The 72,089-nt window shown below is 26.0% G+C and overlaps 8 protein-coding genes across 8 annotated transcripts in view; 2 read left to right on the top strand and 6 right to left on the bottom strand.

Annotated features, from left to right (window-relative positions):
• LOC112684331 (autophagy protein 5) overlaps positions 1-659 on the top strand; it is a 5,603-nt gene extending 4,944 nt beyond the window's left edge. Inside the window, exons 4-6 of the mRNA XM_025555789.1 lie at positions 50-174; positions 231-431; positions 491-659. Of these exons, the coding sequence (XP_025411574.1) occupies positions 50-174; positions 231-431; positions 491-597 (433 nt within the window). The 3' untranslated portion in view covers positions 598-659. The remainder of the gene's footprint in view (positions 1-49; positions 175-230; positions 432-490) is intronic.
• LOC112684330 (surfeit locus protein 6 homolog) lies at positions 635-5,368 on the bottom strand. Its single transcript, XM_025555788.1, has 4 exons — positions 5,149-5,368; positions 2,554-2,589; positions 2,414-2,491; positions 635-1,306 (listed from the first exon to the last, which is right to left on the bottom strand). Exons 1-4 carry the CDS (start codon positions 5,267-5,269, stop codon positions 693-695), a joined length of 849 nt encoding a protein of 282 aa, XP_025411573.1. The 5' UTR covers positions 5,270-5,368; the 3' UTR covers positions 635-692.
• A 10,555-nt stretch (positions 5,369-15,923) lies between these two features.
• LOC112684329 lies at positions 15,924-17,859 on the bottom strand. The gene is made up of 2 exons (XM_025555787.1): positions 17,635-17,859; positions 15,924-17,087 (listed from the first exon to the last, which is right to left on the bottom strand). The coding sequence occupies exon 2, from the start codon at positions 16,830-16,832 to the stop codon at positions 15,939-15,941; it is 894 nt and encodes a 297-aa protein (XP_025411572.1). The 5' UTR covers positions 16,833-17,087; positions 17,635-17,859; the 3' UTR covers positions 15,924-15,938.
• Positions 17,860-21,725: 3,866 nt separating this feature from the next.
• On the bottom strand, positions 21,726-26,393 carry LOC112684333. The gene is made up of 4 exons (XM_025555790.1): positions 25,946-26,393; positions 22,236-22,407; positions 22,106-22,163; positions 21,726-22,031 (listed from the first exon to the last, which is right to left on the bottom strand). Exons 1-4 carry the CDS (start codon positions 26,022-26,024, stop codon positions 21,804-21,806), a joined length of 537 nt encoding a protein of 178 aa, XP_025411575.1. The 5' UTR covers positions 26,025-26,393; the 3' UTR covers positions 21,726-21,803.
• Positions 26,394-28,498: 2,105 nt separating this feature from the next.
• Positions 28,499-35,731, bottom strand: LOC112684427. Its single transcript, XM_025555966.1, has 10 exons — positions 35,624-35,731; positions 33,865-34,083; positions 33,597-33,793; positions 33,367-33,543; positions 33,039-33,298; positions 32,767-32,978; positions 32,015-32,648; positions 31,664-31,927; positions 29,247-29,440; positions 28,499-28,860 (listed from the first exon to the last, which is right to left on the bottom strand). Exons 2-10 carry the CDS (start codon positions 34,071-34,073, stop codon positions 28,728-28,730), a joined length of 2,280 nt encoding a protein of 759 aa, XP_025411751.1. The 5' UTR covers positions 34,074-34,083; positions 35,624-35,731; the 3' UTR covers positions 28,499-28,727.
• Positions 35,732-38,797: 3,066 nt separating this feature from the next.
• On the bottom strand, positions 38,798-44,890 carry LOC112684426 (endonuclease G, mitochondrial-like). Its single transcript, XM_025555965.1, has 5 exons — positions 44,560-44,890; positions 44,277-44,470; positions 43,985-44,221; positions 43,727-43,907; positions 38,798-38,947 (listed from the first exon to the last, which is right to left on the bottom strand). The coding sequence occupies exons 1-5, from the start codon at positions 44,755-44,757 to the stop codon at positions 38,861-38,863; spliced, it is 897 nt and encodes a 298-aa protein (XP_025411750.1). The 5' UTR covers positions 44,758-44,890; the 3' UTR covers positions 38,798-38,860.
• A 5,265-nt stretch (positions 44,891-50,155) lies between these two features.
• On the top strand, positions 50,156-56,135 carry LOC112684425 (very low-density lipoprotein receptor-like). The gene is made up of 4 exons (XM_025555963.1): positions 50,156-50,306; positions 53,391-53,513; positions 55,377-55,499; positions 55,835-56,135. The coding sequence occupies exons 1-4, from the start codon at positions 50,235-50,237 to the stop codon at positions 55,973-55,975; spliced, it is 459 nt and encodes a 152-aa protein (XP_025411748.1). The 5' UTR covers positions 50,156-50,234; the 3' UTR covers positions 55,976-56,135.
• A 4,653-nt stretch (positions 56,136-60,788) lies between these two features.
• LOC112684420 (mitochondrial glycine transporter B-like) lies at positions 60,789-69,453 on the bottom strand. Its single transcript, XM_025555955.1, has 7 exons — positions 69,327-69,453; positions 69,156-69,262; positions 69,009-69,093; positions 61,646-61,825; positions 61,355-61,526; positions 61,003-61,154; positions 60,789-60,943 (listed from the first exon to the last, which is right to left on the bottom strand). The coding sequence occupies exons 1-7, from the start codon at positions 69,408-69,410 to the stop codon at positions 60,836-60,838; spliced, it is 888 nt and encodes a 295-aa protein (XP_025411740.1). The 5' UTR covers positions 69,411-69,453; the 3' UTR covers positions 60,789-60,835.
• Between the last annotated feature and the right edge of the window lie 2,636 nt (positions 69,454-72,089).

The following is a 72,089-nucleotide window of genomic DNA, read 5'->3' as shown; positions in this document are numbered from 1 at the left end:
AAAAAAATGATTTAAAAATGAAAGACAATTACTTTATACATTTCTGTAGAGAAGCTGTAGAATCAAATTTTATGTCATCAATGAAAGAAGCTGATATGTTAAAACATAGAAGTCAAGTATTTTCAACTATGCAACGACATCAACACAATCAATTGTGGAATGGACTACTTAATGGTAAGTAAATTTGCTTTGTTATTTCAATATAGTATTATAATAATATTATATTTTAGATAAATTTGATCAATTTTGGTCAGAAAATAAAAAGTTAATGGAACCAACTGAAGGCAATTATTTTAAATATATACCTGTGCATTTTTATCAATCAGGTTCTTCAGTTATGACCCAGACATTAGTTAAATCGGTTTCAGATGATGGAAACCAAATAACTTTAGGGGAATTAATAAAATTGAAGTACCCATTATTGGATAGTCGTAAGTTTATCAATCATAAATTATACTTTTTATAAAAAATAATGTTTAATTATTTTCAGCTAAAATCTTTACACATGGAATATGTATTCCCAAAGAAACACCAATTCAATGGATGAGTGAACACTTGAGTTACCCAGATAATTTTTTACACTTATTTGTTGTCTAATATATAAAATATATTTGTAAAAAAAAAAAGAATGAAATAATACAAAAAGTTTATAATTTCGATATAATATTACCATTTTTAAATACAATTTTCTTTTAATTAACTCCTGGTACAAAACGTCCTTTTTTTATGGCTTTCTTTTTTGTTTTTTCTTTTTTTTCTTGTTTCTTTTTCAATAAATTATTTGTACGTTTATCTTGTTTTTCTTTCTTTGTCTTTTCTAAAATATCTTTTCTTTCATCCCATTTATTTTTGCTGACTTTTTTTTGTCTTTCTTTTCTGGCAATGGTTTTCTTCAATAATTCTACATTATCTTTAACTTTTATCCCTTCAGCTTTAGCTAAAATATTTTTCCATGCATCATGTTCTTTCAATTCTTTAGCTTTAGTTACTTCACCAGATCTTTCCATTTCTTCATACAATTGTTGTTTTGATTTGATTTCATCTAATGCTATTTTTGCATTTGAGCTGGTTGGAGGTAGTGTCTTTGTTGTTTCTTCTCCTAAGAAATTTATTCGATTGAAAACTAATTTAGCTTTACTGTTTGTTCCATTTACTTTTGATGGTTTTTCATTTGACATTTCAATATTTTCATTAGGTTTTTTTTCACCTTTAGTTTTCTCATTTTTCTCATTAATCTTTTTTTTTCTCTTGATTTTATTTTGAAGTTTGTTTTTAATTATTTTTCCTTTGTATGAATATTTCTTTTCTGAAAAAATAAATAATTATAAAACAAAAAAAAAAATTGTATAATACATGGTACTATTAAAATATTAAAGAACTTATATTTGTTTTTAAATATAACTGAAAAACTATTACTAGTAATACCTTAAAATGTCTACAAAAAAAAAAATGGGAAAATTTTTATAAAATAGCTACTGCACTAGGAATCAAAATTTAAATTGTTAGATAGAATATCTTAATTAATAATATAATGTCTTTAGGTTTAATCATTTTCAATTGAATTTGTCAACTGATGGACACCAGGATAGGATGCTGACAATTCATCAAGTTCTATTTAAATAAAGTTCATAATTAATAGTTTAAATGAGATTATAATGATTGATTTGTTATTTGTAAGACACTAAATGTGACTAAGGTCTAGCAGTAATTAGGTTATGATGATTAAACATAGTCATTAACTAAAATCATTATTTAAGAGATAGGCTATGTTTGGCTAAAAAAAGAAAAAAAACACTGAGGCAATTTTAATAAAACATACAAAAAAAGATACAAAAGTATTTTATTTATTTAAAGATTATGATAACATATTAAGATAGAGGTGTATTCACATGGTTGTTTCATTCTCACAAAGTTGTAAAATAGCAAATTTGCGTTCAGTAGAACTAATTTTATGTTGTTAGCTTTAATTTTAAAGTAAGCTGAACTATCATCAAACTAATGTAAACATTTGTGTATTATTGTAAGTTTTTTTTACAATATTTTAATTTTTAAAAAGTTATAAATCACAATTCAAATATCTTAATCCCTTACAAGAAGAAATAGATAATGTAATCTCTTTTAATTTGATAATAGGTCATTTTATTTTAATATTAAAACTAATAATACATACATACAATTAGTTTTATCAGACAGAAATTTGTATGCTTTACATTTGTGAGACAAGAACATCACATACAAGTGTAGGAAATGTGAAGTGTAGGATCCTATTAACAAAATTTAAAAAAAGTAATTTAGCTAGAAAAAAGTAGTTACAGCTGAAGTAAATCACTTATAGTATAAAAATTATTTAAAATAACTTCAGAATATTTGTATTTTAATAATAAATTAAAATTATGTAAAATTATATTTTTACCTCTTATTGCAGCCAGTCTTGAATGCAATTCATCTATACTTTGAGCTCTATGAATCTCATTACTAGCTAATATTGGTTCTGAAAAATGTAATTGTTTAAAGTTACTAAAAATAAAAGAAGAGAGTATTGAATAAACTTACTTCTAACTTTTTCATTGTTATCACTGTCTTCTGATTCTGAAAACCAATGAAAATTAAATTAATAGAAGTAAATAAAAAATATAATGTGATATTTCACATATTTTTAATAAAATTATAATAAATAAAAATAAGAAAACTATAAAAATATAAGTCAAAATACCATATTTTTATAAAATAATATGAATTTTGAACACCCAATCATATGAAATAAATTATACTTAAAAAATGTATTTTTTTAAATTTAATATTTATAATAAATATATAAATATATTTTACCCTTGTTAGTCATAAAAACCAAATTAATAACAGTAATTGCCATTTTAGCTTTCATATTATTAAATAACTTTTATTTCAATTTAAAGTTTGAGAAAAATATTTCTTTGAACATTTAAAGATTATCTATAACATAAGATAAAAATATTGATGAACCAATAAATCTTTGATGTGCGGTCAAAAGGAGTTAAGTCATTTTTTGTTAAAAATCATGTTTTAACTTCTTTATATTTGAAAAGATTTTTGATACAAACCAGTTATGTCACCATTTAATCTGGTTGCTATGAATTAAAGATATGTTTCAAATTTTAATTTTTATTAAGATCTTAAAGAGTTATATCAATTTATATCGCTCTGATTTATAAATAAAATACAATTTTAAGATATTATTGGATTAAGTCAACTTAAATAATTTAAATTTAAACATAATCAATTTCATTTTAAAATCAATTGGGGTTAAGTCATTTAAAATAGATATTATAAGTTCCTTGATCAAAAAAGATAATATTACTTTTACACCATGTTAAACTATAATCTTATTATCAGGGGCCGATCTAGGGGAGGGTTCAGGGGGTCAGCTGACCCACAATTAATATTTGTTGACAAAATTGGCTTCTTGGAATTTTTTTTGTCTTTTTAGACCTTGATTTGGGCTCTCGGACAGTTGGCCCATCAGAGTTACTTGAAAAATGAATGCCATGTATATTCAAAATTTAAAATTTTTCAATTCATAATTCATGTTTTATTCCGTATGTTTGTTGCACTGATAAAATTAGATTATATTTATTAATTGTTAAAAAGTCATTATTGGTGGTATCACTAATTCTAAAATGTAATATAAATATACTCATACACTTTTATGAGCATATTGTGTTTTATTTTTTTACAAGGTATTCATTTCTAATTCAGTTTCATCCCTAATAAATGGCCGCTTGAAATGGCTTGACCCACAGTTCCCTGACTCTGGATCCGCCCTTGCTTATTATAGAATCTTTATCATACATTTGACTATATTTTTATAGACTGAAATTTTTTGTATCCCATGGCCATAATAATAGATTATAAACCATACATGTAAACAAGCACTTGTTAATTTAATTAAATAATTAGAAATTACTTAGAAATATTTCAATAAACAGTTTAAATTAGTTTGAGTATTTTATTTGGAATATTCCTAGACATTATCACCTTTACGGTTGAACAGACTGCACGCAACAATATTATGTTGCTAAAATTAAATGGTTTTTATTAAAAAGTTATTACTATTTTTTATAATACAGTAATAATTAATAATACTGTTTAAATAATACAGCTGTTATTTTATGTAGTTAAATATGTTTACTAAGAAGTTAATACTATTTTTTTAATACAGTTATTTAGTATTGTTAAGTTTAATTAATATACAGTTATTATTTTTTGTTTTCAAATATTTTTTGTAAGAAGTTGTTATTATTTTTTATAATACAGTAATAATACTGTTAAAATGTAAATAATTCAGTGTAATACAAATTATAATAAAAATATTTGATGTTATTCAACTAATAATAAAAATAATGATAATAAATTGTGTTTTTTTTTTTTCATCTAAATGAAACATATTATTCTTTCCTCTTCTGAATCTCTAAAAAGGAATCTAAAATTAATGTCTTACTACTTTTACATACCCATCTTCATTAAAATTGCTATTTAAGAACAAACTTTATATTTCTTATTATTTAATTTTTTCTTTACATTGAAATAACGAGTAACTTAAGACTTACATTTTTTTTTTAAATATGATCATAAGGAGTTAAGTTTGATCAAAATGATATAAGTTAATTTTCTAAAAAGTGAGTTTGAGTGAAGTACACAAAAAGTATAACAAATCTAATTTTTTCATAACTTTGAAATCAAAACTTACAATTTAAAGTATATATTAGTTTGGAATGGGTATAACAAAGTTGATGTAATAAATATGATTTAGGAAAAAATTTTAAACTTTTAATAAAGCCTACTGAAAAATCATAGTTTTTGACTTAACACCTTTTGACCGCGCACCAAAGAAATATTACTTCATATACACTAAATAATATTTATATATTATATACATTTTATGGTTGATTCTATAAAAATAAATTATAAAAATTTATTAATAAATACTGTACATAGTTAACATAATAATCTTTAGAAAATAATAAGCAGATGCCTAAAGTATAATTGGGAAATACAAATTTGTGATTAGTATTAAGAAAAGTTGTAATCAAAAAAATGTGAATTCCAGAAATTTTTTTATAATTATTCAAATTAATTTGATTGAAAATGCACATGTTTGTACTAATGTACCTGAATCTTCGACACGCACAGGCAGTTTCACTTGGTTTAACAAGTTGTTGACAAAATTGAATTCTCTATTAAAGAGATTCTTAACATCGTCTTGTTTTAATGATGTCATTCTTAAATGCATTAATAAAACGATTGTTCGAAACACGTAATAGAGTTTATATTATTATTTAGTTATTTTAAAAGAAAAACACATTTTCATATGCATTTGTTATCATTTGTTACTATCACCACTGCCAACAACAGAATACTAAAAAAAAATATATATTTACCGTGTTACACTGTTCGCTGTATAACATAGAGTAAGAATACAAGTACAAGCACAACCATTGGTGGATTTTGTGGGGGAGATTGTTCCTGGGTCTCGATCCCCTAGAACAGGGATGGGCAACTCGAAGTTACTAGAGGGCCAATTTTTAGAAAATTTAAATCTAGCGGGCCAGTTCTAGAAAAAAAAAGGTCATTCAAAATATGAATATTTATTAGCATTTATATATATGGAAATAATAAATTCAACCCACACGATAGCATAATCCGAATGGTACGAAGAAACTGATATAGTTAAATAGTTTGTTAACAGCTATGGTTGAAAGCCGTACTTATACATTCATATGACATTTAGACATTTAACGATGTTTACTAGATAACAATTATTATATTGATAAGTTAGAGCATAGACGATAACCTTTAAAATTGTATGATGTAATTTTAAAATATATTACGGGCCAGATAAAAAAGGCTCACGGACCGGATGCGGCCCGCGGGCTGCCAGTTGCCCACCCCTACTCTAGAAGAAAAAAAGTACATAAGTCAAAAATGACTTGCTGTGAAGGTACAGGGCAAGAGAACATGAAATTATATCGTGCAGTTGTAATATTTATTTAATAAATAATTGTTGTATATTAAATATAATAATATAATATATAATAAAATAATGTATAATGCCACAAATGTGTTTCATTAGCATGTGAATCCGAATAACTAATTTTTATTTTGCATTTCTTGGTGTTTATTATATTTTAAGTAATTTTTTGACATTTTCCCACATTTTTACTGATTTTACACTACTTCACTCAGTGGCGCATTTAATATATACGCGCCCTGGTGCAAAATAATTTTTCCGTCCTTTTCCCTTAACAAAAAAAAAATATATATATAAATAAATTCAAAATTAAGCAATAAAAAAATTAATTTTATGAAAAATTATAAATCAGTTGTTTAACAATATAATTTATTAGATAATTTTATAAATACTAGTATTTATAATCAATGGCAATACATAACCTAACGTTAACCTAATTTTTTTTTTTCAAAGTGAATATTCCTTTCTTAAAATATATATAAATATTAAATATAGAAAACGGAATTAACACTTATTATAAGCACAATGATTTTGCAGTCACAAAATTTATTAAATAACAACAGAACAAATAACCTCAAATTGTATAAGAATTTACGCGGAGACACCGAGTGATAACGTATTAATGTACAATAATTTATCTAACCTTCGTTCAATAATCAATCAATAAACAGACCCATACGATAACATTATAAAAATAGAATTATTGTTTACATAAAAACATGAAATATATAGTTACCGTGATGTAATCTACGAAACATATTTTACAACGTATTTATTTCACATAGAGGGTTCCATTTAACCGTTCGGTTTTTCGAAATATAAACAATTTTTAAAAATATATGTTTCGCAAAGACCTTCCTGTAATAGTTTTAGAACATTACATTGTAGGTACCTAAAGTTACCATGAAACTTAAAAGTTTATGTTTCTGGAAAATTTGTAACAGTTCCTTAAGCCGCGTATATACGAGCGCGCCGAACCTGTAATGTAATGTTGCACGCGCGGCGAGAAGTAATTTTTAATTCACAACAAACACGCGCTGCGCAAACGATCCACTGTCAACGAGCGCAGTTTGCCGCGAACATTTTCATGCATAGTTCAGACGTTCGGAGTCGTACCGTGACTGACCATAATCGTTTTAATTAAGTAATTTTAAATTTAATTATTTGAATATAAAAAATGGAGGCTGAAGAAGCTTTACTAGTTTGTAGTGCAGCAATAGTTGTTTTGGGAAATGCTGTACCTTTTCCTGTGCCTGTTGTCTTCTTTGATTTAGATTTTTCCCTTCTATATAACGATAGTAAACTTACGATCTTGTCACGACATTCATTTTCAGGGACACCAATCTCCGATGAAATGTCGGCCCATGCATCCGATTTCATATTTTTTTTATAGTAGTTCAGGTCACTAGGGTTCCATAGTACTGGAAATGCCTTATATACCTCAATCAACCTTAGACACTTTTCTTGTGACCACTCCATTATTTATTCAAAAATGCAAATATACAAAACTTACAAGTACACAAATACGAGTACTAGTAATAAATAGGTTACGACAGTGTACTAGTGTCAAATCACGTTGTCAAAGCGGTATGCGCGTTTCAACGATGATAAAAATAATATAAACACGTCCACACTGCGCCGAACATTTCCTTTGTGTTCGTCGGAAAAACCGACAAAAATTGGTTCTCTCCGCGCGGTTGCAGTAACATCGCGCGCGTGTTTCAAATACTGTCCACACGAACGAGCGTGCCACGCGTGCAACATTGCATTACAGGTTCGGCGCGCTCGTGTGTACGCGGCTTTACACGATGGGTTTTTTTATCGTGATTTAATGTATCTAAATTGTTTTTCAAATTAATTTTATCTTTATTGAAATACATATTTTTAAAATAACTTTATCATTTCCTGAAAAGTTTTGAAAAATGGAGTTATCTCGTTCTTGTGCAGAGCCCATTAACTTCTGTTGACTTACACACAATGTAATGCTAGGTCTAAAAGATAAAATTGAGAGTTGCAAGAATGATTCATTTTATGGCGCAAAAGTCATGAAAAGCATTTCATTACTTTAATCAAATGAGTAAGCAATGTTCAAAAAAGAAGCTAATGAAATGTTCAAAAAAAAATATTGATTATTTAAAAAAATATTAAGATTTTAACGATTCTATTTTTAAGATATTTTGAACATTAATTTAAAAAATAAAATATTTTAATATGACGATGTAATAAAATTTGTGAACCTATTATTTATTATTATTTATTTTTTATTTACTATTATTTATTATTTACTATTATTATTAGGTTTAAATAATATTGAAGAAGACCGACTTTACGACAAATTGAAAAATATGCAGAGAACGTGGGCTGATCTCTCGATCAAAAATTATCGTATCTTCAGATTTAATGTGGGTAGAGTTTTCAAAAAATATGATTTCATCGAACTTCCAAAAATTGTTGGTAAAATATTTTCAATATCTATAAGTAACGCTTTTGCATGATAAGTATTTTCTTTGATGGAAAATGTGTGGTCTGAAAAAATAAATCGTCTATCAGTGGAAATGGTAAAATCAGAATTATGTGTCAAATTAAATTACAATATTAACTGTCAAGAATTTTTTGCAATTTTTGAAAAATCCTGACAATGAAAAATTATTGAAATGTGCAACAAAAAATGTAAAGTACGATTTTAAACTTTAATTTTTTTTTTCAAATTGTATTACCTTTTATTAATTATATTTTAATTTTATTTTAAACTTAAGAAGAAAGTCTTTATATCCTCTTTTAGGTAAACAGTCCAAGATTAATTTAAAAAATAAATTATTAATTTACAAAACCCTTCTCAAGCCAATTTGGACCTACGGTATTCAATTATGGGGAGCGGAAAAAAAATTAAACATCAGCAAAATTCAGAATTTTCAATCCATATCACTCCGAATAATAACAAATGCTCCCTTCTACGTAATTAATCATACACTACATTCTGATCTTAATATTCAGACTGTCGCCGAAACGGCCACGTCCTTTTACAAGCGTTTCCGCTTTCGCTTCACTAATCATCCGAATCCACTTATCCTTTCACTTAACTCAATAAATATTCCTGGAAGTCCAACGAGAATGCTAAAGCGGTGCTGTTGTCGTGACTTATCTCTATAAAAAATCAATAAAAAAATAACCTTTATATGTAGATATATAGTATAACAAATCCCTATTCGCGTCTAAGTGTACTGATGGGTAGCTTCTCTCTTCATACCCTCATGTCTTATAAAATATCTAACCACTTATATGCTTATTGTAAATATTATTACAGATTGTATATATTCTAATAAATGATGAAAAATAAATATTTTAATTTTTATCAGCTATACGCATAAATATTTATGATATAATTTGATTTATCATTTTTTTTCTGTTTTTGCTTATCAGCCCATCTCGATATATTTATGACGATTCGAAAAATAAACGTATATTAAATAAACACCTTTTAAAATAAACAATATTATAAAAACTTGAAAATTTAAGTTTCAAAATTAATAAGATACTTAAAAATCTATAAACATGTAATTATATGCTTTATGTTCAAAAAAAAAAAAAAAAAAACAATAATATGCAAAAAAAAAATGAATCTATTTAATCGACAATAAGCCAAATTGTGGAGATATTGACAACCAATTAATTTGAACTTAAGGAAAAAACATGCAAATGCATATAAATCCTAGCCCTATATATTACTAATATACAGTGTGTTTCAAAATGATTCATCCGATTTTAGTAGTCTAAAAATATTGTTTCTGTAATTTGAGGTAAACGACGCACCAACCATCTGAAAGGTTGGTTTATTTAGTTTTTATCGATTGCCGATAAGTTGCGATAATGTGCAGTTTAGTCATGTGGCGTAACTTAATTAGTTGTTATCGAAATGTCAACCGAGCAACGAAAGGCGTTTTGTGCGCTAATGACGCTACATTTTGTTCATGTCCATTTACCGGACCTTACAATCTGTGATTTTTTTCTCTGGGGTTACATAAAAAGCATTAATTATATACCTCCCCTTCTAAAAGATCATGACGAATTGAAAAGTCGAATAACAGACGCCATCAACTTGGTTACAGTCGATATGATTCAACAGGTTTATGAGGAATTTGAATATTGCTTAGATGTGTGTCGTGTAAGTAAGGGGGCACATTGAACATTTATAAGCATTGTACCTAAAACTTAAAATACTCCTTTAAAATTTAAAATTTATTCTAATCTGATTAATAAAATTTTACAATAAATATGATTTTTGAAATAGGATGAATCATTTTGGAACACCTATAATCAATGATAATATTACATATTATATAACACGCAATACACGGCGTCTAGTATAGGCAAATTTGGTACACAAATGTGTAGACAGGGTAAGACGATCGATCAACATCCAAAAACTTTTACACCCTAACCCTTAATTATAGAATAAACAGATAGCCCATGGTTATGGTCGAATTTAAGGTGAGGTTCGGGGAGACAATAGCCCCCTAAAATGTTTAAGGGATAGCAACATTTTTACGCCGATTCTAAATTTTTTTTGTTATTGACTTTAAGTAATTATACTACTAACTATATTATAGTGTGAAATCATTAAAAATGACTAAAAATGTGGAAAAATGACCTGAAAATGTCAAAAATTGATCTAAAGTAATAAACACCAAAAAATGCAAAAAAAAAAGGCAAAATAAAAATTATTTATTCGGATTCACATGCTAATGAAACACATTTATGATCATGGTCTAAAAAGTTCAAAAAAAAAAAAAAAAAAATGCATTAACTTCCGAGCCCTACTAATTACTGTAGTAAAATAATTCAACATTTATGTACATGAATGTAAAAATTTATTAGATATTTAAGTTAAAATTTTACGAGGAATGTTTCAAACCTATGAAGATTTAGTAAAGGACAAATTTGTAAATACAATTAAAAAATATAAAAATAAACAAAGAAAATTAAAAAACATTTTGATGAATCCAATGAACCTGATCATACATTAGATCAGGGGGTCCAACCCACAGCCCGTAGTAGATTTTAATGCGACACTCATCTCAATTAAAAAACATTAATTAATTATTTTTAATATATTAATACAGTATTACGAGAAAAAAATTATTTTAAGAATATAAAACTACAAAAATTAAACATTAAATAGCAATATCCCGTGTCATTTATCAATAAATTAAAATAAAATACCTATATCGAATTATTGCTAAGTACGTGTAATTTAGTATAGACATACAGTTATGCACGCATTATGGTCAGACTTTCAGATGGTTAGTTAGACGGTTCTCAGTGGTGTTAGTGCTCAATATTATTATTTATTCAATAATAATTTTATAATTTGTTTAATAAACTAATAATCCGCCCATTAATAAATAAATATAAATATAATCAAATAGAGAATTGTCGTCCCAAAACAAGAAAAGATAAGTAACGAATGAAGGAAGAATATTCAACGAAAAATGGACAGCGGAATACATTTTTATAGAAATGAAAAATGAAGCATTATGCCTAATTTGTATGGAAACCATTTCAGTTTTTAAAGATTGTAATTTAAAAAGAAATTATTTATAAAAACATGAGGCCAAAATGGACTCTTATCAACGATTTTTTTTGGAAACAAAAAATTTTAGAATTAAAAACACGTCTTTCTTTTAAGAAATTCAATATTAAAAAGTTACTTCTGAATCCTATTCCGTTACGAAAGCGAATTATGTAGTGTCATATTTGATTGCAAAAAAATCAAAACCATTTATTGATAGAGAATTTATTAAGGATTGTTTGGAAAGTGTTGCAGATATAATATGTCCTGATAAAAAATTAGACTTTTCAAAAATTAGTCTGTCTCATCAGGCTGTAAGCAAGTGAATCGAAAACTGGAGGAAAAAGTCCATTTTTTCAAATATTATTTGTTGGCTATTGATGAAAGTAACGATGTAATGGACATGGTACAAGTTACTATTTTTATTAAAGGTATTGATAGTGAATTTAATATATTTGAAGAAATAGTTTCTTAAGTAGCATTAAAAGACACTTCAAAAGCTCGTTATAGTTTGAGGCAGTAGAAACTACACTGAATAAATTTTCTTTAAACTTTGTCAATATATCAGATTAAGCTATGGATAGTGCTATGAATGGTGGGTAAGAAGAAGACCATGCGATTCTAGTTGGGAACAAACTTTGATGCGATACCATTGCATTGTTCATCAGGAAAATTTATGAGCGAAAGTTTTGAAAATGGATAACATGCAAGTTGTCATCAAATATGTTACATTTATTCGAGATAAGGGACTAAATCATCGACAGTTCCAAGACTATTTTAAAATCATGAAAGCAGGTTCTGGAGACGTTGCTTACTTTTCAGAAGTAAAGTGGCTTAGTCGCATATTATGCACAATAGATTTTATAATTTGCGAAATGAAATAAAGTCGTTTATGGAGTGAAAAGGAAAACCTGTCTTAGAGTTTGAAGATGAAAACTGGCTTATGAATTCAGCTTTTTTAGTTGATATAACTACTCATTTAAATGAGTTAAACGTGCGTCTTCAAGGTAAAAATCAACTCATTGGTAATATGTTTCAAATAATAACTGCCTTTTAACGGAAACTTAAATTATGAAAAAGTCAAGTTAAGGTGAATAATTGCATGTATTTCCTTATGTTGGTCAAATAAAGTCCCAAGAATAGCAAGAAATATGCTTCTTTGATTTTAATTTTAATTAAAGCATTTGAAGACCGTTTTCAAGATTCTCGTAAGAATAGTCAACTCTATGCTATTTTCGCAACACCATCTTCGGTTGATATTACTGCTGTGAAAACTAAATTTCAAATGGAATGCATTGAGTTGTAATCAGATATTCAATTCAAAGAAAAATGTAATCACTCATCTTTATTACATTTTTATAAATTTTATCTACAATGACCATGCATTATTCATGTCCTCGCTTTTCGGCAGTACATATGTTACGGGTAATGTTAACATTTGGATAATGTCGACATTAGCCAACTGTTATCATTACCCGCCATGAATGTTGGCTAATGTTAACATTAACTGGATAATATGACATTAGCAAAGAACTATTGGATAATGTCTTAATAACCATAAAAATTTAACGTGCATGAGATAAAATCATTGTAAATAATTAAAAATATTAAATATAATTAGCATACAATAAATTAGTAATTACCATAAAATACATAATATTATTAATATGAATTTATTTTTTATTTTTAATAATCTAACCTACTAATGATACATTATTGAATTTCATTATATATTATAAATTATTTCTTAAAATATTATTTTAAATACCTATAGAATTAAACTGCTTATGTTTTAACCTTTATTATTACATGGCATGTTTCCATGACATTTTGAATTGCACAAAATGCTAGATGATTTGCACTTACATCGATAAGTGTCACATTTCTCTTTACATGAACATCCTTTGTATCCTTGACCACCGCCATCTGATGTTAGACTCGTAATTTCTCTCAATGTTATTTCTTCATGTACCATCTCATCAAGTGGTATTAAAGGTAACAGACAAATACCAAACTGATTTCTAGTGTATAAATGTGGCGAAGTACCATATTTATTGCCAAGTTTATAATATTGTTCATCCTCAATAGATACAACTGCAAATATAATGTTCCTTGGGTCAGCTCGTCCTCTGTCGTCATCCGGTAAAGTGACTCTCACACTGTCTCCAATATTAGCTGGGGGAAACTTATGAACAGACCTAAATGAAATTTTTTCAGCTTGGTTTAGTAAACAAATTTTAGAATTTTTCCTAATATATATATATATGATTTCTGTAAAAAAAAAAATAATTAATTTTGGGAACAATATAAATCGTCGTGTGTCATTTGGTCGTCTCTGGTAAATTGCGACAAAATTGGTACATTTTCTAAAAGTTGATTTTTCCGCAGTTTTCATACAGCCATACAGATATCAATATAATACAATTATACGAGTAAAGAACTTGTATAGTGACTATAGGTACAGTAGTATAGATATAAATTAATACAATATTATATTGGACTGATAAATAACTTGTTTAGTTAAGATAATAAAAATAATTAAAATGTTATCTTGTCAAGTTGTGCAACGGTATGCCGTTTATATATAAACGTTTGATATGATTTTTACGTGTTAACCATATGCTACGGCCGCGTACGGAGTGTTCTGTTAACATTTTAATAATATCGCTAAATTATATTTTAAGCCAAAAAATAAAAAATTATTAATTTACAATAATCATGTGCACCGAGAAGAAAAAGATGGCGACGAAAAAATTATATGGAAATGTAATGATTATAAACAATTTACCAGTCGCGGTTTCGTTCACATTAGAAATGATGTATTATTTAATTAAATCATGTGTCTGATGTATCTAAATTAAAATTTAGAGAATATATAAATTATTTGAAGGAAGTGGCGAAAACATCTCAATTGAGTACTCATAGTGTCATTGGAACCAGTGAATATTTTAAGACATTTTCACTGGGCGACATAAAAAAAATCCACGCAAAATTAATATCAACATTAACCTATCATTTTTTATGCGCCTAAAAAAAAAAGAAAGATACAAACCTTGGAAACTCTAACTGTTAGAGTCTAATATACTGTCCAAACCCGTAATATATCAATAAGAACAAATAGCTTGTTAGTTAAATGTATCCTTTTTATTTATAATAATATAAATAATGGTTCATAATATATTTTAAAAGTATATAATTTAAATAAAAAAAAAAATAACAAATTTAATTGTCAATATTTTAAAATGAATTATTTTTCACACTTCTTCAAAGAACTTCTTTATAAAGAAATGGTCTTTGTAGGCTTCTTCATCCGGTATTTTAATTCTACGTTCTTTTTTCTGTAAAAATCTAGCTACTGATGGTCTAGGATCAAAGTTTGCTGTACCACCGCTATTTAAAGCAATGTAAAGACGGCTATTAATTGATTCTCTGGAATAATTAGACTGCTTGTTTGATTTTAAAATGGTATGGCAAGATACAGCGCGTTCAGACCCACAACTGTGAGGAGTAAGGGATATATATGTCTGCACGAGTTTGGAAAACAAAGTGTTTGGTGTACTTATTTTTAAATAATAATACAGTTTTCCAGTAAAATCTGTTATACTGCGTGGTGCTGGGAGATTATCTGCATATAGCCCAATGACTTCATCGCTGAACTGACTCAGGTTAGTTTTGTTAAATAATCCTTCAACATCACATCTTACAGAAGCAATCATTTCTGTACCATTCTGTGCATTTAAGAATAATTTGAGTCGACTGATTATACTTTTTTGTTCACAATCAAGTCGCTGTTGGAGAAATTCAATGGAACTTAGGATAATTTCATTTTTAACACTTAAACTCAACGTTTTGTCGAAACGTCTTCTTCTTTTCCACCAGGAAAACAATTAGTTTTAATTATATCCAACGATGCAAGTACTGCCGTTTTCGTAGTTTCTATGTCACATAAAGTGGTCATCGATTTTTGGCCTTCTTTTTGTAATTTTTCAAACTGGTAAAGTATATCCATCATTAATGCAGTATAATACTCTTGATCTCCGCCTTCTTTCCACAGATTTAAAAATCCTTTAGCTACAGATTTTTCAGTTTTATTTCCACTCGTGTTGGTGATTATTTAACTCCAATGTGTTCTTATTGATTTTAAATTATTCCATACTGATTCACTTAATTTTATAAGATGTTGAACGAATCGTACTTCAAAATGTTCTGGAAATCGATAATACTTGTTTTTTGACTGTTTAGAAATTAATTGGAGCTCTTCTATTCGTACTGCTGAGCTTCTGTAAAATGTAGCCACAGCTTTCACATTTGATTTCCAGTTTTTTACTTCCACTATTGATGCTTGTAAATCTCCAAATGCTATCATAAATCAGACCTATGTGCTACGCACCAAATAAAAAGTATCTCTTTTTTCAAATGTTCTTGAAGTCTGACCCAGAGACCAATTTTCTTACCAGTGTTGGCACTCTCACCATCGGTACTTAATCCAGTCATGTTTTGTGTAGCAGTGTGTTCTAAATTAAGGTTTTTTAAAACGATTATAACCGAATCAAGTAAGCCTTCTGCTCCACGCTTAGAAGAATGGCTTTCTCCGAGAAATATATTTTTCATAGCTTTATTTTTATCAAGGTAACGGGCTGTTATGAATTTATTATCAATCGAATACTTATCAACAGAACCATCAACTTGTAATGTAAAACATTCTGCAATTTTCAATTCGTTTGTAACTGACTCCATGGTAATTTCAGCAACTGTATCTAACATTTCACGATATATAACAGGATTTTTGTAGTGAACTGCAGAAGAGGATTGTTTAAAACAAGCAAATTTAGAATCCAAACCATGTTCTCCATAACTAGCAATTTGAGCATTAGCATGCATTTTTGAAAGTGATCTAGATGGCCAAGAATTAGCAGATAATGTCAATACTTTGCTATCATTATGGACATCGACAGCTAATTCAATTAAATTTTTAATAATTTCCGACTCATGGTTTTTAAGAATTTTCACCCATGGATGTTTATCAGCCTGTGTTAGCCATAGGCGCTGAGTCTCGTCAGCTTTACGAGCGGCATTATGAGCGTCACTATGCAAATGGTTAACAACCCTCATCAATTCTCTTTTACCATCACATCTTATACCATCAGCTATTGGGACATGCCCATTACGAGAAAACTTAATAGCTTCTGAAATTTGCTCAAAGCAAACCATGCATTTTAATCCTGATCGCTTCCCCAATTTAATTTTTTTGAGCATAGAAAATGTTTGCAATAACCAAGTAACATCTAGTTTCGACCCTTTATACCACTCTGTATTTAACTGAGATTCATTTTCTGTCGTATCAAGTGTACTAGACGAAGAATTGGTACTTGTACACGGTATACGATTTTCAATAGTTAATTTTCTTTTTTTTCTATATTTTGATCTTTTTCAAAAAAATAGTCTGTAATACGTTTGGCCATTTTAATATTGGAAACTATAACGGATTAAATTGATTTGATATATTGATATCTACAAGGGAAACAAAATAAAAACAATATTACCTATTATATAATATAATATATGTTTGAAGATGACAGTTTAATAAAAATTATTTGATTTTTAAATTGCATAATGTAAACTAAAATGTCGAAGGCGATCGTTAAGAAAAATGGGAGAATAAACGTATCTAAATCATTATATGGGTGTTTAATTTAGGGTGATTTTCAGACACGGATAAGCCCAGGTAGCATACAATATAAAGAGCCCTATAATTACGAATCGTCGTGATAAGTATTTACTAAATACCAACTCGGGAGACTTCTATTATAAAACATTGATAGGTTATGAAACTACTAGTCAAGTTGTTACTGTACATCGCATTTGCGGTGGAATTTATTTTTCAATTTTCATTTGAATCGCCTAGTTTGCAATCCGTTTAAGTTGTTAAATTTTAAACAAATAAATTATTGACTTTGTTAATGTAGTGTATAGTAACTTAAGCTTTAATATAAAATTCTTAAAAAAGTTAAAATTAGATAAGTGTTTTTACAGTTAATACGTATATTCTTTTTCTTACCTTATGATTTTTATCAATCCACTTCGATCTCGATGTTCGACGGATGCCGGAAAAATGCCAGAAAATACCAGAATATTTACGATAAAACAAAATTAAATACTAAGAAATTTGGCTGAAATAAAAATAGACATGTTATTACACACGTCAACGCTGCGATACGGCGCCGCGATAACGTCGTCAAATACCCACAAAACAATATAAATGAAAATAGATAATGAAGCCGATCGCTGGTGTGTATATTCGACAGAATATGGGCAACTTATAGTGATGTTAGCAATTTATAGCATTACACATAAATATAATTATTCCAAATTTCTAATTATTACTTGATGTGTTATCGTTTTTTTTATATTTCTACCAAAAAATTGTTGTCGTCCAGTTATTAACATTATAGTCTACTAGGCGACAAAAAATGTTCACTGGGCGACATTAATGTCGCCCAGTATGTTAGTTAAAATATCCACTGATTGGAACAATAAAATCAAAAGTAAATAGATAATAATTATAAGTATAATAATATATTACCTATGAGAATTTTCAATTGATTTATTTATAATTTAGTTTATAATAATTATAATAATTTAGAAATAATTTAATATAACTATGGTAATTTATTTATCGTCCATCGTCATTCGACCAAATGACGTGCGTTGATATTAAATATACGATACTCTGGAAGTCCGACGCTTTATTATTGTATAGAATGCTAATAAAAACTCTACAGTCTATTTAATATACAACTTTTAACATTGTCCAATATTGACTAATTAAGGTTAACATTATCGGGATAGTGTTAATAATTCCTGCTTATACACGAAAAATTACATATTAGCCACAACAGATGGCTAATGTTGACATTAGCCGGATAATGTCGACATTATCCAAATGTTACTCGTAACACATACATTTGCAAACAATTGTTTTCAAGAATGAAAAACACAAAGAGTAAGAATCGGTCCACTATATCAGACAAACAACTTAAAAGTTGTTTAAGGATTGCCATAACTTCAATCGATCCGGATATTGATACATTACAAAAAAAAGCGATTTCAAATTTCACATTAATTTTATTATTTTTTTTTTTATTATAAATAAATATATTTTTCCGTGTAATTATAATTAAATACTTGTAAAAATATTTCTGCTTATTATTCGCTATTGTAAAGTTATAAAAAAAATGTATTGTTTTATTATAGAATATAATTAAATCATTAAATTTGAATGTGTTGTTATTAAAAAGTATATGGCCCAAAACAACTTCCACCCATATGATGTGGCCCAGTCTTTACAAAAGGTTAGACATACCTGCATTAAATAATCGCAATAATTTTAAAATTATATTATTTTATTTAATTCGTGACAATTTAATAGTAAAACTCGACAAAAGAAAAGTTGTTTAAAATCAAGTATAGTTTTCTTATAAAAAATATGAAATTTGCCCTTCAGATATACGTGAAAATGCAAAAAATATTGTAAATTTTTACTTTTTGCAGATGATTATTACTATTTAGACTTATTTGGCTATGTCTTCTATTTATACCACTAACAATTTACAATTAAACTTAAACTGTTTAGTTGATTTGTGTACAATTAATGATATTTCTATTAATACATCAAAATGTATTTATATTACTTTTCATCTTCATAAATCTACTGTGAATTTTAAGATTTGGATGTATATTGATTAAATTATTCAAATGGATCGGGCTTAGGTATTATATTTTCAAAATACCTAAATGTTAATGCTCATATTAATTCAGTTTATTCTAAATTATTATGAGTATTTGACTTTATATTAAGAAATGTTGTCAAATTTAAGAAAATAAAATGTCTTGCTGCACTTTATCAAGTGTTTGTTTGGTACATTTTAGTCTGGGGTTTGGAATACATTCCAGTCTGGTGAAATTGAAATGCTTGATAAACTTCAAATACGTTTCTAACATATGTTTGGATATAAAATGGGCTACTTCTTCAGGTATTGCTACTTGTATTAATCTTGTATTATTAGCTTATCGTCACAAATATAATGATAGATTGTCCTAAATTCCATCACATATTAGTATAAAGTCCCTACATTTAACTCTAGGAATGTATTAAGTCTTTATATTTCCCCAGTACACATAAATACATAACTTGCAATCCAATATGCTGCTTGTCTGTCATGTAATATACTTGTGTATTTTGATTCTTAAAGAAATTTAAAATTATATGTATATAGTTAACTGTAGTATGTAAGTGTAGCTATTGTCATAAAATTACTGAAATATTATATATCTATATATATATATCTACTTGACCCCTGCATGTGTTAATAAATAAATAAAATAAAAAATAAAAATAAATTAAAAACAAATTCAAACATAATATATATTACACTCGAAACCACAAACATTTTTTTAAATTTAATTTAAGAGATAAAATTATTATTTACAAAATACTAAATTAATCTAAACAATTAGAGGACAAACAATTCAGTCATACATTATTACATGTATTTTAAGTATAAGGAAAACATTGAAATTACTCTGACTCACAGCCTTTGTTTTTTTCTTAATACATAATAATAAAAATGTTGTAATATTATTGTACATTAAAGTAACTTCATAATATCTCTATGCTAATAATTTGTCTTAAATAATTTGTTAATATAGCATTAAATAAGTAACATTTGCAATATAACATATATCAACACCAACACTAAAAATATAAAAATTATTTTACACAAACCAGATGGTAACTTAAAATATTCAGACAATTAAAATGTAAAGTACGACAATACAAAAAAAAGTTGTTTAAAATAAATAAGAATAATTTAACAATCTTCGATAAATCATCCTAAATTACTGAACAATTATATGAATCAAAATTGTATGATGTATTAAGTATAATAATTATTTGATTGAATTTAACAAAAAGAAAGAAAAAAAAATGAAACATTAAGAATGTATTTCCAAAAATGTTAAATAAAAATATATATACGACTTGAGATATTAGCAAAGTGTTCAACTTGTGATCAAACTATATATAAAACCAAAATTTTTATTTAAAAAAAAAAAATATAATATCAAACTAATTGTTAATACTAATTAAGTTAATATATGTAACAGTAACATTGTAAAAATTACCAATAATTATTCAAATATCACACTAATAAAATTTTAATCCTATTTAAAGCCAACATAAAATTAGTTTACTAAAATATTAAATTACTAATGAGATTCTTAGAATGTATTTATTAACATTTAACGACTAGAAAAATTTAATAAGCCAACATTAATCGTTGATTAACTAACTGTTGATTGTATTACGCAATTTTCGTATGTAATTTAATTTTGAATAATTTATTCACTAAATTCATGTACTAATTCATAAAACACATAAGCACTCAAACATTTTTTTACAAATCATGCAATAATTTTACATTGAGTACTTAATTTAATGATATACAGAATATTCAGTATTTACAAATAGAAATTATTGAATTAAATGGTTAATTTGTTAGAAAAATTGTTTTTAGTGTTTTTTATATAATAGAAATGATGTTACATTTTACTTGGCATGCATCAAGAAATCAATGTTAAATAATAATAAAAATATACAGTCAATAAATATAATAATTAGATTTTGGTAAACAGTTTTTAAGAGAATAATACTACATTAGACTATAATTATTTAATACTAAACTATAGCATATTTTAAGTCTTTTAAGTAAACTATTAGCTGCATCATTGTTTAATATAATAAATATTACATATTAATAACATAAAATAATAAATTAGTATAGTTATAATTCAATGTACAATAAAGAAAAATAAAGGGTGATCAGTCTGATAATACCAAAAATTAATTTATCTTCAAATTAATTTTAAAATTATTTAGGTTATAAAAAATTATATTAAAATATAGAAATTTGATAAATAAATAAATGAAAATATTTTTTTAATATTAAAAAAAAACAATTCAAATATTGATTGAAACTTTATAAAGTACATTATATGATAATTGTGTAAATAAATAATCTCAATATAAATTATTTTAATTTTCATTAACATTGTAATATTTAAAAATTAATGTAATTCAAACCAATTTTATTAAGTAATATTTACCAGACAAAAGTTAATATCAAAAAAAATATCTGTTTACATTTCAACTATTAATAAATATGTTCTTTATATAAGTTCAGTATGAAAAGCACCTAGTTCTTGGTCAAACTGAACAACTGAATGAGATATACGAAATTGTGGTTGTCGTGGATTACGCAGAAAATGGGATTTTGTATTTGAACAAGAACTTGGAGAATTTCGAATCCGTGCTCGCTCCCATTCCATTAACAGTGCATGTGTACGATGAATTTTTTCCAAACGTTGTTCCTCAATAGTTTGTTTGTAATCGGCACCCTAAAAAATGTATAATTTATAGTTTAACAAATATAATAAAAAAAAGATTGAATTTATTATTAGTTATTACTCACCATTTCTATTTTTTCATCTAATATTCTGAAGAAATTGAGTTGACTAGAAGATAGTTGTCTTTACATGGCATTATTAAATTATTTATTAGTACATTAAAAGTTAATTAGTAATAACATTATAGATACTAACGGATTAACAAATAGTGAATTAGAAGACTGTGGACCTGTCACACTTTGATGTAGTTGACTTGAATCATCCATTTCAGACATATCACATAAATTATTTACAGATGGTGTACTTGTCAACTGTATTTGATCTTCAGCATGATTTTCATAAACACTGCCTTCACTTTTTTCATCATCTAAAACATGAATTATAATTAATAATAACCAGGGAACGGACTTTAATGTCTTAAAAAATAAGAAAAATGTCCGTAAAAAATATGACCTTATGTCTTAAAAAAATGCTTTAATATCGAAAAAATGCACTAAAAACATTAAAAATGTTATTAAATTCGATAAAAACAAAATTTTGAACAGTTTTGTGTGTGTATAATATTATTAAAACTTAAAATTTATAAAAAATTCATCATTATAAAAAATTTATCTTATAAAAAAAATATTTAAATATATACAATAAAAGAAAAACTCTTTGTCTTTTTGCTTATCTTTTTTTTTAGCCAGAAAAATGTTTTATGTTAATTAATAATTATTAACTGTTTTCACCGAATTCTTGTACATACACACGCAAACGACAACGATCGGACAGCTTAATTTTCGGCATCTTTCACACTTATTCGAATTACGATAGCGAACACGACTAACGACTAACGACTCTATGAGTACCTACTAATAATCGGACACCAATTAATTTTATATCGCGTATCGTAACGTTATCGAGATTATTTGATGGGAATTACGTATAACCGTATAGAGAGATACAATCAGCCGATCTTCGTAAGAATAACTAAAATTGTATAATTCCAAGCAACAAATATATACGAAAAATGACCTAAAAATGGAAAAATGCTCTAAAAATGTCAAAAAATGCTTTAAAAACTGAAAAAGTTTAAAAAATGCAAAAAAATGCAAAATAAAAGTTTCATTATTAAATTCTCTGATGTATGAATCGAATTATACACTTAGAAAGCATTGCCCTATTCTACCCACTAAAAAATGTATTTTGCATCAAAGTCCGTTCCCTGATAATAACATTTTTAATGATTTAACATAAGTAAACTTAAAGTTATTAGTATAATATGTTCTATAGTTTTAATAAAAATTTAAAAATAATGATATTCTAAAATCTATCAATTAATAATTGAGGAATGAATTAGTTTACAACTATGTTTTTTTTTTTTTTTTTGATAGGTAGTGTCTATTTGGTACTTTAAGGTAGTTCTTTAATTTCTCAATTGTTTACTGAGTAGTTAAAAAAAGCTGATAAGAAATTACAAAAAGAAACTATCATAATTTGTTGCTATTTTTTTTTTAATATAATTAAATTTATTCTTTATAAAAATAATAATTGAGAGAATCAACTTTTTCACAGAGTTAATAACTAATATTACTAAGTTTTTTTTTATAAATGGTTAATTATATAAGCAATTAGCATTGTATACATATCAGGAGCGTACCCAGGAATTTTTTATGGGGAGGATCCAAAATTTTTATTTTATCTGATAATGGGAAATTAAAATACACTATATACTATTATTATACCATTTAGTTATTAAATTGTTGAGTGTGTAAACATTTCAATGGGGGTCTGGACTCAACCCCCCCCCTCTGGGTACGCCCTTGATACATATTAGAATATTAATTTAATTTAAGTCCGAAAGTTATTATATTTATAAATTATTTTTGTAACAGTTGGCTTAACAAGTAATGGTGGCATAGATGCAACTAGGGGGGGGGCTTGGTTGGGCTTAGCCCACCTATTTTCACTATAGAATAAAACTTCAACTCTTGTTTTTCTAAAAATTTAATTTTTGGTGTAATTAAAATATTTGAAACTTTAGGATCTGAAGGTGAATTTAAGAAAATATGGGAACAAATAAAATATTTGCTGAAGAAAATTACATATGGTTACAAACTCCATAACTTATGAATACATTTTGTAATTTTGATGATTTGTTTTGTTTTTTAACTTAAATAAAAAATAAAAAATATAGGATCAAAAGGTTGCAGAAAGAGTTAACTAACCTAGCCTTCATGACTATGTATTAACGGCTACCACGGCGGCAGAAAATGATTCATATTCGTCATTAGCAAATTATATGAAAAATGATTGCAAAACTTTTACATATTTTGTTATGGGAAGTGTTATTTCAAATCTTGAATATAGGTTTTCTAATGAAAGCTTGGCTATGGTCAGTTTGGTTGATTCATTTTGTAAATTAGTTATAACCGATTCAATGAAGTTTATCGATCATTATAAGGTAATTTGGTAATATGTATATAGATACATTTTAATTGTATAAGATATCAATGATAACTAATTAATTAATTATAATAATAGAAATTACTACACATTTCAAAGCGTAGGCAGCTTAGAAGCATAAATGAGAGTGATATTTAATCTTTTAAGTAGTAAAAAAAAATTTCAATTTAAATGATGTCAAAGAAATTGTCGAAAAACAAATATTTCCAAACCTTTTTAAACTTTTACAAGTGGCTTTATCTATTCCTATAAGTTCAGTCACCTGTAAAAGTCATTCTCTTCAATGAGACAAATAAAAAATTGGCTTAGATCTTCCATGACCCAAGATCGATTTACAAATTTATCTATTTTAAATATAGAGAGTGATATAATCAACAAATTAGATAAAAATGAAATTGTTAATAAATTTGCTAAAAATGATAGAAAAATAATTTTAATTTAATTAGGCTTTATAATAAACATCTAATAGCTATAAATTTTATATTTTATTAATTATACATGTATATCCTTCTTATTCATATTTATTTAGGTAGCTAGTCTGTAAGTAATAAGTGACTAAGGGACAAAATTTTATTTCGAAAGAAACTATTAAAAACTATAGGTAAGGTTGTAAGGACTTCTAATCAATATAAATATAAATTTTAGTGTTTGCAATCAATATTGGAAGTGTGAGGACAAAACCCCCATGGATCGCTGGTATCATTTAATCATTAAAATTTAGCCAACCCAGAAATAGAACTCTAGTTATGCCAATGAATGGCAGCACCAGAGGCAGGTCATGGCAATACCTGAAAATACCTGGCCCTACCACTGGACATTGGTATGAACTTAAACATAATAATACGGTCATTTTTAATTAACAGAAAAAAATTGTAATAGATCACTGAAGAAATATGTAATTAAGAATAGAGACACTAGGTACAATAATATTATATGATAACAATACTCCAACCTTAACTCAACTCTCATATGGTCATTTTAATTTTTATTATTAATTAGTTGAATTATAAAATTTGGTTCAGAGGAAATTCCTCAGCCCAACCAAAAATATGGATACTTATAGTTTTTATTTTATCATATATTTTATTGCGATACTAATGAGAGTTATTTTATAGTAATTTTAAAATAAATTATTAAATGTACCATAGTAGTAGAATATAATATTTATTAATAAATATATTATTTCATTTTTATTTACATACTATAATAAAAAATATTTAGAATAAAAAAAATCAAATACAAATGAAATAGAATTAAAAAATAATATTAAAATAATAATTGGAACTAGGTACCTATCTAAATTTACAAATTAAAAACAGAAAATAACACGCTCATTAAAATTCCTCCCGAAATGTTAGATGTATTACAAAAGTGTTTCCGTAATATTGACAAATAATTAGAATTAACAGGGTAAAACAAGATCTAGAATATTTAATAGTTTCCTTAATATACTTCACCAGATTCTTTAAACTTGTTTTTTTTCTTCTTGGTCTTTCTGGAATATGAGATACCAAAATGACTAGGACCACAGCCCATACTACACACTGACAATGAAAGAGTTGATTGCTTCACAGTTTCCACTCGTTGGTCATATGATTCAAAGGCATGTTAGGATAATATTGTTTATTAAATTTGTGACTAGATATTAGATTAAAAATCATTTTGTCAATTGTAATAAACTGTAGGCACAATTGACATTTACATATATATTATTTCAACATTCTGAAGACAATTCATGTTTTTTAATAGATCAATGTCTTATCCAATGTTTGTACTTGAATAAACAAATTAGTGACACAAATCATTTACAAGGTTACTTAAATCGGTAATAAAGAACACTGACACGACAAGAAGATGTTTAATAATTAACAAATATTTTTATTTTTTATTTATTAAAAACTATTATATTTTATTATTATTATTATCATATCAAATCTCGTGATATTTTTGATAATTTGATAGTACCTAGTAAACCACCTAAAAAATAAAAATAACTATTAAGTACTCTGTATTATTATAAGTGGCTACACTGCAAATTTAGCACTTTCAACCGTAAACTTAGTGCAAGTTCATGCTTTCAACAGAAAATAGGAATCAAAATCGTTTAATCGTTTTAAGTTTGACGTTACTTCTTCGTCCACTGCTAAAATCCAAACTAAGCCTAAAAACAAAATTATTAATTTTCAAAACAATAATAAGACCCATCTGGTCTTATGGAAATTGGAATCTTAATGTATTTTGATTATTTTGTGCATCCAAATTAAACAATTCCTTACAAAGTAAATAAATGATTTATGTAAAATAACTAATTTGCTTAATATTTATTAATGAAAACTATGACTAGGGACCTTATTTCCTAAAAAAACCATAAAATGTGCATGCATTTATACTATAAGGAATCACTAAATATGCATTAAAAAAATAAATATGTAAAGTATTTAATAAAAACTTTTAATATTAAAATTTTTTTTTTTTTATTAAAAAAACTTATAATTTGTATTTGGAAAAAAAAACACAATAAGTAAATAAGAAATTTATACAATATTATTACATAATGGAATAGCTTGATGAGGGAGGCTATCCATTGATAGAACCCTTCGGAGCGTAATTTAAATTAATTTAGGAGGTCGCGGCACCAACGTCTTTTCAGGCGGAGATGTATTAATATCTAGAAAATATTTAAAAAATTTAAAAATTGTTATTTTTATTAAAAAAAAATTGTAATAACAAATAATTACCTATTTATCTTCTTCGTTTTTTTCCTTACTTCGAGTTTTAGTCAAATACAACAATTTAATATCTTTTTAAATTAACTTAATTTGAATATATTTGTACATTTCTTTTAATTAATACAGTAATCCTTCGTTATCCGCGGTTGGGTCCACGATAACATATTAATGTCATTGCGATTGCGATAACGTTTTACCGTTATTACACGAACACTGTAGAAATTTATTTTTGACAATAATTGTTGTTATATCGCTATAGGTATAACACATGTACATTATAAATACTTATACTTATTGCAGATAAACCACAAAAAGTTACTTACACCATGCACGATTAATAATCGTCAATTGCTCATTTGTAAGGTGATATTTGTGCGTGACGCATATACAGCAGTGTTTAATAAATTTAGTAGTGAAAATATTTTTAAATGGCTTCTCAATATAAAATGTCAATAAAAAGGTGAATAAATGTTTTTTTATTAATCGTTCAAAAAATTGAAATTTTGAACAAATTAAAAAATGGTGATACTGAGCATCACTTGCTAGAACGTACAAAATAAATGAGTCTAGTGTTCGAGAAATACGTAAAAATGAAGAAACAATACGATAGATAATAAATAAATTAGTTGTAGGAATTAAAAAAAATTAAACCTAACCTCCCTTTTTACATTGATTTATGGTCTCGTTATCCACGCAGGTTTGCTGGAACGTAACCTTCGCGGATAACGAGGGATTACTGTATTGTACAATTACATTGAACTATAAGATATTTTTATTTTGAAAATGGACATTCCACATATATAGAACTTTTTTTTACATAAACTTAAAAAATTGTGTATCACTACTAATATCTATAGTAAATTCATTAATTTTGTTCATTTAAAAAAATCAATATTTTTGGTTGATCAAATCCAATATTTTTTTCGATATCTTTTAATTTTGTCAACAATTGCTTTAGCTTATGCAGGTTCTCTAATTTTGCAGAATTATATAAGTATAAAATAAAAAATTCTCATGCAGTAAAATTTCACTTATATTTAACTTTATTATATAAAATTAAAAATAAAAACTATTAGTTTATTGAATATAAAAATTAAACATTATTATGTTATAACATTTACAAATAGTGTTTAAATTAGAGCTCTTAATACACGTGAATTCACGTGTCACGTGTAAAATCCAAAATAAAAACGTATATCCTTAACTTAATACTGTACTATTAATATTTTATTAAAACTTCAAGTATATAACATAAAATTACTAATTTTACCATTGTAAAAATGGATATATATTTTGGATAAACATGTATTTCACGTGTACGCGTGAATTCCGTGACACGTGTTTTAAGAGCTCTAGTTTAATACCCTTGTTACATATAGATATTTACATTAAGATAATTGGTAAAAAGTAGCTTTTAGCGAAAAATAAATTAAACAATTCAATATGAAATAATAAATTATGTTTTTAATGTTAACAATTAAATACACTTCAGCATATTTAAGAAATAAACTTAAAATTCTTCGTTTAAAAAAGATTCAATTATTTTTCCAACATTTTTGTCAAAACCAGCAATAAATAGCCTATTCCCTCGACCTAAGTTTCTTTGGTCAAAATGCTTGCCATTTAAACAACATACAACAATCCTGGAAAATATTTTTTTAATTAGATTATTAATGTATACCAAATTTTAATAAAAGGGTTTAGTTGTAATATCAATGAATTGTTATAATTCTCAATATTTTTTATTTATTAAGAATAATTCAATACATCATAATACAAAATAAGTTATTGATAAAAAAAAAATTATCAGTTTATCAATTATTAATAAGGTAATAAAAAAGGCTGATCTTAAGAACTATACTTGATAATATAATTATTACACAATTATTTTTATTTTCATACAATAACAATATTTAAAATTATGCTGTTTTCCATCATTTTCAAATGGTTTAAATTTAATATTATTAATTATTAATAATGATTTCAATATTAAGACAACTAAAGAAAACAATACTCAAAAGATACATACTTCACTTTTTTTTTTAAAGCCGTTTGATATTCTTTAATAGCTCCATCTATGTTTTTTAAATTCATTTTGTTAGTTCCCAAAAATACAAAAATATCATATTCTTTATTATTTTCTTTAGCCCAATTCAAAGTAGATAGAGGATTGATATATGGAACATCTTTTTTATTTTCATCTGATGTTTCACTAACCGGAGTCTAAAAACCATGGAAATCAATATCTATAAGTGGTCATTACATTAGGTACCCTATTATACACGTTACTTTAAATTTGTATATGATTTGTACTTGGTTCCTTTATTAACTTATTACATTTAAAACATTTGAATGTAGGAGAAAAAATTACCACATAAAATTAAAAAAAAAAAAAATAAGAAACCCCTAGATTGGTTGAAATATAGGGATAGGTAAATGATATTGCTGAATTGGTATTTTTAATAATAATTATTTAAGAAAAATGATTTTTTTCAGTTATTCTGAAAATTTTAAGAAATGACCCCTAAAGTACCAACTAAACACCAATTCCTAAATTTGTCTTTCTATAACTGCTCATTCTGGTTGAAATCATGTATACAGACAAAAAACACACATGGTAAAACTAATAATAGGGATAAACAATAAACCAGAAGTTCTAAATTTTCCAAATATCCAAATATTCTTATCAAGAATTATCAAAGTATCCAGATTAATGGATTTGTTTTTGAGACTTAAAATTATTTTTAATTTTTAGTAAAATAAATTATTTTATTTTATAGTAATTTAAATTGATTAATAAATTAATATTGTTTTATGAATAACTGTATACTTAACATGAACTCAACAATTTTTACAATTTATTATTAGTTACTAAAATATGTTATTAAATTGCTGAGTTTATTTTATACTTTTATGACTTCCAGTGATATCATGACTGAATACTCAATTAACTTATCTTTATTGCAAACATTTATTTAAATTTATGTGAATATAAAAAATGAATCAATGAACAACAAAATTGAATCCAATAATAATCTGGATAGTCTATGAAATTGGGATTTCTTAAATCCATATTTGACAAATCAGAATAATTTAATTTGTCAAATCTAGATACATCCACCACTAACCAACACATAGCTTATCTTTGTTTCACTCAAAATTTAAAGGGTGACAACCAACTCTAACTAAATTTGATAGAAAAAATTATAGATAATTAAAATTTAATACTATAGTACACTTTATAACTATATGTTGCATCATGTTAGCTGTGATCATTCATTGGTATTATTATTGATTATATAATATATATTATATAATCAATGGAATTATCTTATAACTAAAGAGCGGATTTAATTAATATTGCAAATTGTTACAGTCTTCCTTTTTAATTTAATAATGCAATTTTTTGCAATTTTCAACGATTTTGCATTTTTTTGCAATAATAACAATTTTTGTATACTTCATGTGATAAAATATACAAATTATTATTTTCAAAGTGATTTTACAAAACTCATAAGTTTAGAAGAATAAAATAGTCAATTACTTAATAGTTTAAACATATTTAGTATAAATAATAGATAAATAAATACTAAACAAATACTAAATAAAGATATTTAGTATAAATATTTCTATAAATATTCCCGGTCCTAATGGAAAAATAGTTAAAGATAAATTAAAATATGTCTTAGAAAGAAATGAAGGATATAAAACTATTAAAACTTACTCTGAGGTTATAGCAAGAAATCAAAATGTTTATTTAGATACAACACCCAATTCAATACACACAATTCAGAGATGTATATAATTATAAATTTTAATTCAGAAAAATTATATATTTTGTAAATATTATATAAATGTCCATAACATTATTTAAGTAATTAATGATTATATATTTGATATGATTTTACTATGTAATTTTTATGTATTTCATTGCAATTTCAACATATTTATACTGCAATTTTGATATACCTCTATTGCATCGTATTGCATTATTGCATGGTATCTTTTTAGTACAATTTTAAGATATTTTTAATGCAATTATATCCGATCTTTACTTATAACTATGAAACATAATGACATCAATTTTGCTATTAAGAATTTATAAAATATTAACTATGAGAATAATCAACTTTAATTAAATGTTATCTTAATAATAAACGAAAAAAAAATAAAATAGTATTTAATTATACTCTGATTTAAGATAAAAATTTTAATTGCCAATATAGTATATAATGCTACATAATCTGTCAAACAAAACCATTCAATCCTCTTTTTTTGCAAATTTTATTCATATTTCAAGAAGCATTATAAAAATATTATAATTTGGTAAACTTTTTCATTGCTGAGTAACTACATATAATGAAGAAATTCATATTAATAATTTCTTAATTGTACATATAATAAAATAAAATAAATTGTATGTTTTTGTATAAACAAAAAAATTACCTCAAATAAAATAGATTCCAAACTTTCATAAGTCAAAGGTTTCTCATAATCAATTTTCATATCATTTTTACACGGTTTTCCAGTTTCATCTAAACCACAAATTGTTGGTTTATTTAGTACTTTATTTGGATATATTAAAGAAAGTATTATCAGTGTAATAGCTTCATGTACATAAAGTAACTTTGAATAAAAACACATTTTTTTTTTCATAATCACCCGACTATCATACGCTATTATTATACGTTGGTCAATAGGATTTAAAACCTAAAAAACAAAATAACTTAATTTTATTATTATACTTTGACTTAAGTAAAATGTAATACTAAAATTAACATATTTGATAATACATACTGCTAATGATTTTTTTATTAGATCTTCAGATAAAAAATGTTCCAACTCTAAAGATAATTTTGGAGGAGACTTCAATAATGTAAATACCCATGGCTGATTTTGATTCACATCAACTGTTTGAATTTGATCCATTATTGTTTTAGATTCAGAATTATTTTGCTGGACACTGACATTTAAATTTGATAACTGATCAGCAATTTCAGCAGACTGATTGTTTTTTTTCTTATTTTCTTCAGATATTTCTAACAGTTTTGTTAGTTTAGAAGTCTGACTAATGTTAGATTTCTTTGGATTAGGTTTAGTTGATTTTTGTTTTGATTGTTTAGATTTATAATCTTTTACTGTAGAATTCAAAACTGTATTACATATTTTATTATTTTTAATTTGTTGCGTATTTATTTCTCTTGAATTTGATGGTTCAGCTTGAAATAATTTATTTTCATTTCCAACAGATGATTGAGAATTTTTTTTTTGTAACAATGTTTTAGAAGTTTGGTTTGTATTTTGGATATTAGAATTATTTGTCAATTTTTTTAGATTTCCTGAGGCAATAGTTATTATCAGTTTATTAGGTGGATTAATTTTAAAATTTTCTTGTTTTTTTAAAATATTATTTTGTATTTTCAAGATATTCCTGAAATAGTTTTTTTTTCAAACCTTTAATTATTAAATTTTTATAAAATTTATTTAAAAATGATTATTATATAACATTTAATACACAAAGACAAAAATATAAATTTAGTGTTACTTACTGACTTGTTCTAGAATATCTAACATATGCTAAATATGATTCAATTGGATGTATTCGCCATTTTTTTACTTCATGTGGGTTGTTGAATCGTAAAATGAACTCCCAAAGTCCAGTATCAGGTGTTGAGTTTTTAAATAATCGTTTTCTGGCAAAAAAAAATGTGTTGTCCAATAATATCCTCAATGGTAAATGCATAACAAGTGCAGTTAAAATCTAAAGGAACATTTTAATTTTTTAAAAAATATATTATTTTCTCAAAAATATATTACTAACTATAGGACTGTTGAGCATTTTTTTAGGTATAACTTGATGTTCATGTCCCCATCGGCGTAATTCGATTTCATACCGTAAGGTTGTTTCATCCATTTTTGATATATCATGTACTAGTTTTAATTTATTAAAAATAAATTTTAACTGTTTCATTTCAAATGTTTCATTATCATCATAAATTGAAACATCTTTTAAAGTATGTCCATATATTTTTTCAACTCTTGCAAACCCATACATTGTATGGATAATAAATATTTGATAATCTATTTTATGTTTAAATAATAAATTATTTATTTATGTTAAATATGTTATGGTATTTATTTATAACTACTTGGATCAGATGAACGAATATGAATTAGATTCATTATATCTTTATGAGTCCAGCCCTCATAGGATTTATATCTTAATATTTGTTCTGTAGTTAACAATGGATCCCTACCTAAATACCATTTATTCAAAGCCTTACGAAAACCATTGCCAAACCCAGAAGATGGATTTTTTACAAATCCTAAAATGTAAATTTTATTACTATCGATATAAAAAAAAATAAAAAAAAAATACCCTCATTATGAAGAATATAACTAGCTTTATGACAAAAGTGAACAAACATCAACAATTTTAATCCATCTGTACATATTGCTGTTACTGCATCATAAGCGCCTGAAACTAATTTCGCACAATGCTCCAAATTAAATTTGGCACAAATAGCTAATGTATATATCAAGAGCTTATCATCAATTAACTTATTTTCTTTTTTTTATCTGAAATTTTATAAAAAATATTTTTAAATAAAAAATAATAAACTTAATAATTTTTTATAATTTAACCAATCTTTAAAATTATTGGAACAATAGAATTTATCTCTTCAGTTTTATTTTTTTTTACAATTTTTCCAATTATACGTATGCCAGTAATATCTTCATGGTGTCTTTGATCCCAATATGATTTTCTAATTCCAGGAGGAACATATATTGAGTATTCATGTCCCAAATAAAAATAGCGACGTAATTTACACTCAATTAATGAGTAAGAAGGCATTTTGATACAACTATTTTAATGCAAAAGAAAAAAAAAATTTAATTTTTCAATAACATAGGTACCTATTTAATTATTTTAAAGGGCGATGTTGAGAAAAAAAAAATATTTAAAAAATTGTATAGGCGAATAATTAGACATATTTATAACATACGGTTTAATATGCAAATACCATTAAATTAACAAAAATTACAATTTATAACTGACAAATTTATTTAAAAAATTATATTAATAAGTGATTAAAAAGTAATATTCTTAAATCAAAAAAACTAACATAATAGTTTTTTATAATTTTTTTTAATCTAGCGAGAAATATTTAATTCTGATTTTTCTATTGAATTTTCATTTAGAGCATTATTATGAATAATATGTAAGTTTGATCATTTATAATTAATTAAAAAAAAATACGAAGAAAATCAACAAGAAATTATACCAAAACATCAATTATGCTGGTTAGTTAATAATAATAAATTGTTTAGTTATTTTTAAAGCATTCAAAGAATGAATAAAAATTGAGTAAAGAAAATGAGTAAAGAAAAAATTAATTGAATTTTTCATTTTTATCATTCAAATTGGTGCTAATTTAAATACTCAAGGTAGTTAGGCTTTATTTATATTGCTGCACAAGTACAGTAGCGAGGAGAATAGAATTAAAATTGTACTTAATTAAAAAAAAATAATGTCTTAAAAAAATATGCATACAAAACAGGTGAATTATTTCAACTATAAAGAATTTATAATTAAAAGTAATAAAAATAAATAAATAAAATAATACATAGTAATATTAAATATGATCACTATGAATATTTTATTTTAAAACACAGCATTATTTTATGTAGCAAGGAAATATAGCACATTATTTAAGACAGTAGTATGCTGAAGGAGATCAGAGGAGCAGCCATTCATACAAAATTTGGAGTAAGTATTAGTATTTAATATATTATACATATACAGTGCATAATATTAGATATCTACTAGAATTAATGAAGTACAAGTATACATAAAATAATGATAAGCAACAGGATAATCTAATTAAGTATTAACAAGTATATTATGAATGTGTCTAAATAATAAATGATTATTTTTTTTTTGTGGTTATACTGCTATAACTATTATGAGTTATAGTTTATGGTCTAAAAGCATATTAATTAATAATATACTAATAATTTACACAAATACATCATATAGTCACAGTTTTTGATATTCTCCAGAATTTTTGTTTTGGGTATTGTAAGTTTAATATAAATTAAGAATACTGAATATACTAAGAGTTGACTGATGTTTTATTCTTATTGAATTTTATATCATTGCCTTGATATGTCAGTTAAAGTAGCAATCATATTATTTTGTATGTTTAATAAAATATTGGGTGGGTGGGTGGGTGAACTAAAATTATTGCTCCATATGTTAAAGTAGCTCACCTCGTTACCAATTCAAAATCAATAATGTAATATTATAGTTAATACTCAACTATTTTTTCAACAAGAAACCTCATATTAACAGATCAATAATACAGATAAATTTTAAATTATTTTAATATTACTGTTACTTACTCATATGATGAATACACAATTTGATGAACTACAAAACATATAAATATTGTATTATTTACTTTTCAAATTATCATAATTTTTAACCATACCCCGTGGATAGTCATGTATTCTTTTATATTTATAAAACGGTTCATAGATTACTTTTATTAAAATCAGTGTTTTTATTACAATGTTTTATCTTAATCAATATGTTCCGAAAATATTATTGTTATCAATAATAAAAGCTAACTGATAAGATGGAATTAAAATTTTTTATTTGATATGTTTAAATGATTTCAAATATTTCAATGCATCAACTGCTAACTGCTGTAGCTATTTTCCCATAAAATGTCTAAATAAATATAGTTTAATTTTTTAGTATATACAAACTTATAAAATTGAATAAAAATTGACCAAGTTATGTTTTTGAATAATTATAACATAAAATGAATTGTTTCACATTTCAATAATCCAGTGCTTTGGCCACCTAGGTCACCCGACTTAACACCAATGGATTCTTTTTTTATGGGGTTATTTGAAAAATCTTGTGTATCCGTCGAGTTCATTGCCTGATCTCCGTGACAAAATATTCAAAATATTTTACCTGAGACATTAGAAAACGCTTGGGTCCAAAAATTTCAGCTCTGTGTTACAAATATTGGAGGTCACTTTGAACATTTATAAAAAAAAATGTAATGCATTATTTTCGTTTTTATGTAATAAAATCTTTTTTTTCTTTTAACAATCAAGTTTAAAAATAGTATATGAATTTTAATTTTTCCTAAAAGCTCCACTAATAATTATATATTAATAATTAGATATTATTAATTATTATTAATTAATTATTATTATTATTATTATTAATTATTAAATATTAATAATTAGATATTTACAGATTGCCATAAAAAATCAGCGTTCAATCGAGATCAATGCCGCAACTAGGATTCTTGGAGCCCTGGACACAATTAATTTATGGGACCCTGAGTGAAAAATCCAGGGAATTTTTTTTTTTCATTTTCTTTTTCTATTTTTTAAAAAAAATGTATAATTTGATAATAAAATATTAGATATATGACAACCAAAATTCTAAGTTATATATTATTTGACAAAATAAATTAATTTATCGACGGCTATTATTTGTATTGTTCCAGCTCCCAATGCACTTAACAATAATATTATAATCTTTATAGTACCGAGAAGTCGTATTGACTACCGCCGGCCCGTATTTATTTTTATACAAATTTACCACTGTATCAGTATTTTGTAACATGACATAAACAAATTATATAATCATAGGTTAGGTTAGGGGTCCAGCTCACGCCTATATAAATATGCCACGAACGGCGATTACAATAATTATTTCGGGAATCCCAATGGTATATATATAAAAATAACTCATTGCATAACACTATATGTTATCAATAATATTATAGCTTATATTATATCAATGTGAGATCCGGAGGGCCCCGTTCAGATAAAATTGTAATTAATAAAAATATACAATTGTATAATTATAAGAATAAATGCATGAAATAATGTATTATGTAATTTATCATAATGAAATTATTTAGAGGGAGGGGAGCCCTAAAACCAACCACAAGAGCCTCCTTTACAGAGGCATTGCATCTGCTGCCCCTGTGGTTTTTGCGACACTGATCGAGGTTGATTAAATCGATCAATTCGTGTTTTGCTAGGTAACAACTATTATTATAATTATTCAAAAACAAAACTTGTTCGAACTTGGTCAATTTTTATTCAATTTAAAATTTTTTTTTTTTTTTAATTGTTTTAAAAAATATGCTCAAGAAAATGACTATCTTAAAAATTGAAAATTTTTTAATGCATAAAATTTTTTTTTTTTTAATTATTTCAAAAAAAAATTGAATTTTTTGCCATTCAATCAAAAATTCCAAAAATTCCATACTACGTATTGTAAAATAACCGCGTTTAAATATATTGATTTCCTGTGGGAAAGGGTGGTAAGGGTGATACGGGACTTACTGTACATATTAATGAATAACTGACATGTGATAAATTACATTGTGTAATTATCCTTTGATTTGTATTATGTAATGCAATTTAACAATTACTATTATAAATTTAATATAGGTAATAATTTATTAAAGGTTATTAACTAATTTATTAGTAATTCAAATTTAATATTGTAGTACACTTTATTACTATATGGTGCATCATGTTAGCTGTGATCATTCATTGGTATTATCATTGATTATATAATATTATATAATTAGAGCCCAGATTTATATACATTTAAAAAGTGTCAAATATGATGCAAATATGCAATTATATGCATTATGCTACACTTAATAAAATGTTTTTTTTTTTTTTTTAAAGAACCACACTTTTATACCAAATAAAATTCTAAATATTTTATCAAAAACAAAAGAAATGATAATATCCACTGCTTTATATTTCAAATAATTTAAATCAATCTAAAACTTTTAGAAAACTTAAAAACGAGAATACAAATAAAAAAAAAACTAAAAATAAATATTTTAGATTAATTGAAGTTTCCTACTCTCAAAAAAAACGAATAGAAAACTTAAAAAAATACAAAAAATTGTAATTTTTTAAATATGCATGTTATATGCATTAACTCTCGAAATATGCAAAATATGCAAAACATACAATATAAAATTTGATGTAATATGAATCATGGACATTTTAAACTTCCATATACGTGCATACAGTGTTTAGTAAAGCACTCTTCTACTTTGTATAGAAAGTGAAATAAATGTAAATTTGGTTTGGTTAATCCTCCTTTTAATTTTAAATTAGTAAACTCAACTTCTGTCAAATCCTTTGAATTTTTCATGTAACTACTGTAATAATAATATAACTAACATATAACTAACCCTACATACTACTATTGCTTTACAGATATGGAGAAAATGTGTACTAAACCCGTAACGCATTCTGACCGTCAGCTATCAATGCAATTTAGATATATGATAGCTAAACTGTATATCTTAAACCGTGGTGTAACTACGGCTTACATTTAAGGGGGGGGGGCTATAAGTACCAACAATGGTATGGTGATGTGGATAATGGAGAGGCTCTCATTTTTTTGGGGGATAGGTGGGTATTGACAAAATATACTTGCTTTTATAAGTTTTTGAGTTTGCCATGCCACTGATTAAAGATACATCCATTGTATACAAAATAAAAATAGACTAAGGATATATGATTATATTATATAATACAAATATAAATGAAACTACCCTATAACAATTATAATTATTTTTCCAGTTTAATGAATTTATCAAGTGTCAGTCTTTTAAAAAATTGTAATCCCGATGCACGTTCAATAACTTCCAATGGCATCTGAAATATATAAGCAATTTATCAGTAATGCATCTAGTAAACAATTTTTTAATACTTATCAATTATATAATACATTTTACAAAAATAATAATTTTATTTAAAATAGTTTTAATTAAAAATAATATACTGATAATTGGCAATTTTCAAAAAATTACAAATATGATATAATGAAATATTAATTAATTTTATCAATCTAAAAAAAAACTCACATTGTATATAGAACTACCAATGTATAGAATAAAAATATTTAAGTTTAAATTTCTTGATATTATTTGTTGATATTTACTTATACATTTTACAACAAAAATAAAAAAATAGGTTCTTTTTCCTTTTATAACATAATTAGTTTTCCACATTGGGTAGTATTCAAGTATTATGTCAGCACGTTTTTAAAATTTAACCCTTTCTCCCACAATGTAAGTGTATGTAAGACAATGACTACCCTCCTTCTATCTCCTCCTATCCATATTTTTCATAAACCCCTTAAATTATTTTCTTATTAATAAAATGAATTTCTTCAATTATCAAAATACAATATTGGAAATTTTTTAAACGTTTATATTTTATTTCCATAACATAAAAAACAAATAAGTCTTCTAATTTCTTCAAAAATAACTTCAACATGCCACTGCAATGGAGCCATAATGGTGAGGTAGGTGAGAGGACCTATCCTAGTTCGACAACAACCTACAAATATTTTATACTCTCTCTCTATGGTTTCAATCCGTAGATTGGTTTGCAGTCATTTTCCATTCTTCTCTATAATCCACTTTCCTTTTCATTTCTACGTATGAGTTACATCCTTGGTCTTTTATTATTTGTAGAATATACTCTAATCTTAGTCTTCCTTTCTATGCTTCCTTCTATGACCAGTTTTAGCAGTCCCTTGTGTCACATTATATGGTCTATCTATTCGTTTCATCTTCTAACTATATTTTTCCATATTAATTTCCCTTCTGTTATTCTTTTCAGCACCTCTTCATTGGTTACACTGTCTATCCAGCTTATTCTTAACATTTTTCTGTAGTACCACATTTCCAAAGATTCTAGCCTTCTTCGCTCTTCCGTTGCTACTGTCCATGTTTCACACTCATAAAGGGCTATACTCCATACATATGTTTTTAATAGATTTTTCCTTATATTTAAGCTAATGTTTCTTGATGCGAGAAGAGTTTTCTTGCTGTTTATTTTAGTTAGACAGATGAGTTTTATTATTTCACTCCTATTTCTTCCATCATTGCTGATGATGCTCCCTAGGTATGCAAATTCATCCACTTGTTTTACTGTCTGGTTTCCTCGTAGCTTTATCTGTATTCTTATTCTCAAATGAGTACTTATGTTTTTTGCATATTTATTTGCATACGCAAATCCCTGATGAATATTTTATCTATACTTTTGATTAGCTGATCTAAGTTTTCCTCTGTTTCAGCAATTAACGTAATGTCTATAAACATACTTATTTTTTGACTATTAATTTTTATCCTTAGATTGGTCTCATTTTTTATCTTTTCTATTGCTTTTGGACACAGCAGCATGGTGATGATATTATTTTGGAACAATTGCTCCTTCAAAATGTTTGGTAGGTGGGTGATCCCCCTGCCAAAAAATACTTAACAATAAGTAACAATAATATAGATACATCATAACATCATATCAAATGTTTTAAGTGATAATAAATATTTGGCGCACAAATGTACTGTATATGATCTGTTACACTAGAAACAATTGGTGTTAACTAATTGTAATACCAATGTTAACAACATTATTCAAAATTCACATACACTGCATAGATCAAGAAACAAGATAATTAATGAGTGTAATAAATTTACTAGATAATTAAGTAAGTACATCTGATTATACAGTCTAATATACGTATATTTTTTTAATTATAAATGTTTTGTTGTAGTGGAAATGCTGTCAGAATGAAAAAAGGGTACCTTATGGTATATACATTTTTGCTCTTCACCAAAAATTAGTTCAACACGCCACTGTTTGGATATATGCGTTGAATATAGTTGGTGATAGAGTGCATCCTTGTCTAATTCCTTTATTTATTTTAGCCTCTTCTACATTATCTTGGAATTTTATATCAGCCAACTCATCCTTGTATAACTTATACAGCAGTTTCCTGTCTGCGTATTTTATAACCCACTCTCTTTATCATATTAAACATTAATGTCCAGTTCACATTATCAAATGCTTTTTCAATATCCACAAAAGCTATAAATGTTTGTTTATCCTTCCTAATCCTTTTCTGAATAATTATTCTCAATGCCAGTATTACTTCTCTCGTTCCAATTTTTTACCTGAAACCGAATTGGTCCTCCGTCAATGATTGTTTTATCTTAGATTCAATATGTTGGAATATAATCTTTGTTAGTATTTTTGATGCATGTGATAGGAGGCTTATGGTGCGGAATTCCTCACATTTATTTTCTGCTGCTTTCTTTGGAATGGGGATATTTATGCTTTTTATGAAATCCTTTGGTATTTCACCAGTTGCGTAGGTATCTTTGATGATTTGAAATAATCTGTTTTTAACTTTCTCTCCTGACTCCTTCCAAAGCTCTGCTTGTATTCCATCAATTCGTGCTGCTTTTTTGTTCTTCAGATTCTTCAAAGCTTTATCAAACTCCTCCCTCATAACTGGGTCCTTTTCATATTTTTCTACATCAGTTTCTCCTTCGTTTGATTCGATTTCATTAAGTGTTTCTCTCTCATATAGTATGTCTAAATATTCTTTCCATCTTTTGACAATATCTTTTTGCTCACACAACATTTTCCCATTATTATCTTCTACTCATACACCTCTGGGCTTATACTAGCCGAAGAACTTTTTCACCATTTTATATGCTTCTTTTCTTCTTCCTGTTTTCATAAGGGTTTCTATATTACTACAATTTTCTTCCCGGTACTTTTCTTTTGCTTCTCTTAATTTTCTAATGACTAGATTCCTCAATGCTCTATATCTTTTCTGTCCTTCGGTATAGTTCAAACATTTATATTTTCTTCTTTCCTCTATAAAGTTCACAATTTCGGTTGTAATCCAATATTTTCTTGCTGTATTGTTTTTCTGTCCTGGAGTTTCTGCTGCTGTTTTTGTGATTGTCTGTTTCAAGCTCTGCCATCTTTCTTCAATGTTTTGGGGGCCTAGGGATTCTTCAATACTCGCATCATTTGTGCATTCACTGTATTGTTTCCTTGACTTTTCATTTCTTAGGTTTTTGACTTGTCATTGTACTATTTTTTTCTTACACTTTATTCTTTTAAATTTAAGATTACACTTCATTATAACAAGGTTGTGATCGCTGTTTATATCCTCACCTGGGTAACTTCTACTTTCTTTTACTTGTTTCTTAAATCTGTTTTTTACCATGATGTAGTCTATTTGATACCTATTTATATCTCGAGGCATTTTCCAAGCGTATATTCTTCTCTCATGATGATTAAAATAAGTGTTTGTGACTATTAATTTATATTTTGCACAAAATAGACCATCTCCTCTATCGTTTCGGTTTCCCAGACCATAGTCACCTGTTAAATTTTTCACTTTTTCTTCCCCTTCAATGGTATTCCAGTCACCCATTACTATCAGATTTTCCTTCCCTTTAACATTTTCTATTAGTCTATTTAAATTTTCATATATTTTTTCTAGCTCTTCCTCGCTACTATTTGTTGTTGGCATATATACCTCAACTACTGTTGTGTCCTTTGGCTTCGTCTTAAATTTGACTAGGATAATTCTATCATTGTATTGTATGTAGCATTTAACTTTTTCACCTAGGGTTTTATTTGTTACAATCCCGACTCCTCCTGTACCTGGTTTCTTCTCTGATGCTCCCATATGTATTATTCTGTAGTCTCCACTCCAGAAATCTCCTGAATTCGGCTATCTTATTTCTGATATTCCAAGGATATCAATTTTCATCTTATTCATTTCCATTTTCAGGTTTTCCAAGTTTCCACATTGTAATAAAGTTCTTACATTCCAAGTTGCTATGAATTTATTATTATTTTTTATTTATTATTTATTATAATTTATTATATTCTTTATGTTCTTTAAGATTTCTTTCCCCTCTTAAGATCCGAATTTGGGACTATTTTACCTCCGGAATATTTTACTTGAGAAGCTATCATGTTTATTGCTGTTACTTGGGATATTATTATGGTCCCTTCCATATCGTAGTATCCTCCATTGTTTTTAATGGATGATGTTCAAGTATAAGTGGATTCAAACTTGATTTTAACAGCGCTGTTTCCCATTACTATGTCCATTTTAGTCGCCTCTTACAACAGACATGAACTACCGTGGGTGTATTCTACCTACCACTCATAGGGGGAATTTTATACTATAGATATTATATCAACCAGTAGATGGAACGTCTTTGATGTTGGTTAGTAATTTACACTTTGCTTTTTCATGGGTTAATTTTAATTTTGACTAACATCAGATTTGATAATTAGGGGGAAAATCCCATGTAAGGTATTGTCAGATTTCTCTAACTCTTCTACCCTGGTCTGCTAACTTGATACTTGAATGCTCTCTTGAAATAATAATTACCAATGATAACATACACAAGAAAATATAGGCTCAAACAGACTGATAGTATCAGAAGAAGGACTAAATGTTTAATATAATTAAGTTAATAGATTACACCAAGGTTAATAGAATACTATAACTTCTAATTTCTAGTTGATTACTACTTGACACATAATTTATAAATTTCTTTTCTTTTTATTAATAATAAATAATAATTAAATATTTAGTGCATTAAATACTTGAAAGTCTTTTAATGGTATATTGTTTGGAATAACTTGATTTGGCATCACATAACACTCTAAATAAAATTGGGACTTATTACTTTCAGTAACAATAATTTTATAAAAATGTGTAGGAACCGCAACGTGGTTATCTCCAATAACTTGATATTTAATCCATAATTTTCCATCATCTCCTTTTCTAAAAATATTTCCATTTTAATAACATAAATAATACTGTATTTAAAACTAAGTAATGAAAATTTAATTTTCTCTTACTTTGGTAAAAATAGTGGACCTGAACAAATATAAACATTTTTATTATTTTTTGCTTTTTTTCTTACATATTTTTCTAAGTCATTCCAAGCATCTCGATTGAATCCTTTTCCAACTTGTGGAGCAATGTTTGATAAGACAAATGTTTGATTTACTAATTCTTGACTTGCTTTATGATTACCAGCTGCTGCTAGATGTCCACGGTCAAATCCACTATGCTTATAATCTTTGTTTGTAGCTCTATAAAATAATTTGAATTATTAATATATTGAAATAATATTTATTTAAAAATTACCGAAAAAATTCATGAATTGAGGTATCTTCAAAAAAGTCACATAATGCTCTATCTACTTTGGGATTATATTGTACACTTTCTGGTGTCAAATGTTCTAAAACCCAATGGGGTATACGGTTCCTTTGGTCATAAGAAAGAACAAAATTATTATATGATCGTACATTATCCAAACTTGGAAATCCATATTTCATTATCTACAAAAGATATAATTTGATTTGAAAAATATCTACATGAGCAGTATATGATAAGTTAATCAAGAGAATAATATTAGTATAATTCTTACTTGAGATACTCGCTGTTCATTGTTAATAACTAATTGCTGATTATTAACAACATTGCTTTCGGCATACACAGCATCAAATATTTTAAATCCTGGTATTCTATGGGAAATATTATGTTCCCTATATTTTCTATCTATCCATATACCTAGAAAAAAACTAGAAACTCCAACAACAACAGAGGTAACACACTTAATAGTCATTATTTAAATAAAATGTTGATTAAATTAATTAATATATTTAGTAAATATTGTTTAATACTCAGGGTAATTGAACATTTAACCTGTGGTTAACTATTAACTAAAATTAATTAACAAATTAAATATAAAAAATTTTGAAAAAATGATACAGCTGACTGATAAGAAATACATGATCAACAACTGATCGCCCCCTCTACCCCCCCAGAAAACATCACTGATGATCATGAAATGGTATAAAAAGTGCTTTTCTATAATATTCTTCCGGCATAGAATCTTAATAATTGTCTCGATTAATTTGTTTTTTTTTTTTTTTTAATCTTGGTACACTCATTGTGCCACCAGCATCAGTTAAAGTTTTTGAAGCCGTAATAAATATTAGATTAAATTCCATCTCAGCATTTTGGCTAAGAAAATTGAAAGAATCAATGACAACTCGAACTATTTCGAGGGGTGACCATCCTCAGCATCATCAGCATTTTTTAAAATGTGATTCTGAATTTTTTTCAAATATAAAACAATTTTTAACTATTATTTCTACACTTCCCGTATCAACAACTACTACAGAAATAACTTTTTCAACATTACGACGTATTAAATCATATTTGAGAAATTCGACAATAAATGAACGATTAACTGGACAGGCAACAAAAATACAAAAAACTGCACACAAATAAGACGAAAAACTGAACTGTACTGTCGAAATCGTAGGGTGACACTACTAAGTGTGCAAAATGCAGTGCATGAGACGTCACATGAATGTTTTATTGTATGATGCGAGGTTAATATTTAAAGCCTAGTAACGTACAAGTGACTTTCCCTTGATATTAACAAATGCGATCTATGTTTAGTTTACCATGCGAAGTTAATATAGTAGTATTTTGTAACTATTATTATACATCACAAAATTGACTTCCATATTTAATGTTAAAAATTTACTTCCATTTAACTTTCCAAATTATGTTTTGCTTACCAATACTATTCAAAGTTATAGTTATTTAACTATAAGCTTCTTGGGAATTTCTGAGTCTAAACTTTGGAATTTGGTTGTATTGTTAATAACGCTTAGGTAAATAGTTAAGAGTTGAAATTATAAATAGATACAAAAGGTTAAAATATTATGTAAGAAAAAATAAACACATTCATTCAGATTATGCTGTCTACGAAAGTTTATTTATCTAGAGCATATACACAATACAAATATAAATATAATTACAATTTACATAATTATAAATTATTGTATTTATAAATACATAACAATTTCTAATAACAAAATTCATGATAAATAATTATTATTTAGGCATAATTCATAATAAGATGTACCTATATATTGTTTTTTTTTTCATTTTATTATTTATTTATTACTTTTTATACACATTATTATGATTTAAAACGTATAATTATGTATCATAATATTTAAATATTACATTTGAAACAAACTTAAATTTTGAAATAAATTATATATTTACATATAGACAAAAATATTTATGATTTTTTATAAGCTAAATAAATAATAGTTTATTTTTATATAAAATAAAGTGATTATTTCTTACACAATAACTAAATTTACTAATGTGCGAGATATAAACCAATAAACACTTTAAATGTAATAAAATTTTATTTAAAATAATTAAAAATCAAATATAATTTTATTCATGTAGTGTTACAATGAATGCAATAAAGTAAACATTATAGCTTTATTGTTGGATATAGAAACAAAAAAACATTTCAAACTAATTTCATCTAAAGGTATTAAATAATAAGATGATACTTTTGAAATATTTACATAAAAACATCCTACCTCAGTTGACTTTATAGGGGAATCAAACATTGCATTTAATAATTTTTTTAACCTATTAAACAATTGTAAATTGTAAAAGTATGTACTAAAAAGTAATTTTAAAAGTATGCTGAGTCCTTGCTACTTGGGCGTCTGACTAAACATATTGTCAAAACGAATAAACATTATTAACACCATTGGCGCACACTGGAGGGTTCAAGGGTAGCAGCTGCTACCCCTGAAAAATTGGGTGGGTGGGTAGTCCTCCTGGCCCCAAAATATCTACATCTACATGACTACATCATAATAAATCTACTATGTACAGTGGCGTGTTGAAGAGGTTTTTGAGAGGCCTCTGCATTTTTAGAGGTGGGTGGTTTGGGTATCCGAAGTCTCATGACTTATATGAGGATATCAATTCAATTGTACCTATATCTACATAAACTATAATAATAATTATTCAGAGACATTAAAATAGGCAAGTTGAACAAGTTTAGAGAATTCTAGTTAGGGGGTGTTGGGGCGAAGCCCCCACGGGTCTGTTTTTGAAAGTGATTTAGTGGGTGGGTGTTATTTTTTCCATTCAATATGCTACTTCTATTCATTTTTGAGTGTGCGCCACTGATTAACACGGTATGAAAATAAATCATACCCATACCAACTCGCCTGTGACTTAAATGCGACGTCTATGAAAGTTTTTATAGTGTTGTACGTTCTAGATAAGATAAATCTATAATTTTTTTACACGAAGCCACCATAGCAGCGCCACCAAAAGATATTAATAATTAAATTGAAGGTTTCACATTTAGTGGCGCCACAAAGTTGGCCGCACCGTTCTAATCTTTTCGAGCAACCAGACATGTTGAACGCGCGACCAAAATAGTCGCGACATCATTCATATTATATGGTTTTTAATTTAAAAACGCGTATTCTATTAATTCGATCAACTGCCAGTGGCGCGTTTTTTAGGTGGTTACTGACGTTTTCAAAAATGTCACATTTGATATCTACCTATAACTTTACATGAAAGTAAATTATTTATATACCATTAACATCTCAATTGTAATGTTAAATACAAATCATTAAACTCACAAGTAACATTAAAATGTAAATGAAGTTTCATGTCATGTCAACATTAAGCATTGCATGCAAATCAACTTAGTAAGGTATCCACAGAATTAACTTTTAGATTGTTTTGCTATAACTTCACCAATACGTAACATACCTATCCGTTACAATGAGAAGTTAAATTTTGAACTCAAAATCTACGTGACAGCGAAGTTAGTGTCACGCATTTGCACACTGGATAATTTAAGAAACTAGATTCAAAAATTTAGTATGCTGTGTGTGAAGATAACCTGCAACTGTAGTTGCATAAAATACAATGAACCAATACAATGCACCAATACAAAATATTGTATTGGTATTCAATTGTATTAAATAAATAATTCATATTTAATTTTAATGTTTAATAGTACTAATATAAATCTAGACCAAAACCTACTCCGAAAATATTTCCTACTTACACCCATGATCGGTAATATCATATATATTGGTAATACATAGATATAAAAATTAAAATAGCAGAAGAAGGGATAATACAAAAAAAGAAATAAAGCGACATGACAAAAATACAAATTCAAAGAGCGATAAATGAAAGAAGATGAACGAATTTCAAGATTTGAATTTTTGAAAGAAGTTTGTTTTAAAAATAAACAACAAAATGTTAACCCTTAGTTACAAGCGATTATTATGGTATCTTAAAATAATTTTTAATAATAATAATATTTTTCAATTTTAAAAATTGGTTTTTATTTATTTTTATGTCTAATTCTCTAAGAGTCTCTAGACCAGGGGTCACCAACCTTTTCAAACAAGTGAACTATATTTGACATTTAAGTCCTTGGTTATCGACATCCAGGAGAATTTAGGTCTTTAGAAAGAGATTTGTTTGATGAACAAAAATAATAAAGGTCTAAGCTCCAAAGAATAATTATTTATTGTTTTTTCATAATAATAATAATAATCTAATATCTCCATTATCTGATTAATCCGATTATTTTACAACGATTGACCTGTATTCTTAAAAAGATCGACTGGTTGGCGACTCCTGCTCTAGACTAATAGCTGTCATAACATATTATTCCTAATTAAACAATAAACGTGTGTATATATAGGTTATTGTAACGATATGTATATATAATAAATTGCCGCAGTTTGTATAATGTATCTTATCGGTTTTGTCGCAGATTTTAAGATCTTAATTTTTTTTTTGCTACAGTTTACCATTATCCAATCACGCCTATACGAAATTCAAGTTTTTCATCTACAAAAAATGTATTTATCGGTGATATTACTCAAGCAAAAAATGATTAGTTTTCGTTTTAACTAAGAGGGTGTTTATCATATTACAGTTCTTTTAAAATTTCCCTATCAAGTTCTTCATTTAACTTTTGTTTATATCCTCAAGATTTTTTATTGGAGACAATAGAAATCATTAGAAGACATTAGAGTCAATAGAATTTTCTATTACTTTTAGAGACTCGAGGTTATCTTCAATATAATCGGGGATAGTTTCATCTAAACTTGAAGCTGTCAATAATTTTTAATAAAAATTGAAATTAGTCAATATATATATATATATATATATATATATATACATTTCGTTAAATTCTGACCTGAATGCATCTCTTATATTTCCCCATTTTTTAATAATTAGTTCATCTTAAAAAAATTAATATTACTCTTTAATAATTAATATTGTTTATAAATATTTGTTGCATATATTTAGCAACTGGTAATAGTAACATATAATCATTGATTATAAATATTATAGATTGCTCATTGGGCGGTTTTTTCGGTAGTCTACAATAAAACTCTCAGAGATGGCGATAAGAATCAACAACATTTATAAATTAATATTTTATTTTGGTCGGTGTCGTAATCGCCAAGTATGATGCAGGTTTACAGGCTTTTAACACAGCGTCTTTATTAAATCTCACTCCAATATTTTGTTATTTAGAAGCCCATCGTACAATTCTTACCGGAGGCCCAACATGAGTCAGACCGACCCTGTGTATAATGTTGCAGACTATTAATAGGGTTCTCAGGTTTTGGTATTTATAATGTAATTATTAATTATTATTATAGCTGGAAGAGTTCTGTAAGATAAATTTTTAAAATATGCCATATATGAATATTGATTATATTTAAACAAGCCGGATAAATGGTTGTCAAATCTTATTAATATAATATTAATAAATAATTGGTAAATTAATTTATTATTTTAATGTGATAAAATTAAAATTAAATTTGTAAAAAAAGTATTTTTCGTATTTGAGTACAAGCAAAGTATTTGAATACTTTTATTCAAATATTTTTACTCAAATACTTTTCAAGACTGGCTACAAAAGAAAAACATTTGAACTCTATGTATATATGTTTACCTATACGATAACTATGAAATTTTTAATTGTGTTCCATTGAAATTTATTTATTGTTTATATAGCGTTTTATATACGTTAATACTAAATAATAAATGATAACAATTTGCATATGTAGGTAGGTAATCGCATTCTATAACCTCGATAACCTTTAGTGTTGTACAAACAAGTATATGGCACTTGCTAAGTTACTTATACTACCATAGTTATATTTTTGTCTTAACAGTTCATGAATTTACTTAATACGTATTTAGATAAAAATGCAAGTATTATACTTTTTATGTATATTATTAACAGTACCTTTTATTACAGCGTTCATTCCATTTGATCCAGTAAGTTGTATTATGAATTTAAAATAAATTTTATTAGTCTATCTAGTGATAGAGTATAAAATCAAATTAAATACAGTCAGAACATTGTTTAAATAATTAGCGTTTGCTTATGAAAATGATGACAATAATTTCAAAAATATTGAATTGACTACAAACTTCCGGTGGACAAATAAATTAATAATTATATCAATAAATTATATTTTTATTAAGTAAAATCAAAAAATTTTTCACACTTCTCAATAAAATGTAATATAACTTACTAACTTGGGATGCAAGTAATTTATAATTTTAGTTAAAAAAAATATCTTATGAAAAATAATTTTTACTTAAACAAATAAAGATCATGAAACACAATAATTTTGATAATTAAAAATAATAATAATTATAATAAATTAAGAACTAAATTCTGAAAACACAATATTATAGATTTATTTTATAAAATAAAAATTGAAAAGTTGATCGTGTTTTACTTCATAAGAATTGTTTGCAATCTATATTATTAAAAATAATAAGTGTAGTATTTGTGATTTGAGAAATTATTGGAAAATAAATAAATCAAATATTTAAATATTTAACAATTAGAGATTTAAAATTAATTTTATTTTATAACATCTGGGTTAAATGACTTAAAGTTAGCCTTGCGTACAACTAACAAGTTATTATAAGAAAAAAAAAAAAATTTGTTATTTCCACAAGTATCAAAATATTTGCAGGATTATAGTTATGATATTCATTTTTTCATTTTATTTTTTTTATATTGAATAGTTTTAAATATGATTATAATATTACCTATTATATCGAATTTTGATTTAAACAATAAATTGAGGGCCTAGAAAAAAAAAATAACAATGTATTCAATTTAAATATAATTAATAAATAATACATATATACAGGTCGAATTGAGGTAGATTAGCCCATCTCGGTATACAATATTTAAACCACTGGTCTATTATTATCAAACATTTATGACAATTACTTTTTATTTATTCACTTACCTTTCTACCACCCTATAAAAAATAAAAATATTTTTAATTTATTTTAAACAATAAATAATCAAAAATAGATAAAAAAATTATACTATGATTACACTGAAAAATATAAATTTTTTCTAAAAGGAAATGCATGCAGTTTTAGATATTATAATTCTGGTCATGTTTATTGAACATATTTAAATATACCTCTAAATATTTATGATTATTAGAGAATTATGCGGCTTTACAAGGGAATGGCATTTATTTTGACTTATCGAAGTTCGACTTATCTAGTTTTCACTAGTAGTACAATTTTTTCAATCATATTAAATGCTTGTGTAAAATGCATATTTTTGGTTTGAAAGTTCAAAGAAGCTAGTTATAGACACAAATATATTGAAATATACTGTGTGATCATGATTTCTAAATAACTTAGCTGGGTTACCTTGTATATAATGAATATTTAGGAGGGCTTAGGAGGCACTGTAATGCACATTTTTTTAAATTTTTTACTCTTACGGTTCACGCATGCGCAATACAACTTTTTTTTAAAGACAACCTTAACTTTTTTCTACATACTCGGATACATTTTTTTTTGCAAACAATTTTTGTATAAAGTGAACACTGCCACGGTGGAAATGGCGTTAGTTTTTATTTTTCCAAAAAACCGAAACCTATATTTTGACACTTTTTAAATTTTTTTCCATAATCGGAACCAAAAATATAACCTTTATAATTTGTATAACTATTACTTCTATTCTAATATATAACTAATCAATATAATTATATAAATACGATCTATGGGCTATGGGTAAATTATTATATTATGTTAGATTGATTCAGCACATGCTTACACATAGCTAAATAATAATAGTTTTGGATGACAACAAATAGAAAGAAAGAGAATAAGTATAATAATAAATAATAGTATATAGATAAATAGTTAAAATATATTATGGCAATTAAGTAATTTTATAATAATTATTATTAATATACCTACTTTATAATTATTAAATTAGTAACTAATACGTCAGTTACACACGGCCACCGTGGCCGTGTGTGAAAACAATATTTTTTTCTTTTTTCTATTTTAAAAATTGACCAAGTAGAAATAAGTCAACATTTGAAATGATATAAAATTGATTTTTATAAAAATTTTAACTAATGCACTAAATTATTAAAAATAATGTCAAATAATTTAACTTTATTTTTAGCACTTCTGTGATATTTTTTGTATTTAAAATAGTAACAAACTAATTATAATAATAATAATAACAGTAGCAGTAATAGTAGTATTAGTAATATATAATACAGAAAACAATTTATTCAATAGATTTATCAAATTAATTGTTCGATGTTTTATCTATTATATTCTAAACATGATACGATTATATATATAAGCATTCTCAAAAATTCAAAAAAAATGGTCCATAATTTGAACGGCCGAGATTTTCTTGGTAGATCGTCAACTCAATCAGGCCCTGCGTATGTAATATTTTACATGTATCTTGTTGTGTGTATATTGTCATCTGAATTTGTAAAATTTGTAAATTAAATAATAATATTGTAACAATCTTATACATTTTAATGATTGATATATCAAGTTATCTAGGCAGTGGTGTAAATAAGGGGGGATTTGAGGGTCCAACTCCCTATTGTCAAAATCCCAGCTAGTAAATAAATAATAATAAAAATAATTATTATCAAAATATATGAAGGTCCTCCATAAATAATCTTTAAATACGCACTTGCATCTAAATGTTAAAATACTTAAGCAAGTACTTGAGCCATAACGAATAGGTTCTATAGGTAGTCTCATTACCTTATTTATGATAGAATTATTTAGTTTCTATTTATCGATGTATGTCTATATGATGTATAAATAGGTATATATATATATACCTATGTGTTATCATATCATACTCGTATTTTATCTTTAAAATTTGTACTAAAACTTTTTTTAAAAACCGATTTCATTATTATTTATAGATAATTGTAATTAAAATTTGTTGTAATTTCAATACAACATAGGTAGATTAATTATCTGCTTATATTTTGAAAACCTTACGATTTATATATTTTAATCATATACAAACAAAAACTTTTATTATAGAGTCTAGCATGTGACGATGAAGAATTCATGTGTCAAACTGGTGGCTGTATTCCGCACAATTATGTGTGTAATGGAATAAATGATTGTCCCAACAGTGAAGACGAAAACTTAAAAATGTGTGAAGTATGAATATTTTATTTTTTTAAACTATTTTTTTGTATTTGATTTTTTATTTAACGCCAAGGGACAAGGGGAGTTCTAGCTCATCCAGAAAAATGTTACCTCCCACTGAAAAATATGTATGATATAAAAAAGTCATAAAACATTATTTTTAAAAGAACTACATTAAAGAATTTATGAAATATAATTTTTAAAAAATTTGTAATTTATGATAATTAATGATAATTTGTAATATATTAAAATACTTTCGTACTTTCGAAGTTTTGTGTTTTAAGAGGACGTCACACCCGCGTATGTTGTTTTCGTCTGACATACGTACAACATAGCAAATTTGGATTCAGTGATTCAAATGTAGTGAAGTTAGCTTTAATGTTAGAGTAAACTGATCAATAATCAAATTTAAGGGAAGAACATTATCTGTGTTTTGTTGATCGATTTTTTTTCAATATTTTAATTTTTAAACGTGTTAAGACATCATAACTTGCTAAAAAATTACAATGTCGGAAAAAAACTGACCAACAAAACACAGATAAAGTTCTTACCTTCAAATTTGATTATAGATCAGTTTACTCTAATATTAAAGTTAAATTCACTACATTTAAATCACTGAACGTAAATTTGCTATGCTGTAAAATATTTAATATACAATACATTTCTTTGTGAATTGCTTTACAGTAAATACTATTAATATATATTTAACAATGTTCATTTATAATGCATCCATAGGCGGTACTAGACCCTCTTGGCAGGGAGGGGAGCAGGAAATACTTGAAGTAAAATATAAACACTATTTTGTCTAAATCTTTGGACTAGAAATACTATAAAAAAAAGTATTTAATTGATAACTATTTTAACTTATTTCAAATAAGATTATTTTGTAAAATGAATAATACACTTAAAAATACCTACATTTATAATATTATATCTTTTAAAATTTTAAAATAATAACTTACCACAATTTACCTGTGATGGTTGTCATTGGCGGACTCAGAGTGATACATTTGAGTGTGCCCTGTCATTTTATTGGTTATTTTTTTCAAAATATAAAGGGGAGGCTATAAACACTTACATGTAGACCGTATTATGATTTAAATTCTAAAAATAAAGGCTTCGTTAATGATGTATAATAACGATTGGTAAAATATACACGTAATTATTATTTCAGACTTATTCTGAACACTTGCAATATTACTTACAAAAAATTAAAATTTAATTAATATGTATGCACATATATTCTCAATTGTAATTATTCAATTTTTTTATTCGCATTATTCACATTAGGGTGTGCCAAGGAATATCCGGCACACCTCATAGAGGCGCTTATGATGGTTCTTATATGAAAAAGTCGTATAAAGTTTTTATTTTTTTACTTTGGTTTGTGTTCATAATTTTTGTTATAAATAATATTATCCAAAAAAATCAAGTCAAATCAAAGTATAAAATCATACAAAACGTTTGTGATACAGATAATAATAAAGTAATAATATTGGTTCATGATTTCTCAATGATAAAAATAAATTATAATAATATTGAAAATGTTGACGCAAAAAATCTTATCAGCATATTTACATGAATGGTTCCCATGGTTGTAGATAATAATATTATTACTTACAACCATGCAGACTCTAAATAAGTATGTAATATGAGGGGTTACCAATCAATATTCGAAATGTATAAAGAGAGTTCTTACTTGCAGGGGAGGCAGCCGCCTACCTTGCCCCTCCCGTAGTACCGTCTATGAATGCTTCGGTACTAAATAATAATAAGAATCCTCCTAATTTATTTTAGGCGTAAATCTAAGAATAAAAATTCTAAAATTCAAAGTTTTTTTTTATGAGTATCATGCAGAAAATTATTTTATTATAGAGCCATACTTGTTTTCACAAAGAATTCCGATGCAACACTGGTAGATGCATTCCGAATATTTGGTTATGTGATGAAACGAGACATTGTCCAAATGGAGAAGATGAAAGTATAAACATGTGTCAAGTATGATCATTTTCTATTTAAATAATAATACATTTTTATTTATAATATAATCAGATAAATATTTAATGCTTTAGATAAATATAGTATTATAGATTAATGACCACAAGAAGTGATTATTATAAATAAATATGTTTCTTGATTTATATAAGAATTTAAAATTCTAACTATATTTTTTTAGCACTCTTAAATTAGTTTTGTTACCTTTTTTTTTATTTTATTTCATTGTATTTTTAAACACTGATAGATTATTATTGTTTGACAAATATGCTAAAAATTGCAATGTTTTAAATATTTCTAATATTTATTCTATACCTAAATATATTTATTAATTTTAGAGCCGATTATGTTCTATTAAAGAATTCAGATGTATCACTGGTAGATGCATTCCAGACTATTGGTTATGCGATAACACTAAAAACTGTCCTTACGGCGAAGATGAAAACGTTGAACTTTGTGGAAATCGTTTACTGTTCTGAATTGTTAAACCATTATATAATTAAATTTTAATTTATCAATATATAAGTATATCTTGTATTATGTATTAAATTATTTTGTGAAAATATTCTTAGATTATTTGAATTGTTTCATGCTACAGGAATTATAGTATACTTGATAATAAATTAACCAAAACATTCATACAGTTTTATCCTCTATTCCTAGAAATTATCTGATTATTATTTCCCTACTTGAGGACAACTAACAAGTACTAACAAGCAGGGGCGGATCTAGAGGAGGAAGATGACAATTCATCCTTTGGGCGTAAAATTGTGTAAATGACGTAATTTTTGTAGTACTCATTTATTATCATTAATTTTAAAATATACTATTTTAGTAGGTATATTCCAAGTAATAAATTTTTATCTACTATTTTGTACTCAGAAATCAGATAATAATTTAACCTCTTTTAAATATATGTTCACGGCTTATTAAAAGTTGGGAAACACTGGCTCCTCCCCGGTTTATGACAATCGTTATTACACGAACCTTATAAACTTTATTTTGGATTATTATACATATATTTCTATCATAGGCCACTCTACGGAATGTACTTTAGCACACCCTAATGTGAATAATGTGTATAAGAAAATTGAATAACTACAGCTAAGAATATATATGCATACTCATTAATTAAATTTTAGTTTTTTGTAAGTAATACTGCACAAGGGCGTATTTGATGCATAGACGTGTCCAGACCTCCATGGCTGGGGAGGCCAGTTATAAAATTTAAATTTTTTACTTACTACAGCGACCTATAATCTATATCTATATTTGTGACTTATTTTTGTTGTATGGAAAGTATATAGCAGCCAGAATTTTTTCGCCCCGCCAAATCAAAGATTTTTCTGATCTTAAAATTGGTTTCCTATGCTATTACAACTATGAACTTATAAATAAGGCCTATTAACTATTGTACTACTCAGTTATTTTTTATAAATATTTTATCAAGTATAAATCAACCTTCTCTACACATCTTATTACCTACAGTTATTACACAACAGTTATTCATTAAAATATTCCAAATAATAAAATTCAATAAATTTAAAATTTACCTTCTACTTAAAATTACCTAATGTTAATGTTTCAGCTACGGATATAGATACTATATATCCGTGGTTTCACCCTTATAAGCCAAGAGGCCAAGAACGTCGCTGGGGAGGCTGGTGCCCTTCTTGCCTCCCCCGGATACACGCCTATGATTTGATGGGGGGGAAGGGAACCCCCAATGTCTCGTATTTTTTTTTGAATATAATACATTGATTTATTTAAAAAATGTAATGTGTCTATCATTATGATATGATAATACATTCAATAATATAAAATGTCAATTAGGTCACGGGTATCAATTTTTGTTTATCTTCTTATATCATAACATTTTTGATTGTGGAACGAATAGTGGTATTATCTTCTACGGATATTGCTACGGTTATAGACATTTACAACTATAACCAAGGCATTTATCAGATAATGTAAAGTAATTTAAAGTAACACTTTGTTTACCACATATTTACTAGATAGTCATTTTTTGGTGCATTTATGCATATTGTATATTTTTGTATCAGGCCTTATTATTTGTATAATTTTGGATTGTACACTTGATTTTACTGCTTTAAATGAAAATTTAGTCTCGCTACTGTCTTAGAAAAAGGAATATATTACATACATAATATGTATATATATATGCATTAAATTTTAAAAAATTCAATAATACTCATATTTCCTAGAAGTTGGCTTATTATTTAATTTTTGTTTTGTAGACCGTAGTGCACACTTGTACATTCGTGGTGCACATTGTCGGGATGCACATAAAAATAGGGCCTGTTTTGTATTTATTAGAGCTGTATAAGACCTTAATAATTTTACTTGTCTAATTTTTTTTTACAACATAATAACTGGTACTTTTTGTTGTGCATAGATATTTAGTCATTTTTTTTGCACAAATACATGCATATTTGTATATTTTATAGAGCTAGAAGCCCCTAACCCAAATAATAATCATAATAATTGATTAATATTAACATAATAACATAATATTTGTTTCTTTATTTTGTAAATATTGGCCAAAAATATATTTTTGTAAATTGAAAATATGGTTAAGATCAAGAATAAGCTAGCATAGATTAACAGGTTTGGTTTTGTTGCATGTGCTTAAAAATATTATTGTAACCATTGATGAAATAATTAACAAATTTGCCAAAATGAAAAAAAGAAATTTGGAATTTGTTATTTAACTACTTACCAACCTTATGATTTCTACTTAGATATTTGTTAAATTAAGTTACCTATCTTAATTGTTTTTTAAAGTTTTTAAAATATAAATAACAGGTACTGTTTATACTATGATTAATTGTTGTTTTTTTTTATACAGAATTCAGATTGAAGGTACAATTTTAATATAAGAACAATTTGTGTTTTTATTATTAATACTTATTTTATATGCAGTAGGTTTTAAATATATTTATTGTATATATATACTTATTATATATTAAATATAATATATACTTGTATTTTTTTTTATTCACTCGAATGAAGCTATAGGTAATGTACCAGAGGCGTACCCAGGAATTTTTTAGGGGGGGGTCCAAAATTTTATACACATTATATAATCTATAAACTTTGAAGATAATGAGAAATTAAAATACACTATATAGTACATACTATTTACTATTAAACTATTGTATATATAGAAATCTTAATGGGGTCCGGACCTGAACTCCTCCCCTTGGGTACGCCCCTGTAATGAACTGTAAATTATTTTTAAGTTTGTACTGAAAAAAAATTAGTCCCCCGACACCCGGCCACAACTCAAATACGCCCTTGATACTGCAAGTGTCCAGAATAAGTCTGAAATAATAATTACGTGAATTTTTTACCAATCGTTATTTTACATCATTAACGAAGCCTTTAGTTTTAGAATTTAAAACATAATACGGTCTACACATAAGTGTTTATAGTCTCCCCTTTATATTTTGAAAAAATAACAGGGCACACCCAAATGTAAAACTTTGGGTCCGCCTATGATTTCTATACATGTGATCTTTATAAAACAGTTTTCGTGATATCGATACCATAAAAATTGAGCTCATAATCTACAAAAACCCGTTAAAATCGTTCCTATTTACCCCAAACTACGGTACATTATATTTGAGACACAATTTTATGTTTTTATAAATAAGTTCTGTAAAGTATAAAATACACAAATATTAAATATTAAATTATAAGTATTTATTTAATTAGATTTATATTATTATTCCAGTAAACCTATTGATAGTTAACTTATAGCCTATAGGATGAGTAAATAAATTAATGTTTTACCATCTTTAATGTTATTATTTAATTGGGTAAATTGAAACTTTCATGTTCTTTGTTTATCATCATGACATAATTATTCATTACTAATCCTTATATTTTTAGTTTCGAAAAAATATTTTGTTGATAGTATATCGCATGACCATATTTTAGGGGGGAGGGTCGAAGGGGCGATCCCCCACTGGCTCCGTATTTAAGGAATTGATTTAATGTTGGATTTACAGTTCAATTTTTTTTTTAATTTCAGTCATTTTATAACGAAATCAAATTACGCGTGGCTGTGAATACTGAATTGGATTTTTTTGTCGGTCCATATTTAGTGAAAAATCAAATAAATTCAAGCGTAACTTTCAAAACACAGATAGGTGTTAAAAATAACTACACAAAAGTTGATTCGGCATTAGATTAAAAAAAAAACCAAAAATATTAAGGATTCACATGTTTTAAATTTTGAGCCTGAATTAAAGAAAAAATTTGAGTCGTCCCCTCTAGAAGTAAGTCTTAATACGCCCCTGATCTATCGTCTATAAATATTAAATATTTAAATATATAGGTAACCATAAATTTTTAAATATTATGAAGTTGGCAAATTTAATCAGTTGTCCCATCCTTTCAGAAGTTGAAATGACGCCCCTGAACCAATTATATATTTTTCATGTTGCTAAGGTCGGGGAGTACTGTATGTCTGCGTAGCACGGTTCTATCTATTACCGTACTGCGTACTCACTAATCGATCGAACGTAATTTTGGCCAACATAGTCTGGGGACTGAAAAGTAATAATACTAGTGGAGCTCAACTTGTTAATAAATGAATATCAAAAATAGTTTTGATATTATAAATCGTATTATTTGTTATAAAATTTATGTAAATTGTAATCCACATTTTAATCTAACCTGTGCACCCCCTAATTCAAGCTCCGATATTATGTTGAAAAATTGTCTATTTTAATAGTGAAATACAAGATACGACAGTTTATTGATTGTAGGTACTAGTAGGAATAAAAACAATAAAATGTAATTTTTTTAACATAAATCATACAAACAAACAACATTTAACATTAAAATAAATTATTTACAAATAAACTATAGTATACAAAAGTATATAAACTAAAAAATTTTGCAGAAAAGTGAAGAATATAAAAATATTATCTTAAAAAAAATTATACACGTTTGCCTGCATTATGGTTATATAGGGAATATATATTTTAACCATTGATTTTACAATATATTATGAGATCAATAGTTTAATTAACTCAAACTATTGTCTAATTAAAGTTTAAAAATAATCTAAAAATTAAAAAAAAAAAAGTTAATTTAAAATTTCAATAAATTAGTTTAATATTAATATTAAATTACTTTCAAAATTTAATGTTGTCATAGATTTTATTCAGATGCTTTTTTATAATAATTAAATTCATCAAAAAATATTGTAAGTCACATTCTATAAATAAACAAATATATAATTAAGTTAAGGTTATTGAAGGGAAGATTTTTTTTCAATTTAAAATAAATAAATAAATAAAAATAAATTAAGTATAGGTTAATTTATCAAATATAGTCCAAGTAATTGCAGCTATTAATGATCGTCTTAGAATTCGAAGAGAAAGTCCATTCATATAACCCATTAATCCATACTTCTATAAATATACAAATTATTTTTAAATTTCATATAAACAATCATAATTACATAATTTACTTGTTTTATTAAAACAATTGCATCAAGTAGTGGAATATTATCTTTTGAAACTTGCTGAGTAGTTTTAATTACATCAAATGGATGAGTAATGCAAGATGCTATTCCTCCAGCTAAGAGACCACACCCAAAAGTATAGTACGGTTTTTTTCTATCTAATTTCAATAAAACAAATCAAAATATATTTGATTAGTAATTATGATATATGTTAAAAGCATATGAAAAAGCATGTAAGTCGTGTATAATTTTATTTATAATTAATACCTATAATAATACATAAAAATTAACTCTAAACAAGATAAATTATCTTTTTAAATACAACTATTAAGTGAATTTTAAATTTCATTCTACTTACCTTCAAACAATTCTATATTTTTAAATTTAATAAAAAACATAAAATATAGTGCAGAAAATGGAGCATCTCGTAAAATGGTCGGTATCCATCCACGACACAAAGCTTTCCAGCCTTCAGATGAACGAATTCCAGATAAACCACTAGTTAAAGTAGCATAATGGTACTGACCACACTAAGAAAATTATTAATTAAAAGTTTTTAATATAATCAAAAACAAAAAATAAAATCACTGACAATAAAAATTATGTATGAGAAAATATAATATATGTATATATATTCTTTCTTATTTACTTCAGTTCTAGATTTCAAAACGGTGAAAGGCATTAATAATGACACAGTAATACATCGCGCACTAAATCCAGCTAGTCCAGATTTGGCCATTGAAGTCTCACTATTTTTTGTTAAATATGAATTAATTAATTGAGTAAGTGATATATGAATAGCAATTCCTGGAATATTGCGGGCAAGAGACTGTAATTAAAAAATTTGATAATTACAAAATATTATAATAAATTGATTATTCTATTACAATAGGTGTTAATCCTAATACCAAAATTAACTGGTCATTGTTGTATATTGTATACAATAGCAATTATTGAAGAGTTAATTACTAAAAGTATATTATTTAATTTTATACTTTATACAAATAATCAATTTCAATTTTTTTTAAATATTTAAATTAAAGTTCAATTTCATGTAATATACTATTGTATTAAATCCTTTAGTAAATTTTATTTTATTATAATATTTTATAAAATTTAAAGCCACCATAATTTTTGATGCATTTATATTACATTTATACAGTGGTGTATTGGTAAATATATTTATGGGAATATGCACTAATAAAATATGTATATTAATCTGAAGTAAATGTTCTCGCTTCGCTCTATAATTTTTTTTTCTTGCTAAACTGGAATAAATTAAATTGACCCCTTCCATGTTTATAACTTCTAATAAACTATAAAATAAAACACCATAAGATATACATTTGTCACGCGTTATAAAATGCTTTGTGCAGATTTACGAACCATGAACTGTAAGTCCATCCTATAATTAATAACATTTATTATTCAATCTATTATTCACTAAATTGAACTTAAAATTAAATTAAACTGTAAACTTTTTTTTTTTTATTAAATAAATAATATAGTTACAATAAATATATTAGTTATTTAATTTATCCCTTTAAGTAGAGCTTGTGGCGAGGTAAATGAGTTGTTAGTAAACAATAAAATCTATAAAATATATAAAAATAAAAATATTTATATAAATTATTTCCTAATTAGCAAACATACACAGTTAAAGATTAAACAACAACCAGTTTACAATAGTTCTTTTTTTAAATTCATAATTTTTTTTATATACATTATTTACAATTTTTTTTTTCAGCTCAAGTGGCATAGCATTAAAATTAATTGAACCTAAATAATCTACGAACTTATAACCTATATTTTTTTTTATGTAATAAACTTGAAAATCGTAAGCCCTGTGTTCTCGTTTATTGACGTTTTTGGTAGTAATTTTACCTGCTTTAAATAAAATGGAGAACTCCCTATATAAATACCTGACTGGAAGAACTCTAAATTATTTATAGTTTATGGAAGTCGAGCCATAGAGCTCTTTTTTCCTTAGAAATAATCTTACTGCATGATTCTGTTGAATCACAAACTGTACACTGTCATCTTCAAAATATAAATATTTCATTCAAACTTCATAACAATTTTTTTCCAATATACTATTAAATAAGTTTTATTTTGTTTAAGAGTTATTTAAGGAGCGTATACCGGTAAAATAATATTTTACATTAGGTATAAGTCAAAAATCAAAAATCTACAAACGGGTATACGGCGTAACCCTCTTTTTATTCAAAATGTATTAGAATTTTGTAATACATAGCGGTATTGTACTATGGATATAAAATACATTTAAACACCGATATTTTCGACAGTTATTGCAACTTGTTAGAAAATTGGGAACAACTTTTAAATAATAACTTTTTTTTATTATAATAATAATATTATAATAAGTTCCCATATTTTTCATCATCTAAACGCATTATGATTTCCGTTATTATGACTTCCGTATTAACTTTTCCCTCAGCCACGAAAATATTCAATATCACCATCATAATAAATAACCATTTATGTTCGACCACTTCAACACATCCTTAAACGGTAAAATGTAATTATTTATTTAAATTAAGTGATTTCCATCCAAATTAATTGTTATATTAAACGCAGTATTACGTTTTCCTAGAAGTTTGTTTTTTGCGCTGCAGAAACCTATTACGTCGGCGTTATTGCAAAACGTATTACGCGGCATAGAAATGTTTTCCTACTAAACTAGTAATTTTTCAGATCATATGGTATTTTATGTTTGCTAACGAATAATTCGATTAGTCGTTCGTCGTCGTCGTCGTCCGAAAAACGAACATTCGGCCCAACAGAACTATTTTTTTGCATATTATCAGTGGCGTATTTTCAATTTTTTCTGGAGGGGTCCGCAGTTTATACATAATTAATATAAACTATATATTACATTGTAATAGTTACGTCCATATACAGTTTTTGGAGGAAGTTAAACTAAATATATAATGTAATAATCGTATAGTCTTATTTAATATTATATATATACTTATATATTGTATTTAGCATAATATAATTTAAAGTATTGTTATAAAAAAAAATTCCAGTTGTCTCGATTTTATGGCCAATTCCTCTATCATTTCATCAACGGTTATTTCAACTTCCCTGTAAATGTTTAACATAGCCAATTCTGCAAATATGTAAGAATTTTAGTTTATTTTTTATTTTTTGGAGTGGTTCTTGGGGGGGGGTCCAGTTCCCCTGGATTCCCTACCCCTGTAAATACGCCACTGCATATTATTACTTAAAAACACAATGTATTAACAATAATATGTTAACGCTATAATTTAATTTTATATATGATCGACAAAATAGCGAATTTAAATATAAACAAAACCAACAATTCATAGAACGCTGCGCGCAACGCAATGGACACCCTCTACTGACAGTAGGCAAATTAAGCCAATTATATTCTATAATCCATAGTAATAACTAGGGCTCAGAAGTTGATGACCTTAAAAACATTAAAATTATATAAAAAAAGATAAAAATGACAAAAATGTCCTTAAAAAATGACCTACCTAAAAAACTACAAATATTTGTTTTAAATGAATAAAAATATTTTTTTTTAAATATTTTACCATAATATTCTATAAAAATTTATCAAACTTACAAATTACTCAAAATGTGACAGAAATATATCCTTAAAATATGAAATAAAAAAATTACAAATGTTTGTTTAATAAATTTCTCAAAGCTTATTAATTACTCAAAAATCAAAATAATTGCATTATACAATTAAAGCGTGATTGATGTTATCAAAAGTAAATGAACGACGATTATCTAATAATATATTTAGAAAAACTTCTTTCCACGTCCACTGAAGCAGTGCATTTTTTAACTAGTTAATTAGGCGACACAAATGTCGCCCCAGTGATTATATTCTGTCGACAGTATTTTAAAAGATTGGGCGAAATAATGTGAAACAAACTTGTAATACCTACTATAATCGTATTATGGTATTATACATTGACTATTTTGAGAAAAAACATTTTTTATCGCCCAGTGAAAATTCCTTATAAAATGCACTGCACTGAAGTGATTGTGAGGCACGGCAAGCACTAACCGACGTTTTAATTTTCGTAATTTCGAAAATATTATGAAAAAAATAATAAAATTATATATTAGGTATTATTTACTATAACCAGAGGTGGACTGGCCCGTTACAATTATAGATTAAATGGCCTGATAATATTTTAGAAATTAAAAATATAGTATGACGATATTTTAATCGACAGAATTGGGGAAACTAGTGAAGTTATGAAAAAAAACTTAATTATGTAAAAAAAGAATTAATTTAAGAGCTAATTTTAATATATAGGTATTATATTAAAATGTGTACACTGTATCTATAAAAAAAAAATTTTTTATATATTATGTATAATTTTATATATCTACATAAAATGTTGAAAATATTTTTTAAATAATAAAGGTTTTTTATCATTATTATTTATTTATTTTTTTTTTTTTTGCATACTTATGACCAAATCGTTGGTTCCCTGTTCATTTTTGACTAGACAAAAAAATTACTGGCCTAAAATATTTACCCAGTCCGCCCCTGACTATAACATGAAAACGACGCGACGACTGCAATCGACGAGATAAAATCGGATACTAATTGAATATTAGGAAAAAATAATAAAATTTTGTTTTAATAATATTCACTACAATACGACAATCACGAATGTAATCGGCAAGATAAAATCGGACAAGTCTTAAGAGATTGACATAATGGTCGACAAGAAACGATAAGAAGTGAATTACTAGTGTGAAATCAGTAAAAATGACTAAAAATGTCAAAAAAATTACTTAAAAAGTAATAAACACCAAAAAATGCAATAAATGCAAAATAAAAATTACTTATTCGGATGCACATGTTAATGAAATACGTTTGTAGCCAAAAGAGCATTGTCTAAAAAGTTCCAAGAAAAAAAATGCAAAATGCATAAACTTTCCGAGCTCTAGTAATAAAAATAGGTACAAGATTACGTATGCTCAATGTTTATAGATTATAATATACTCGTATAAATAAAATTATCTATAAACCTTGGTGTATGCCACTGGTTTTCAACTGGGGTGAAATGTCACCCAAGTGAGATATGGACGCAGTATAGGCAGGGCCGCAAAAATCGAGTGTGCAGAGTGTGTCGTGCACATGGGTCCTAAGGCTTACATACATTTGAGGGCCCCCTAGTCCCAGCCTAAAATAAACTACACTTTACAAACAAACAATTATTTAATAATATTATATTAATATTTTATAATAAAAAGAAACTTTTTTTAAAATTTAGGTGAGGATGTCATAATATTTTAGAGTAATATAATTTAACAATGAGTCCATTGAGTATTTGGGTAGGTATACAACATAACTACCTACACTACTTAAATTTACTACATTAATATGTAGTGATGTATAATATACAACAGTTGTAGGTATTTAATTTGATATATATAATATATAATTTATATATTATATATTGCATATTATAATTTATATACCTAAAAAAATTGATACTTATAAATAAGACGTACAACAAAAATAAATCCTAGGAAGGGACCTAAAATAATTACCGCGCACGGGCCTCCTATTTTGTAGTTGCGGCACTGAGTGTAGGAGTGACACGAAATCTCCAAGGAAAAAGGAAAAAAAAATTAATTTTAATAAAATCATATTGTCAAAACTGCCATGTAAATTTTATCTTACCTTTAAGTTTATAACATTATAATATTTAGATCCGATAAATACGTGCAGTATTTTGGTTTACGAAATCACTGAATGATTATCTTATTGATTTAACCAGGGCCGTTATTCAGTTATTTTGCAGTCACTAGATATGTAGTCTTATAGCTCTACAATTCAAGAAGACAATATGAGACTCGGTCTTTCCACCATCAGCCCTCGAATTCCTCAACTTTTTAAAAACAACCAGGGCCCAATTTCTTATCAGTTTTCATACAAATCATTATTTTTTTTTTCTTTTAATTTGCAAATTTAAACTTTTAACCATCTATATTTATTGAACCCTATAACTAAAATAAATTGTAGGTGTACTTATTATTTTTCTGTGTACTGTATTTTTTTTTTTTTTTTTTTTTGTTATTTCAAAAATTATTCTAAAATACAGAGTTAAAGTAGTTTATTATTTTGATGTTAGGGTGACGCGGTGTTTTATTCTAGTGGCTAAAGGTGACATATAAGGATGTATAAGGATATATAAGGTATATACTAGGATATATACTAACCTAGTATATAAGTTGATTTGTTTTATGCTATACACAATTATTATTTCCGCTTGTCGTTCATTCCCTAAACGTTTCATTGTTGTGGGATCCTCAGCATCCATGTAAAGCAAACCGTAACACATTGAACTGATTTATGTAACTTTGAACAAAAAACTTAAGTAGAAATTCATAGATGTAAAAGCTACCCAAGGAATAAAAAATGACAATCAAATATAAATAATTCGACATCAATAGTTTTTCATTTAGAATTACGATTTAGTTAGAGAAGAAATTAAATCTAGATATCAAATTCCGAACCTTGCAAAGGGGTACGATAAAAATGGTAAATCTTCTAAAAATCGTTGGTACCAGGTTTTTCTACTTAATAATAATAACAATATTTCAGATAATAATTTCGTAGTAATTTATAAATATATTCTGACAAAATTAGAAAATTACGAGTTTTTTAACTTTTTATTTTATTAAAATAAAATATTTTATATGTAACAATTTTTTTGGTTAAACTTCGACTTCTTAATTTAATAAATATCATAATTTTTAATATTTTATAAATAATAAAAAAATGATGTTATATATAGAACCATTTAGGTTTTAGTATTATATTACTTGATTGTCTTAATATATAAAATATAATAAATTAATGAAAGAAATAATAGTAACTAAAAAACTTATAAATGTACTAAGTGGTATTAAATTGTGGAAATTATTGAAAAATGACAATATATGACCATTTTGAACAACATAGGAGTTTTGCAATTATAAAATCCTTGAGGAATACCCTATATAAGAAGGTAGTATTAAATTCACTTTTTTTTTTTTATAATATCTATAATACAATATTAGTAACATTATTTTCATATAATATAATTTATAATTCAGCTAGTCAGTATACAGTACAAGTCTTATACAGTTATACAATTTACTATTAACATTATTTTGTATTTTATCTTGATTATATTCACTAATAACAGCGTAAAACCTATTTAATAATTATTTTTAAAAGGTTACTGATATAGGCACAAAAAGTACCTTTAATTCTGATAATTCATATTATTTGTACATAATTTAGTATACAAGACTACATCAATAAATTTCTGATAATTGAAATAATTATTAATATAATTGTATATCAATATAATGTAACTTATGTATACAGGATAGTCCAAATACTTAGTAACTTATATATGTAATGAACTTTGTAACTATGAAGGCCAAATTATTCGTTATTTTAAACATTTTAATTGTAACTGTATAAAAATTAACATTTTTGTAAGACTACTGAAATATGAATTATATCATTTTTATGCTACTAGAAGATACAAAGGTCAATAAAAAATGTTACAAACCAAATATTTTAATTTAACAATTTAATTAGCATTATTTTGAAATAGTTTCTTTTTACTTCTATGTCTATACAATACTAATTCATATAGGTACTAAATAATGTACCTATTGTATGTAAACAATTAGATATATTATTTTTCCTATTGTTTAAACAAAATTATTGTGATTAAATAGTAAATAGAAATAAAAAAAACATAAAACATTGGTTAAAATTTTCTAATGAAAAATCTTAATTTTAATTTATTCCTTATATGCACAAAATTATATTTCATAAAGTTAATTTTATATAAGAATGTCTGGTGATCCATTAAATTAAATAAGTATGTATAATATCCAAAAATATTAATCCATATTATTTATTTTATTTTTAATTTTATCTAAAATACAGTTATGTAAATCTATTCACTATTAAAATTACTTACTGGTGATAATCCCCTCCAAAATCCAAAAAATGATTCTTGTTGCCAGACTAATTTTGTGGCATTCATTAATCCTAATTTATTATCACTAAAATAATAAAATGTTAATTTTTACAATAATGTTTTTAAAAACACAATCAATTTATATACTTCCTAGGATCTTGTAAGACTGTTTTAACAACATCAAGTGGTTGAAATATAATTGTAGAAAAAAGTCCTGACACAGATCCAGCAAAAATTGATTTTATTATTGGATGCTATAAAATGTATTAGTATATTTATAAAAATTAAAATTCATTAAGTATATCCATTTCCACAAACCTCATGAAAAAATGTTGGTAATGTTAAATTATTACTATAATGATTTTTATTATTTGACTCATTGTCGTCTACTGTAGATTTCATATTAAGAAGTATAATTTTAAAACAAAAATATTTAAAGTCTATAACTTACTTTTGTTTTTAACGAATAATGAAGAACTTCAACCAAATAATACAGAATTGAAAATAACAGATATTTTGGATTTCGGTATTCTACCTTATCTGTATCAGTTGATACAGAATATTATCACTGTGACACCACCATAGATATGATCACAGAACAGTCAGAGAACTCTATATGATAACACGTTAAATGTTATTTGAGTTATATTATATGTTATCATATGGAGTTCACTGAGAACACGAGCGCTTCCCCGCAGATTAAAGATATCTTTTTATATCTTATATATGTTTATCCGTGGGCAGAACTAACTCATTTTGGTTTAATATAAAGACAATTTTGACATTTTCCAGCCTTTACTTGTATACAAATAATATATAGGTAGTACAATATTGTGCTGATTATAGATGATCTATTACTAAATTTTAATCTTAGTTTAAGACCAATGACTATTATAGTGTATTAATTATTATTATGTATTATAATTTTGTGCAAATGAAACTTTGTCACACGATAGAAATATGAAACAAAAAAGTGTCAAGAAAAAGAAATTGTTAAAATTAATACAAATATGATTACGTATCTACTTAAACAGTTACATGAGACAAATAAAGTATATTTTACCATTGATTTTATTGTGTATTTGTATAGTAACTGTTCCGAACGCCATTTAAAAGTATAAATAGCAAATAATTTGTTTAATAAAGGTAATAAAAATACTTGTATCATGTGTTGAAATGTATTATTTCTTGTACAGTTAAAAATACTCAAGTATATAGTACTCAAAAATTAATTGAAATAATAAATAATTTCATAATGACTAACAGTTGGAGCAGGTGGACTGGCAAATCAGAATATCGGGAAATTTCCTGATGGGCCGGTCGAATAATCGAATTATGGGGCCGGACAATTAGATTGTACAAGTAACTTATTACAATTTTTAGATTATAATACATAATAGTTTTTCATCTTTTGGTCTATTTAACTCGTTGAGTGTCTCGATGTAATAGACATGCGTTGCCCGTGCAGTTTTGGGATTTATCTAAGACAAAATTTTTACTTATCTAGATAATTGTCTGAATTCTTGCCAAGATTAGAGTTATTTTTATTCTTGTATGGAGACCAGTAAATCTGAGATTTCAGGTACATAATTCAGAGACAAATAATTATACCTATTTGTAAAATTACACAAGCTTCACAAAAAACTATATTTATATAAAATTATATTTAATAAGTAAAAACTATTATAACTGTATCTGTGTACGAGTCATTAAGACATAAACTAAGAAATAAACTACAAAAATACATTATTGCGGCTTTATTATTTTATAATATAAGTACAACATGTATAGTAAAGCATACGTTATACTATAAAGCTTATAAAATATTAACTTTATCCATTACGCAAGTAGCTTGTGAACGAGCCTTCTCTAAATTAAAGCAGGTAGCGAACATTACATTTTTTAAATAGTAAAATAAATATAAACGAATTTATTGCATTTTTAATTGTTTTTTATACTATAATAATGAGTGTAATTTTTTTTCAGGTGAAAACCGTTTATAGGAACAGTATGATACAGAACAATCTAGAAGCTTTTATTTTAATGGCTACAGAAAAAAAAAATTTAAGTGATATATCGTACCAAACTGTGATATACCCAGTGCTCGACTTGGCAAAATTAAAGAAGGGAGACTCTATTTACTTTAAAAAAAAGAACGTCCCCAAAACTGGCTGAACGTTATGATTATTGTGTAATAATAGTAGGGGGACGCTAAAATGTTTGAAAATTAGTTGGGGTACTCCGTCCCCCTGCGTCCCTCTAAAGTCGAGCACTGATCACAACATTCCAAAGTAAATACCGTATTTCTTGGAAACAAAAAAACAACTTAAATCCAAATAGTTGAAAATTCATAATAATAATAGTAGGGGGACGCTAAAATTTCTGAAAATGAGTTGGGGTACTCCGTCCCCCTGCGTCCCCCCTCAAGTCGAGCACCGGATAGACCGTTTATCCCAAAAAAGCAAAACATTTCATAAATTATTAATTCCTTGAGCTAATAATCATTACCATGTATTTCTAAAATGTTTTATTTATCTTTTGTTAATAATTAATTATAATTTGAATATTCAACTGAGAAGATGTCTGGTATTTCAAACATAAGTGCCGTAATACGTGCACGAGAGCTGTTGTAGCGTAGTGGTTAATTCTATAAACATCCAAATACAGATATAAAAATTAATATTATGAGACGACGCGTTGCAACGTCTGGTTTTTCAAGGCACGGTGTGCAGGGGTAATAGGTTATTGAGTGAGGATTACCATTGCGCTATGAGATATGTCTTGCATTCGTATTTATTATTTCATTTTAATTTACATTATTGTAATCGTCATTGCTTTTCGCGTTGATGCGTTATCGTTCAACGCAATTTTGTTATCGTAGTTATTGGTTGGTTTTTATTTTACGATTTATTTATTTCTGGCGTGATATTCATATCTAAATATTAAAATATTGTACTATAGTCATTCGCCACTATGCCTGATGATTTAATTAATGAAATGTTGAATGATGGAATAGTAAACTATTCATACGAAAAAAAAATATGAAATAAAAAATAAAAGACCTTGTCCCTTTTATTATAA

The sequence above is a fragment of the Sipha flava genome, unplaced genomic scaffold, assembly GCF_003268045.1.
Source record: "Sipha flava isolate LNK unplaced genomic scaffold, YSA_version1 249_pilon_pilon, whole genome shotgun sequence".
Classification (NCBI taxonomy): domain Eukaryota; kingdom Metazoa; phylum Arthropoda; class Insecta; order Hemiptera; family Aphididae; genus Sipha; species Sipha flava.
The sequence above is the reverse complement of the archived record's forward strand: the minus strand, read 5'-3'. Positions and strand labels throughout refer to the sequence as shown.

Coding starts and splice junctions, on each gene's coding strand:
- LOC112684330 (XM_025555788.1), bottom strand. CDS start 5,269: ATGCATTTAAGAATGACATCATTAAAACAAGACGATGTTAAGAATCTC. Junction 2,590..5,148: donor TGTGCGTGTCGAAGATTCAG/GTACATTAGTAC, acceptor ATTGGTTTTCAG/AATCAGAAGACAGTGATAAC. Junction 2,492..2,553: donor TAACAATGAAAAAGTTAGAA/GTAAGTTTATTC, acceptor TACATTTTTCAG/AACCAATATTAGCTAGTAAT.
- LOC112684329 (XM_025555787.1), bottom strand. CDS start 16,832: ATGCTCAAAAAAATTAAATTGGGGAAGCGATCAGGATTAAAATGCATG.
- LOC112684333 (XM_025555790.1), bottom strand. CDS start 26,024: ATGGGCTGTGGTCCTAGTCATTTTGGTATCTCATATTCCAGAAAGACC. Junction 22,164..22,235: donor AATTCACTATTTGTTAATCC/GTTAGTATCTAT, acceptor TGCCATGTAAAG/ACAACTATCTTCTAGTCAAC. Junction 22,032..22,105: donor TAGATGAAAAAATAGAAATG/GTGAGTAATAAC, acceptor TACATTTTTTAG/GGTGCCGATTACAAACAAAC.
- LOC112684427 (XM_025555966.1), bottom strand. CDS start 34,073: ATGCCTTCTTACTCATTAATTGAGTGTAAATTACGTCGCTATTTTTAT. Junction 32,979..33,038: donor AAATGCTCAACAGTCCTATA/GTTAGTAATATA, acceptor ATGTTCCTTTAG/ATTTTAACTGCACTTGTTAT. Junction 28,861..29,246: donor GCTTTAAAAAAAAAAGTGAA/GTATGTATCTTT, acceptor AATATTTTCCAG/GATTGTTGTATGTTGTTTAA.
- LOC112684426 (XM_025555965.1), bottom strand. CDS start 44,757: ATGACTATTAAGTGTGTTACCTCTGTTGTTGTTGGAGTTTCTAGTTTT. Junction 44,222..44,276: donor TCAATTCATGAATTTTTTCG/GTAATTTTTAAA, acceptor ATTATTTTATAG/AGCTACAAACAAAGATTATA. Junction 43,908..43,984: donor GGTCCACTATTTTTACCAAA/GTAAGAGAAAAT, acceptor AAATATTTTTAG/AAAAGGAGATGATGGAAAAT.
- LOC112684425 (XM_025555963.1), top strand. CDS start 50,235: ATGCAAGTATTATACTTTTTATGTATATTATTAACAGTACCTTTTATT. Junction 50,307..53,390: donor CGTTCATTCCATTTGATCCA/GTAAGTTGTATT, acceptor CTTTTATTATAG/AGTCTAGCATGTGACGATGA. Junction 55,500..55,834: donor AAAGTATAAACATGTGTCAA/GTATGATCATTT, acceptor TATTAATTTTAG/AGCCGATTATGTTCTATTAA.
- LOC112684420 (XM_025555955.1), bottom strand. CDS start 69,410: ATGAAATCTACAGTAGACGACAATGAGTCAAATAATAAAAATCATTAT. Junction 69,263..69,326: donor TACCAACATTTTTTCATGAG/GTTTGTGGAAAT, acceptor TACATTTTATAG/CATCCAATAATAAAATCAAT. Junction 61,155..61,354: donor AAATATAGAATTGTTTGAAG/GTAAGTAGAATG, acceptor TATTGAAATTAG/ATAGAAAAAAACCGTACTAT.